This window comes from Giraffa tippelskirchi, chromosome 4, assembly GCF_054371585.1.
Source record: "Giraffa tippelskirchi isolate mGirTip1 chromosome 4, T2T-mGirTip1v1.2.pri, whole genome shotgun sequence".
Classification (NCBI taxonomy): Eukaryota; Metazoa; Chordata; class Mammalia; order Artiodactyla; family Giraffidae; genus Giraffa; species Giraffa tippelskirchi.
This window is the reverse complement of record NC_137278.1, coordinates 188,133,008-188,205,096: the sequence shown is the minus strand read 5'-3', so window position 1 is coordinate 188,205,096 and position 72,089 is coordinate 188,133,008. Positions and strand designations below refer to the sequence as shown.

Here is a 72,089-nt window from a genome sequence, read left to right as displayed (position 1 = left end):
GTGTTTGCACACAGGCTTTGTTGTTCCACTGCATGTGGGATCTTCCTGGACCAGGGATCAAACCTGTGTCCCCTTCATTGGCAGGCAGATTCTTAACCTCTGGACTACCACTCTTTCTTCTTAAAGAATAGCTCCCTGGATGTTTTAGAGCCCTCATGGAGACTGACTAGTTGATCATGGAACAGCACATGAGAATGGGATGTGAGCTGCCTCTCATGAATTGAGTGTTTTTGGATCTCATGCATCATCATATTAAATGCACACGGCAGCGAATCATTGTAGGATGGAGGTGGTACAGTCAGGACCGGACCTGAGCACTGGCCCTGTTGAGTGCACAATTCATCAGCAGCAGTGACTTAACATTTAGCTCTCATCTGCCACTATTTTTTGGATAGAAAAGCCAGCTATCCAAAAAATGGATTGAAGAGCCAGCTACATGGTGACAATGACATTGAAATTCTTCCATCTTAGAGGAAGTACTAATTCATTCTTACCAGGACTAATAATAGAAGCAGATGAATTTGTCAATACGTGACCATTTGGGGACTTCTCTGGTGGCCCAGTGGTTAAGATTCCATGCTTCCAATGCAAGGGGTGTGGGTCCAATCCCTGGATTGGGAACTGGTGTCCACAGGCCATGCAGCATAGCCAAGAAAATGTATATATATATAAAATGACCATTTTTGTCTTACATAAATGACAATTTCATGTGGTTCAATCAAGGACATTTTTCTGAATATGAGTATGGCAGGCAGAATGATGATACCAATTTCCCTAAACATGTTTACAGACTAATCCTTGAAACCCCTGAGTATGTTAGGTTACATGGCAAATGGGAATTAACACTGCAGATGGAATTACAGTTGCTAATCAGATGACCTTAGGATCGAGAGATTTTCCTGGGTTTTCTGGGAAGTTTCAATGTTTAATGCTAAGGATCCTTAGAAGAGAGACTTGAAAAAAAAGAACCAGAAAGATGGCAGTTTAAGGACTCAGTTTGACAGTGCTTGGAAGATGGAGCAAGGCAGCCATGAAGGAAGGACTGTGGGCAGCCTCTAGAAATTGGGGAAGGCAAGGAAATAGCCCCTCTTCTGAAGCCTGGCTAGCATCTCCAGAGAGAAATGCACTCTGCCTGCCAACATCTTGGTCTTAGCCCACTGAGAAACACAGCAGATTTCTGATCTACAAAACTGTAAGACAGTTCATTTATGTTGCGTTAAGTGACTAATCGTTATGATATGTTATAACTGTAATAAAGTACTAATGTAGCTGACCTTTGAGCAACACTGGGGTGAGGAGTACTGACCCCATGCAGTCTAAAATCCATGTATAACTTCACAGTGAGCCACTGGTATCTGTGGCTCCATATAGGTGGATTTACTCAACCTCAGATCATATAGTACTGTAGTATGAATTTATTGAAAAAAAAAATACACATGTAAGTCAATCCTAAAGGAAATCCATCCTGAATATTCATTGGAAGGACTGATGCTGAAGCTGAAGCTCCAATACTTTGGCCACCTGATGTGAAGAGCCGACTCTTTGGAGATGACCCTGATGCTGGGAAAGACTGAAGGCAAAAGGAGAAGGGGGCAGGCTGAGGATGAGATGATTAGACAGCATCACTGACTCAATGGACATGAATTTGAGCAAACTCCAGGAAACACTGAAGGACAGGGAGGTCTGGCATGCTGCAGTCCATGGGGTCACAAAGAATCAGATACAACTTAGAGAGTGAATGACAACTGAGGAAGTAACGGGGCTTCCCATATGGCTCAGATGATAAAGAATCTGCCTGCAATGCAGGAGACATGGCTCGATCCCTGGGTCAGGAAGATCCCTTGGAGAAGGAAATGGCAACCCACTCCAGTATTCTTGCCTGAGAAATCCCATGGACAGAGGAACCTTGCAGGCCACAATCCATGCGGTTGCAAGACTTGAACACGACTTGGAAACTAAACCACCACCACCACCTGGGGAAGAAGTAAGGACACCTTTTATACAACTAAGATTGGTACTTTTTTTTTAATGTTTATTTAATTATCTGCTTGCATTTTCTGCCCCTTTATTTTTTCCATGGTGTTTTTTGTTGTCTGTCATTTTATCTGTTTTTAGGCCATGCCATGTAGCATGTGAGATCTTAGCTCCTAGACCAGGGATTGAACCAATGCCCCCTGCATTGGGAGCATGGAGCCTTAGCCACTGGCCCGCCAGAGAAGTCTTTAACATTGGTATTTTATTGGAGTTTGTGAGCAGAGCTGAGTATCACTGAGTAAAGTTTATTAGATTCAGTGTGTGTCGCCCCACATCAGCTTGCCTCCCCAGCCCAAACTCAGTGGTTTGCTTTCTTTTCTGTCCAGACTGGCCCTGGAAACTGCTCACAGCATTTCATGCTACACTCTGAAATCGCTTTATAGCCGCCAAACCTCCAGTTGTTTACACTTTCCCCAGGAGGTAAGGGCTGAGTTCTGGCACAACCTCTATGCCACTTGGACGTACATGGGCTTCTCTAGCGGCTCAGCAGGTAAAGAACCCGCCTGCCAGTGCAGGAGACATAGCAGATGCAAGTTCAATCCCTGAGTCAGGAAGATCCCCTGCTGAAGGAAATGTCAACCTGCTCCAGTGTTCTTGCCTGGGAAATCCCATGGACAGAAGAGCCTGACAGGTTGCAGTCTATGCAGTCTCACAAAGAGCTGGACACGACTGAGCAATTGAGTGCACACACACTCCATGCCACCCACGGCAACTAGCGAGCCGGAGTAGCGCTAGCACTTCGTTCAAGCCTGGGGGGAGGTATTTGGAGGCTCTAGTTTCTTCCGTGGTTGTCCAGAGGGACCTGGAGACCAAGATGGCATTGTTGAGGAAGTTAAAGCCCAAAGGAGAAAGTTAAAGCTCAAAAGAGATTGATTATCTCTTTGACTAATAAGAGATGGAAGACACGATGTGAAGAAAATCTGCTCACCCATCCTCTCGCATAGATTCTACCTAGCGGGGCTTTCATTCTGTCTTGTGGAATGAAGAAGCACCGGGATTTCCCTGAGAAGCTGTGCCAGTTCAGAAGCAGATCATCTTGTACTTCCTTCTTCCTTGTCTCAATTTTTTTTCCCCCTCACCCCTCCCCTCAATATTAAGGGTTAGCACTTTGGCTTTGCCTTTGATTCTGATGTTTCAGAAAATCTGGCCTGAAATATTGCACTTGAGGCATGTTGAAGACTTGAACTACCTGAGTCACAGTGCAGAAGGTAAGGAGGGGTAGATGGTTGAGTTAATTCAAGAGCAGAACTGTCTGTATTTGCTGTTGCTTTGGACTGGAACTGAAGAGCTGAGGAAGAGAGGCAATTATAAAACCTTTGAAGTTGATGGTATTGGCAACTGCTGAAATGATGTGTTAACTAAGATTTCAAATATTAAATGTTTAGAGAGAAGGTAATGAGCTGAATTTTGAATAACTCCTGCTTGAGGTACTAGGGGGGCAACATCCAGGTGTTGAAGTCTAGGAGAAAGTTGGAAATGCATTCTTGCAGCTAAGGTGGTGGCTTTGGTAAATGCAAGGTTGAGGTCAGCTTGCTACAGTGTAAATTTTTTATACACATAGATTTTTTATGGCCACATTTCTGGCAGACATGGAGGTGTGTTTCAGCAGTGAATATAATACCTTTTGGAAAATAAATCATCCAATAGCATTTATTTGAATGTCCCCTGCCCTAAAACATTTTAACACTCCTGTCATTTATTTCTTCCAAATCATCTATCATTTATCCTTTCCTGGCTAAGGCCACATTTATCCACAGGGCTGGCTATGATGTGCTATCAGAGGTACCAGTAAGGCTGTTCTGTTTCAGGAAGTATCTCTTTACTGCCTTGCTCAAGCTGGATTTTCACAATTAGTGGTTCTACTATTGAGATGAAGAATGTAATCTGTCAAAATTTGGTAGGTCATTAGTGGATTTGGAGAGACTGAAAGTAATAGATTCTCTCGGAGGGAAGATTGTGTGCGTGTGAGAAAGAGAGAAAGGTAGTGTCATCAATGGTGTAAAATAGTGGTTCTATTAAGATTCTTGTGTCAGTCACTTGGGTTTCATCCTAGACCTGTTGTCTTTGGCTCTTGGAAAAATTACTTCACTAAGATTCAGTTACACCATATCTATAAAATTGAGCATAATCATAATAAATACCTAAAGGGCTGTTATGTGATTTAAATGGAAACATGAATGAAGGGTACTTCGTTTATGCTAAGCTCTCAAAAATTATTAATAATATTTTTAAAAGTATGAATTGGAAAGCCAAAGACAAACATTACCTACTTTATAATTCAGTCCGAAAAAGGGCTTTCGGATAATGGATGATCATTGTTAGTAAATTTAGATTTGGGATACATTTTTTTCTCTTAATTCATATTATTCATAATTTAAATAAACTGAATGATTCCAAGTGACCCCTCCCCCCACCCCTGTGGAAGTGTCATTTGCCTGCCTTGCTTTTTAGCTCCCTGAGAAAGTGGCTTTTCAGTGTTAAAGTCTCACTCATTCACCTGGAGGTGGATGGTCTGCTTTACCTCCAAAACACACCTTAAATTGTTCATCTTTCACCATCAATTAATACATGGCTTTGACAATGGCAGCGACCTCCTGATGGAGCTCATTTTCATTTTTTCCCCCTACAATCTGTTCTCCCCTTAACACAGAGATTGCGTTGAGAACAGTTCAGTTGATTCCTGTTTTAGTTTGTTAGTTGTTAGTTAATGTTAGTTGCTCAGTCGTGTCTGACTCTTTGTGACCCCAGGGACTGTAGCCTGCCAGGCTCCCCTGTCCATGGAATTCTCCAGGCAAGAATACTGGAGTGGGTAGCCATTCCCTTCTCCAGGGGATCTTCCTGACTCAAGGATCGAACCCGGGTCTCCTGCATTGCAGGCAGATTCTTTACCATCTGAGCGACCAAGGAAGCCTTTGTTTTGATTAGAGTAAAATCCAAACTCCTAATATGGCTTCCAATGTCTCCCATTAGTAGATTTCTGTTACATCAATATCATTAAAAGCAGCCACAGATCTTATTCTGTTTTTCAAAATATCAAGCCCTTTTTGTTTCTTTCTTGGTTGCTTTCTTATTCGGGGCCTTTTCACTGGTCTCATCTCTCCCAGTTCATGATGAGTCACAAATTTGTGTTCACAAATGATCGCCCCTTTCTTTTTCTTTATATGCCGTATATCACAATTTCATTGTCATTATCTTATTTCTCTATTATTTCATTTGTATAAGCCTCTCTCTTCTATAAGAGCTACATGAAGCCGGAAGCCTTATTTCTATCTTGTTTACCGTTGTATCTGCAATGTTAAATGAGCCTGGCATAGAACAAGTACTCAGTAAATATTTGTTTAGTGAGCAAATGAATGAACAAATGGACACGAGGCAGTATTATTGGCCATCCATGTTTCCACGACTAAGAGAGTTAGAAAATGAAGTGATGATGAAGACCACCCACAATGATGATAATATACAAGATGTCTCTGTGCCACGGGCAGTTGAAAAGAAGTAAATGTGAAGGTTTTAACAGTTGAGAAAGTAGTGCATCATAATTGCAAACACATTGTTTTTGTTTGTTTTTCAGGCATTGTTCTAAGAAAAGGAAGCATGTTAATTCTTTAAGTCTCGCTATAACCCCACCAAATAGAAGCTGTTATTAGCACTCATATTTTATAGATGAGAAAATAGTTGCAAAGGAGTTGAGTAAACTGATGCTCAAGATCACACAGTTAGCAAACGTGAGGGGAGGATGTGAATCCAACAATCTTGTCCACATAGCTGCCCCACTCTGACTCTCTAAGGCAGTCTAACAGGCTCATCAACATGATACGGATACTGAATGATGCAAGCAAGGATCATAGCTCAGAACTGTTCATATCCACTTAGCAGTTAATTCCCTACCTTACATGTGATGGTCACATATCAGGTTGAATCGGAATTCAGCAGGGTAGGTGAGGAAAGAAAAGTCTTAAGCTAGACCTTAAAAATCAACAAGTTAGTTGAAAGAATATTCTAGAGGTCATCAGGAAAAAAAAAAAGATGATTAAATAAAAACAGGGAACATTTTGATAATACAGATGATAAGACTTTTATAGAATCCAGAAAAAAAGAGGATAAATGAATGTGTTTCCAGGGAAAGAACGGCATTGCAAAGAAAGAGGGTAACTTGACTAGAGAACACAAATACATGATAAAATTGGCAAACAGAACGCTTCAGTGCAGAGGAATGATTCATGAGGCTTCATAGCTTGATGAAAATATGATGAAAATACCATCTCTAGGGGCTATGCAATTTTTAATTCACTGATTCCATACAGTGACTCCTTGGTATCCACGGCAGATTGGTTCCAGGACAACCTCACAGCCCCATGTGCTTGTGCTAAGTTGCTTCAGTTGTGTCCAACTCTTTGTGACCCCATGGACTATTGCCTGCCAGGCTCCTCTGTCCATGGAATTCTCCAGGCAAGAATACTGGAGTGGGTTGCCACAGTGCCCTCCTCCAAGGGATCTTCCTGACTTCCCCCACAATACCAACAATTTCCAGATGCTCAAGTCCCTTATATAAAATGGAAAAGTATTAACACATAACCTATGCACATCCTCCTGTATGTATTATATTATCTCTAGATTACTTATGAAACCTAATACAATATAAATGCTACGTAAATAGTAATAAATACAATGTAAATGTCAGACTGTGAATAGTTGCCAGTTTGCAGCAAATTCCAATTTTGCTTTTTGGAACTTTCTGAAATTTTTTTCCAATTATTTTCAATCTGCAATTAGTTGAATCTGTAGATGTGGAGCCTGTGGATACAGAGGGCCAGCTGTATTTACCAAGTAACCTGCAAATTTAAACTCAATTTCTCAATGTTTCCTGACCTGGAAAAGAAAGGTCCAAGATCATAGGCAGACTTGTTGTTGCCAATAGGGATGTGGGTATGGAAGGGATGGATTGGAAGTTCGGGATTTGCAGATACAAACTATTATATATAGAATGGGATAAACAACAGGATCTTACTGGGAACTATATTCAATATGGTTCTGTAATAAACCATAATGGATAAGAATATGAAAAAGAATATATACATGTATAACTGAATCATTTTGCTATAAGCAGAAACAAACGCAACATTATGGTAAAGAATCTGCCTGCAATGCGAAAGACCCTGATTGGATCCCTGGGTTAGGAAGGTGCCCTGGAAAAGGGAATAGCTACATACTCCAATATTCTTGCTTGGAGAATTCCATGGACAGAGGCTAACTGTCCATGGGATCACAAAGAGTCGGACACAGCTGACCAGCTAACACACACTAAACTTCAGCAGGAGTGGAGACTCAGATATAGGGAACAGACTAATGGATACAGAGGGGAAGGATAGGGTGGGACAAACTGAGAGAATAGCATGGAAATATATACATTACCATATGTAAAACAGATAGCTGGTGGGAAATTGCTGTGTAACACAGGGAGCTCAACCTGGTGCTGTGTTATGACCTAGAGGCGTGAGATTTGGGGGCCAGGGGCTGGTAAGGGGGAGGTTCAAGGAGGGGGTCATATGTATGCCTATGACTCATTCACACTGATGTATGGCAGAAACCAACACAACATTATAAAGCAATTATCCTCCAATTAAAAATAAATAAATTTTAAAAAGTTTGTTTTCAATCAAGAATTATGTAGCTTGATCTCTCTAGTACACACACAGACATGCATGTGAGCACACACATACACTGCCTTCTCCCAGCATACAGTTATATAATATTCTAATATTATCATCCCCCTGACACAGACTAGACCCACAGACATCATAAGGGGTGAGAACTGGAAAAAGGAACATGGGGGTAACATTAATTGAAAGACTTGAATGAATTTGTTTACCACTATGACCCTCACTATTTATCCTACTTGTCAACTTCCAACGTGGTCTGATTTTCAGCATTATCCCAAGAGCTTTGGTGTGTGGGTCCCTCCCAAGGCTAATGTTAATCAGTTGACATAAAAACACTCATAATTACATAGACCTTAAATAAAAACTGGGGATACAGATGAAACATGTTCTAAAATATAGGCAGTGGAGTTCATCCCAGAACGGCTCTGTTCAGTGGATAGGAACTACAGGCTGTGTAGCCTTAACATTACTTTGTACTCTTGGAACTATGACCTTGACTCCCTGGACTGTGTGGCAAGGCCTCCAGTCCTTCTCCAGTCTTAATTGAAATCAAACTAAACTAAATATAAGGCTTTTCCTTCCCTCCCCCCTTTTCTCCTTCATTCCATTACTTTTTCATAGTTAATGTCTATGTGGAACTAACTGGCTGCACTGTTTTTCAATTCATTCTCCCCAAAGCCTCCTCTGGAGCCATAAAACCATGAATAAGAGGAATTAGCAAACAGAAAGCCTATGATTTCAGAGTATCTGGGGTAAATGGGACTATAATTAGGCTGATGCTGGTTTACAATTAGGAGAGGGATTATATCTGCCTTTGCTCACTGTCTACCAAGGTAACCTGGAGAAATACGACTAATTTGAAGGAGAATTATCACGTTAGCCCATAGCTGTCGTTCAGCATCTCTCTCCCCCAGCTGCGGTAACTCCACCAGCCCCTTCTTGCAGAGAAAGCCCCTGCTACCACCCCTGCTGCTTTATAAATGCTCTCTTCAACCCGAAGGGATTGTGCTCACAGCACAGTGCAATTTTCATTTAGAAATGGGCTTCCAATCGTGTTGACACACCTCATTAGCTAAGACCGACCTCTTAAGTCAGGGAGTTTCATACAGGTGTTAAGTACTGGAGGAAAAAAAAAACCCTAACAAGTCAACGAAGAAAAGGTTTATTCTTCACCCAAATAAATAAGGGAAGACAGCGTTGCTTACTCCAAGTCCCTTGTACCGTGTAATTCTAAGCTTGATGATCTTCGTTGTTGCTATTGTTTTATTTTATTTCCTTTTTCTCCACTCTAGGGTGAAAAGTCACATTATTTGTAGATGATGCGTGTGCTGTTATACACGAGTTTGGCTTTCTAGAATTATAGAAAAATGGCGCAATATTGTTTTTCTCTCCATGGCTTCCGCCCATGTGCGTTCTCCTCATTGTCAGGTGTGCCATTTGGAAGTATTCAGTTAAATTTATTTAAATGTTTAATTTTATCAGCCTCTGCTGAGCGTGCATTTGGCACTTTATTTTACTTATTGGTTTATCTGATGAGCTGTTTCTCAGTTGTCTAAGGGAGTATGTGTACTGATAACTGTGGCAGGTGTTTAAGCGTTTGGCAGGATTTGTCACTTGGAAGAGAACCAACCCAGCTTGGGCCATGTCCTGTGGCAGTAAATTTCAGCTCCGCTGTAGGTTTCTCCCGCTCATCGATGATTTACTTGTCAGGGAAGAGCCTCTAAGAGGTTCTACTGAGTCAGATGACTCTGCCATCCTCAGAAATATTTAATGAATCAGTTCCCATTGTAAGAGTAGGCTGGAGACAATCGCTTGTCTATTTTGCTCTTTTTCTTCCTGTTTCTTTCTAAGCCTTTTCCTGAGAAAGAGAATTGCATCCTAAACTTGCCCTGTGTAATTAATGTGTGATCCTTGCCTTTTTTTCTGGACATCATTTTATGTTTCATGATGAGTTTTGCTAATAGCAGAAATGGGATAGATGATGTCAGGAGAGAGAAACTACTCGAAAGGCTTTATGTGACAAACTACATTGTCAAGCATTACTGGAAAAAATATGACTGCAGAACAATGACAAAACACAGGGGAGAGACACCAATGACACCCACAGATAACCATGTGCATTTAAGTTCCTCTAACTTCTTTATTCACAGGTAGATGTTCTGCAAAGCAGATTCTGGAATGCTATTGGGGTAAATTGGTAGCTTTTAGAACCAGGATGTTTTTCTTAGTAAACTTGGTGTCCCCTCTCCAGGTTTCATGGACTCATTTTTGTTTTAACTCTCCTAAGTCTTTTTCACTTGACCTATCTGCAAACTGTAATCTTGCTTCATTTAACTATAGGCTATCTCTAATGATGTTTCCAGAGACGCAAAACAATGACACTTGGGGGGAGTTTTTGTTTTTAAAATTTTATTTCTTTTAAATTAATTTTTTGCTTTGTTTTTAAACTTTTTGCTTTGTATTGGGATATTAACAATGTTGTGATAGTTTCAGGCAAACAGCAAAGGGACTCAGGCATACATATACATGTATCCATTCTCTTTCAAACTCCCCTCCTATCCAGGCTGCCACATAACACTGAGCAGAGTTCCACTTGCTATACAGTAGATTGTACCACCTCACTTAAAACAAGCAGCAACTAGTCCGCTTCCTGATACACATACCCTGTTCTGTTCAAAAACATTTTCTGTGATTCAGGATTGGTGGCTTAGTTACTCAGTTGTATTTGAATCTTGTGACCCCATGGACTGTAGCCTGCCAGTCTCCTCTGTTCATGGGATTTCCCCAGGCATGAATACTAGGGTGGGTTGCCATTTCCTTCTGCAGGGATCTAACCCACATCTCCTGCACTGCAGGCAGATTCTTTACCACTGAGTCACCAGGGAAGCAGTGGTGTTAAAGTTTTTATTTGCTCACTTAAGACATTCAGATATCATCATAATTCAAGTCGGTCTCAGATTGTGTTCTGGAAAAAAATGTTCTAGTGCATTGTTACTGATGCTCTAATAACGGGAAGAATAACCTTCTTGAAAAATGTAGATTCTAGCCAGCAACTAGATTGACCTGGATCAGAATCTACAGAGGGAGAAGCCCAGGAATCTATAATTTTGACAAAGGTTTACTTTTACTATCAGACAATTTTGGGAAACACTGCTCTGTGTCTATGAGCTGTTGGTCTAGGGGAAAGAAAATGGTCTATGAAGACAGGCAGACGTGGACTTGAGTTTCTGCTTTCTCATTTCCTAATTATGTGCCTGGCAAGTAAACTTCTCTGATCCTCACTTTTCTAATCAATAGATTAAGGATAATACTAATAGAGACTGATATTAAAAATATTTGACAGCCCAGTGGCATGGCAGCCATCACTTAGAATCAATCTTAGCCAGAGCTCTGTGCCAGGCATTGACTTTTTTTTTAAGTCTTTATTCAATTTGTTACACATTGTTTCTGTTTTCTGTTTTCGTTTTTGGCCATAAGGCATGTTGAATCATAGCTCCCTGAGTAGGGATCAAACCTGCACCCCCTGAACTGGAAGATGAAGTCTTAACCACTGGACCGTCAGAGAAGTCCCCAAGCATCAACTTTTTAGTTCCCATTCATGGGGAGAGCAGTTGATGGGAAGAGAGCCTGGGAGTTAAGGAGTCAGATGGGGAGCACTTGGAAGACTAAGGCGTGGGTATTTACTAACCCATGAGAAAGTATTACAGTATTTCCATAACTGGGAAGGTGGTGTCCTCATGCCTATCAGCAGGCTAGCAGTGATCAATAAATTCAGATGGTTGGGAATATTAAAATAATGCTTAACATTGCGGTGCCTAGAATCCTGTAGGTATTCAAAAAGTAAAAGTTACTATTAGCGTTCATGCTTTTTATTACTTATTACATATATTATTGTGGAACTGAACCAGACCAGAGAAGATCAGGTCCAAGAGTCCACAGACACTCCCAAAGTCTCTAGAATAGGATTATAATCAAGTTATTGATCTAGCCTTGGGAGGGCAAGGATGTGAGTACAGAAAGGGGATCTGAAATTGGGAAATTATTCCAAGTGTGGAAAAACAGTTAAGATATGAATGAGGGTTAGAGGGAACCTCATGTGTCACCTTAAGCAGAGACAGAGCAGATAGTTACAGGGTCCACAGAGATCCCAACCCTGTAGAGAGAGCTACCAAGAATCTAAAGAGACATATAAACAGATACTCAGTAGTGGGTGCCAAGAGCCTAGCTGCAGGGATAGGGTGCAAATTAGGTGAAAGACTAGGTGGTAAAGATGACTCAGCAACTAGAATCCAGTCTTGAGGAGACTTGGTTGCACAAGTTACAGGGTCATAATAGCAAACAAATTGATGTAATGTGGTGATAAAGCTTCTTAAATACGAACACTTAGTTCTCTACTTAAGGACTGGGCTGATTTTGCCCTATGGGTCAAATTGCAGCCTACAGAGGAAGGCTAAGTGGACAATTATCCAAGCAATAACTCTGATCTATGTGATGATGGAGAAGCCCAGTGTTGCAAATTCCAGCGAGAGACTGAGAAAGGAGTGGGTGAGAGAGGATGGCAGTGATTTGCAGAGATGGGGGCAGGGAAAGAGAAAAGAGGAGATCTCAGCAGGCAAGGAGATGTCCTTCAGAGACCTGTCAGTCTTTTTCCTCCCACACTCACTGGCTTTCTCTGCCTTTAGACTGTTTTCCTCTCATCCATTGACATTTGCTCCCCAAATAATGTAATTGTGGAAGCCAATCTCTATTGCCCTAGGAAAGCATTATACACATTTATTAAATGGAAACAGAGCTATTTGTAGAGAGCTTAACTTTAAAAAAAAATGAAACTACTACTCTTCAGGTAGTGACTGCAGTGCAGCCTGCAACCCTGTCACTGAACCACTGCTGGAAGGAAGAACCCAGCTGTTGGCACTTCTGTGGGGCTGGGAGAAGCCCAAATTGAGAAAACTTCATGTTTTGTAACCCACAGCAGTATTGATTATTCTCTGCTGCCTTCTGTGGGAACCAGAAATGATTTTAGCAAGAAGGCTGGCTGGGGGCAAATAGAAAAACAGGTTTCTGAGTAGTTTAAGAAGCACCAGAGAGGGAGCACTACCAAGTGGGACTTCTGGTTCTCCCACTGCCTTTCGCAACCACCTCTTCCTCCATTTACCTCTGGCCAGTGTTGATGTGGAGCCTTGGGAACATTAGCAAACTCCAAAGGGAAGAGTTACCAAACTGCCTCATGGTTGCTTTCATTTCTAAATGTTGACACTGTTGACTTAGAGTGATTTCCAAGATGGGTACCTGGTCCTCCAGGACTTAAATAATGCATATTTATTTATATCTTTAAATAAGTTTCTTTAGGCACCTCCTATTCTCAGAACTGTCACAGTTAAGCTGAAGGGGGTGAGTTCAGGCTGGAAAGACAGTTTCTTTCTCTGGAGTTTAAATTAAATCCTTGACATTATGAAACATTACAGATCCATTACCATTGTCGATTGTGTACTCTTCCTATGTTTTTCCTATTGCATTATTCAGAATTAAGTTAAGAATTCTTTTTATTGTGTCTTAATGTTTCTGGGATGTGGACAGATCAATATTTCCAGCCTGTGCACACTCTAGCTAAGGGCTGTGAGTCATATCTGCTTTGAAAGAAATAGCACTTAAGGACTGTCAGTCAAGTCAGTTGTAAGAAACATAGAACTCTTTAAGAATTACTCTGCCTCCTCCTCACATCTAAATATAGCCAACTGGTTGGAGTGTCTAAGGCAGATACCTAAACTGTGTTTTTAAAATGGTACAATTGCAATTAATCTACACAAACAAAAAGCTCAATGTCTTGCTACCTATGTATAGCAAATATATAATCTTTATTAAACTAAAAACTATATAACAATATGAGTAAGGAATATAGGCAAGAAAATGACCCAGTTTCCTAAAGTCGTTTGGACGTCAATATTACAGTATATTGTTTTACTAGGTCTTTATGCTCAGGTTGGAAGAGCACTGGGGCAGGGTATATGAAGACGAGATTTCCAGTCTCTGTTTGGTCACTGCTTAACTGCATGACCTTTATAAACTACTACCTTCGACTCTTCCTTCCCAAGGTCTGAGTCTCCTTTCAGACTGTAGGTTAAGGACTACATATTAAGAATGAACTGTGTATTTTCAGATTCACTCACTGTGTCTTTGTGAGAACTTGGAGTTCATATCAATCAGCTTGATAGAGAAGAAATCCCCTAACACTCAAACCGGCTTGCCTCATTAGGATTTGTTCATTGTTCCTGGAAGTAAATGAAAGCAAAATTGTTCCTCTGGTATCTAATATACTAATAACATAACAAGTATTTATTCAGTGGTGACTTACCTTAAGCTCATCTCTGTGCTAGGTGTGTAGTTAATTGTCTCTCTGTATGAGCTTCCATTTACCGACCACATAATTTATATTTGCAAAGTGATATTTGGATTCTTCTGGCACAGTATTGCCAAGAGCGCCGATAAAGGAATCATACTATGCCCTAATATCCCTGATTATATTTGTGTCAGTGTCGTAGAGGTTGTATCAGCAGACAGAACAATGGACTGTACCATTAAATTAGCACAATTTTGCAGCACCGTCTGGCAGAAGCTCACACTTAATCCAAGAGGTTATTCAACCCTATCCAATATGATTACTCTATAAATATTTGCCCAAGCTCAGCACCAGCCGTTATATCACTAATCACACACAGGTTGGTTATAGCGAAGACCCCCAGTGTCAGCAATTTGAAAAACAAAGCTAATTAGTTTTGATTTAGGGATGGGAAGACTTATTAAGTTGAAAGTGGAGAGTTCGCACAGTATAGTGCCTATTTAGAGCACATAGAAATATGAAGGAGATTTACTCTTATTTGCATAGGATTTTGAGAAGGAATGGAAGGACTGCCAGGCTAAGAATACAGGCATGTGTGACAATAAGTGGCCTCAATGCAGTGATGGCTGGGGGGGTTGGGGTGAACAATAGAGCAACCCTGTTAAAATAGAACGACCCCCTAAAAATATGATCCCAAATGAATATTCATTAAGTAATCAGTGTGTTTCTATATATACCAACGTTAAGCCAAGTCCTTGGTTTCCCTTTCCAAACAGAGTAGTGATCCTAACTCCTCAGTAGAGAATCCTGGTACCAACCACAGTGTTGACCCATGTGGGTTGATATGGAGGGTAGCAAAGGAACCCCTTCCCCCTGCGTCCCTGAGCCACCAGTCTACTGTGGTACTTGGGTTTATTATTATTATAGTCTTTCCATCTTCTAAAAATATTTTGAATTGGAAAAATTTTACTTAGTGACATTTTTTACTTAGCCCTAAATAATGCAGAGCTATTTATTCCACTTTTTGAAAGGTGCTATTGTTTAATAGAAAGACCTCCTTAGACACTAAATCCTGAAGAAGGGAATGGCAACCACTCCAGTACTCTTGCCTAGAGAATTCCATGGATGGAGGTGCCTGGTGGGCTACATTCCATGAAGTCACAAAGAGTCAGATAGGACTGAGCAGTTAACACTCACACACAGACACTAAAGGAAGAGAATGAACATTAATCAGCCTTTAAATTGGACCCAGCTGGGACTTCCCTGGCAGTCCAGTGGTTGGGACTTCACCTTCCAGTGCAGGGGGTACAGATTTGACCCCTGATCAGGGAGCTAGGGCCCCACATATCTTGGGGCCAAAGCACCAAAAAACATAAAACAGAAGCAATATTGTAACAAATTCCACAAAGACTTGAAAAACGGTCCACACCGTTTTTAGATGTTTAGGTGTTTTTAGGCCAATTTTTGGCCTAAACACTGTACTACCCTCTTTAAGTATTCTCTCATTTAACTTAAAACTCATAACAATTTTCTTTTTAAGGTTCTTAATTTCCCCTTTAAAGATGAGGAAACTGAGACCCAGTGCGGTTAAATAATTTAGCTCTGGACATTTCATACTCTCCCACTGATTACCAGATTTTTTTACTCACAGTTGAGATCTTGGGTAAGTCGTTCCTTTCTTTGGGGTCACTTGCCTACTCAGTAAAGTAACAAGAATAGATAAGATCACTGGTCTCTCAATTTTTTTGATTATACTATCTTATTAATTTAAAAAAATCTTGCAGCATTTATAGATGAATATGTATTTACAGTAAGTCATACATATAGTATTGTGAATCCATTCATTAAATAATGAGCTTATTGCTTTCTTAAATTTTACACTAAAAATATAAATCTTTGTATTTTCCCCTCAGGATTGAATTAAGATATCAAGATCATATGCACCCTACTTTGTAAACTGCCGGACTAGATGATCTCCACCAGCTTTCAAAATCTGCGATTCCAGGCTGTCTTTTCAGCTTTGTAAATTATAGAAAGAATACATTGATGAAAATCTTCTTGGTATGAGTAAATTATGATTGAAGAGGCAGAAGCAACTGAAAAAACTAGGCCAGGAACTCTGAGTTGAAAGCCCTAGGCAATGTAATGTAGAAAAACTGGAAACCCAATAAATGGTGAGGAAGAAGAAGAGATGGGAGGAGATGATGATAATAACAACACAGTAGAATACTTTCTATGTTTTAGCTCTAAGTCATTTTACAAATATTTCTTTATTTTTGTAATCACCACCACAACACTACGAGGTAGGAGCTATTATCTTTAAATGGGGAATGGAGAAGACGGGAATGAGGAACAGAGAAGTCAGGTATCTTTATTGATTATATATCTAACAAAAAGCTTAAATGAGATTCAAAGCCAGTCTCTGAGTCTCAGAAATGAGACCAAAGGTCATAAAAAATTGCAAAGTATTAGTGGACATTTCTTCTTTGTCTTATTATGAACAACTCAGTGATTGTATTAGTCAGAGTTCTCTAAGACACAGTAGGGTAGATAAGTAGACAGATAGATACATAGATGATAGATAGAGTTATTATAAAAAACCTGGTTCATGTGATGATAGAAGCTGGGAATTCCGTAATTTTCAGTGTGGGCTGGCAGCTTGAAGACCCGGGAGACTAATGGTGCAGATGAAGACCAAAGGTAATTGGCTGAAAAAGTCCTTCTTGCTCTGGGAGGCCAATTTTTTTTTGTTCTATTTAGGTCTTCAACTGATTGGATGCAGCCCACCCATATTATGGAGGACAATATGCTTATTCAGTGTTCATCAATTTAAAAATTAATCTCATTCAAAAACATCTTCCAAGTTGACCTAACCACCTCATCGGTGTAAGCCATTCGGCGTATTTCATCTACACTATTTCTGAGATGGAGTCTTGACCTGACTAAAACCAATTAGGGCCAAGAAAGATTATCTCTGTGACTTAATATGTTTCCAGAGACAGGACTCTCTTGCAAATAGGGAAGATGTTGTCTGGAGCGCAGCCAACACCAAGGAAGCAGAGTAGAGTGGTAGAGACACATCCCAATTTTATCGTATGAAACCTGATCCAAGCATTGTAGAAGCTAGATATACCTGTGGACTATCCAATTATGAGACTTGATAAATCTTTTCTAATTGAATTTGAGTTGAGCATTCTGATACTTGCAACATAAAAAGTTCTAACAAATATATAGAGAGAAGTTTGGCAGGGAATGATCCCAAAGGTTTTGAGATCAACTTCAGGTTATAGGCAGCTACCATGATTTATTGGGCTTCCCAGATGGTGTAGTGGTAAAGAATCTGCCAGGAGATGTAAGAGATGCGAGTTCAATCCCTGTGTTGGGAAGACCCCCTGGAAGAGGAAATGGCACTGCACTCTAGTATTTCTGCTTGGAAAATTCCATGGAAAGAGGAGCCTGGAGGCCAATAGTCCATGGAGTCCCAAAGTGTTGGACATGACTGAGTGACTGAACATACTCCACCCCCACATATACACATACACCATCAAAAAGACTGTGGCAGCTGACTATTAGACAGATCCAAGAAAGCATTGCAGGCATTTTTGTGTATTTCTAGGTTCAACGAAAAGCCAAGCTGACCTTTTCTGCAAGATGAACTATTGCCTGCTCCATGGTTTCACCTAAGACTCGCTTAATGACAACAAATAAAGAGAAGGATGTGGCCATACATCAATAAAATAAAACCAGAATTTTTTGAAGGCTTGGTGACTAAAATTACTTTAATGTACTCTAGAAAGTAATTCATCTTAAGCTCCAGTAAAAATAGTCTTTCACAAATTCCTTGTACAAACATTTTCCTTTTATTTTTTTCAATCCTGGTCAATCTCACTGTATTTCAGACTTTTCTTTTGCTCATATTGTCTCCCTGCTAACTGTCTATCTGATGGTACCAAAAAGTGCTATCCTCTTCAAGAGCATTTTCCTGTTTGTTTTCACTCAGATTGATCTTTTTCTAAAACCATCAAGGCTGGTATTGCCTTTTCTACTCATCTGAGCACTTAGTCATGTCTTATATGATTACCTTGTAGACTCGTGTCTATGAAAGAAAAAGAGAGATGAACCACTCCAATTCATTCTTAGAAGACCAAATTAGAATGCACTCAAGGATTTTCCCTACAGGTCGGGCAAGAAAGAAAACAGAACAGGGAAAGATCTAGATGTATTGCTTAACCTTAGCTTAGAGATAGGCACATGGAGACTGGAATGCTTTCAACTGCAAAATCAGACCATATTAGACAAAAAGGATGTCAGTACCTTCAGGTTCAAATGTATCATCAGTCTCTCAAAGGAGGAGCAATGTAGTGAAGAGCACATGGTCTGATAACAAATCAGGCATTGAGAGCAAGCCCTGGAAGTCAGGAAACAGCCAGAGTGACAGAAATTTTTGGCAAGGAAGCCTAACTTGGAGTCTGAAATGAAACCAAGACTTTAGGCATTGAGATTAGGGGTGTAAGCAGAGGGTAAGGACTCTCTGATTTAAATTAGATGTAGGTTTTAATCTGGAGTTAGGTCAGGGAAATAGAATGCTCTAAAATAATCCCTCCCCCAAATAAAATAAAATGATCCCAAACAAGAATCATGACTGCATGGCATAAGAGCTGGAAACTTAGCCTTAGAAAATGTAAGTTCTAGTTTCCAGATGAGTGATCTTGAACAGGCATTATAACCTCTCTGTGACTCAGTTTCCTCTCTGGTAAAATTAGAAGGTTGGGCCAGAGGAACCCAAGGTTTCAAGGGGGTGATTCTGGGTTCATATTTACTCTAATTACTAAAGATTTTAGACCATCTGAGAATCCTGCACCTTGCTGAAAATTATTTTAAATATTAAGGTTTTGTGTAAGAGTTCATTTGAAAATAGAACTCTACTGAAAAAAAATAGCTTGAAAACCACTTGAACAGGTGCTACTAAGAGTCTGATTTTATGATATAAACTAGAATTATTTATCCTTCCACTAAATAACCCTAGTTGATAAGTGATTTGTGTTTTAACACTTGAGAGTTTCTTGTGAAGAAAAGGGCCTAAAGTACCTTTGGCAGAGGGAGAAATCAGATATTTGGATTTCTGATCAAATATCTTTACAATCGTATTTTACATTAAAAAGAAGTACACGTTCTGATGTATTATATATAATACTTTTTTTTTAACAGTAAAGAGAAGTATAAGGAAGAAGATGGAAATCATATGGATGCCTTTAAGCTGGAGAAAATAATCATCACCATTTCATTTATTTTCTTCTTGTCTTTTTTCTGTTTGTGTGTGTGCATGCCCACATCACAATGTATTTCAACAAACTTAAGGGGCTTTATTTATATTCTGTACATTTTAAGGTGAGTAGGAATAGTGTAGTAGGAGTGCTAAAATATTACAAAAGTAGCCAGATTACAAGACCATGTAAACACATCATAAAAGGGATAAATACAATCCGCTACAAAAGTTAAGCAGAAGGCTTCTCTGGTAGTCCAGTGGTTAAGAATCTGCCTTGCAATGCAGGGGACACAGGTTTGATCCCTGGTCTGGGAAGACTAGGGATCAAAAGTCCTGCATGTCGCGGAGCAACTAAGCCCGAGCATCACAACTACTGAGCCCACACTTTAGAGCCCGTAAGCTGTAACTGCTGAGGCCATGAGTTACAACTGAAACCCAGGTGCCCTAGAGCCTGTGCTCTGCAACAAGAGAAGCCATTGCAATGAGAAGCCTGCACACTGCAATGAAGAGTAACCCCCACTCGCTGCAACTGAAAAAGCCCAAGTGCAGCAATGAAGACCCCCTACAGGCAAAAAATAAAAATAAACCTTAAAAAAAAAAAGTTCAGCAGAAATGAGATCACTTTAAAGAAAAGCAATATTTTATTTTTTAGCTGCAACACAAGGCATGCAGAACGTCCTCCTTAACCAGGGATTGAACCCACGCTCCCTGCATTGGAAGCATGGAGTCTTACCCACTGGACCACCAGGGAAGTCCCTGAGATCATGTTTAACTGGGTAGAAGTTTCAGAATTAAGGGAAAAGAAGTCCAATGCGTTTTAGATAGACTGATGTGAGAGAGAAGATATTATTGGATAAGAGGAGAGGTTATTGAAATGCAAATGAAGGGAACATGTGTTGATTGATCAGTCCCAGAGAGAAATCCATCTAGACTATCTCCCTAGTCTCTGCTTTCTGTTCCTGGCTTGGCATTTCACACACAGGCAGGCTTCGTCTTATTGTGCTTCACAGATACTGCACTTTTTACAAATTAAAGGTTTGTGGCAGCCCTGCATTGAGCAAGTCTATCAGCTCAATTTTCCATCAGCATTTACTCATTTCATGTCTTGTGTCACAATTTGATAACTCTTACAATATTTTAAAGCCTCCACCAGCAAAAAGATTATAATTCATTGAAGGCTCATATGATGGTTAGAATTTTTAGCAATAAAGTGCTTTTTACTTGAGGTGTGTACATTATTTTTTTTAGACATAGTGCTATTGCACATTGAAGAGACTACATATAATGCAAATATAACTTTTATATGCACTAAGAAACCAAAATATTCCTGTGACTTGCTTTATTGTGATATTCAGTTTATAGTAGAAGTCTGGAACTGAACCTTCAATATCTCCAAATTATATCTATATAGCTAAAATAGCAACATTATTTATAATTGCCAACATATGGAAGCAACCTAGGTGTCCAAAAAAAGATGAATGGATAAAGATGTACAATATATATATTGTATGTATACAATATATGTATACAATATACACAATGGAATATTACTCAGCCATAAAAAATAATGAAATTTTGCCATTTGCAACTACATGGATGGACTCAGAGGGTATTATGCTAAGTGAAATGCATCAGACAAAGACAAATACCATATGATATGTGGAATTTAACAAACAAGACAAACTAGTGAATATAACAAGAAAGAAACAGACTCAGAGAACTAACTAGTGGTTACCAGTGGTAGGTGGGAAGAAGGAAGGGCATAATAGGGGTAGGGATTTAAGATGTAGAAACTACTACGTGTAAAATAAATAATCTATAAGGATATATAGACAACACAAGGAATATAGTTAATATTTTATAATAACTATAAATGGAATATAACCTTTAAAATTGTGGATCATTATGTTGTACACTTGAAACATATATAATATCGCACATCAACTATATCTCAATTAGAAATAATTTGTATCCTAGTCCCATAAACTATTAATATATTTTGGCTTTCCTAAGCCATTGCTGACATAGGATAGAAGATTCACAGTTGAAACAAAGAGTCCTGTCAATGTCAATGTGGGGTACCTCTTCACAACTGCTCCAGCAAAGCACAGTTGCCGCTCCTGACCTCGGATGTGGGGTGTTTCCTCTTGCTGCTCTGGCACCGAGCAGTGTTCAGTATCATGGATATCCAAGTCTACGCCCCAACCAGTAATGCTGAATAAGCTGAAGTTGAACAGTTCTATGAAGACCTACTAGACCTTCTAGAAGTAACACCCAGAAAAGATGTCCTTTTCATTATAGAGGACTGGAATACAAACGCAGAAAGTCAAGAAACACCTGGAGTAACAGGCAAATTTGGCCTTGGAGTACAGAATGAAGCAGGGCAAAGGCTAATAGAGTTTTGCCAAAAGCATGCACGGGTCATAGCAAACACCCTCTTCCGACAACACAAGAGAAGACTCTACACATGGACATCACCAGATGGTCAACACCAAAATCACATTGATTATATCTGCAGCCAAAGATGGAGAAGTTCTATACTATCAGCAAAAACAAGACTGGGAGCTGACTGCGGCTCAGATCACGTACTCCTTATTGCCAAATTCAGACTTAAATTGAAGAAAGTAGGGAAAACCACTAGATCATTCAGGTATGACCTAAATCAAGAGAGTTCCAGAAAAACATCTATTTCTGCTTTATTGACTATGCCAAAGCCTTTGACTGTGTGAATCACAATAAACTGTGGAAAATTCTGAAAGAGATGGGCATACCAGACCACCTGACCTGTCTCTTGAGAAACCTGTATGCAGGTCAGGAAGCAACAGTTAGAACTGGACATGGAACAACAGACTGGTTCCAAATAGGAAAAGGAGTATGTCAAGGCTGTATATTGTCACCCTGCTTATTTAACTTATATGCAGAGTACATCATGAGAAACACCGGGCTGGAAGAAACACAAGCTGGAATCAAGATTGCCAGGAGAAATATCAATATCCTCAGATATGCAGATGACACTGCTCTTATGGCAGAAAGTGAAGAAGAACTAAAGAGCCTCTTGATGAAAGTGAAAGAGGAGAGTGAAAAAGTTGACTTAAAACTCAACGTTCAGTAAACGAAGATCATGGCATCTGGTCCCATCACTTCATGGGAAATAGATGGGGAAACAGTGGAAACAGTGTCAGGCTTTATTTTTTTGGGCTCCAAAATCACTGCTGATAGTGATTGCAGCCATGAAATTAAAAGACGCTTACTCCTTGGAAGGAAGGTTATGGCCAACCTAGCTAGCATATTTAAAAGCAGAGACATTACTTTGCCAACAAAAGTCCGTCTAGTCAGGGCTATGGTTTTTCCATTGGTCATGTATGGATGTGAGAGTTGGACGGTGAAGGAAGCTGAGCGCCGCAGAATTGATGTTTTTGAATTGTGGTGTTGGAGAAGACTCTTGAGAGTCCCTTGGACTGCAAAGAGATCCAATCAATCCATCCTAAAGGAGATCAGTCCTGCGTGTTCATTGGAACGACTGATGTTGAAGCTGAAACTCCAATACTTTGGCCACCTCATGCGAACAGTTGACTCATTGGAAAAGACCCTAATGCTGGGTAGGATTGAGGGCAGGAGGAGAAGGGGACGACAGAGGCTGAGATGGTTGGATGGCATCACCGACTCGATGGACATGGGTTTGGGTAGACTCCGGGAGTTGGTGATGGACAGAGAGGCCTGGCGTGCTGCAATTCATGGGGTCGCAAAGAGTCAGAACGACTGAGCGACTGAACTGAACTGAATACAGTGGAAGTGAGGAATAGACTTAAGGGACTAGATCTAACAGAGTGCCTGATGAACTATGGTTGGAGTTTCATGACACTGTACAGAAGACAGGGATCAAGACCATCCCCAAGAAAAAGAAATGCAAAAAAGCAAAATGGCTGTCTAAGGAGGACTTACAAATAGCTGTGAAAAGAAGAGAAGTGAAAAGCAAAGGAGAAAAGGAAAGATATACCCATTTGAATGCAGAGTTTCAGAGAATAGCAAGGAGAGATAAGAAAGCCTTCCTCAGTGATCAATGCAAAGAAATAGAGGAAAACAACAGAATGGGAAAGACTAAAGATCTCTTCAAGAAAATTAGAGATACCAAGGGAACATTTTGTGCAAAGGTGGGCACAATAAAGGACAGAAATGGTATGGACCTAACAAAAGCAGAAGATTTTAAGAAGAGGTGGCAAGAATACACAGAAGAACTATACAAAAAAGATCTTCATAACCCAGATAATCACGATGGTGTGATTACTCATCTAGAGTCAGACATCCTGGAATGTGAAATCAAGTGGGCCTTAGGAAGCATCACTACAAACAAAGCTAGTGGAGGTGATGGAATTCCAGTTGAGCTATTTCAAATCCTGAAAGATGATGCTGTGAAAGTGCTGCAGTCAATATGCCAGCAAATTTGGAAAACTCAGCAGTGGCCACAGGACTAGGAAAAGTCAGTTTTCATTCCAATCCCAAAGAAAGGCAATGCCAAAGAATGTTCACACTACCACACAATTTCACTCATCTTACATGCTAGTAAAGTAATGCTCACAATGCTCCAAGCCAGGCTTCAACAATACGTGAACTGTGAACGTCCAGATGTTCAAGCTGGTTTTAGAAAAGGCAGAGGAACCAGAGATCCAATTGCCAACATCCTCTGGATCATCAAAAAAGGAATAGAGTTCCAGAGAAACATCTATTTCTGCTTTATTGACTATGCCAAAGCCTTTGACTGTGTGGATCACAATAAACTGGAAAATTCTGAAAGAGACGGGAATATCATATCACCTTACCTGTCTCCTGAGAAATCTGTATGCAGGTCAGGAAGTAACAGTTAGAGATGGACTTGGAACAACAGGCTGGTTCCAAATTGGGAAAGGAGTATGTCAAGGCTGTATATTGTCATCCTGCTTATTTAACTTATAAACAGATTACATCATGAGCAATGCTGGATTGGATGAATCATAAGCTGGAATCAAGATTGCTGGGAGAAATATCAATAACCTCAGAGGTGCATATGACACCACCCTTATGGCAGAAAACGATGAAGAACTAAAGAGCCTCTTGAAGAAAGTGAAAGAGGAGAGTGAAAAAGTTGGCTTAAAGCTCAACATTTTGAAAACTAAGATCATGGCATCTGGTCCCATCACTTCATGACAAATAGATGGGGAAACAATGGAAACAGGGGCAGACTTTATTTTTTGGGCTCCAACATCACTGTTGATGGTGATTGCAGCCATGAAATTAAAAGATGCTTACTCCTTGGAAGAAAAGTTATGACCAAACTTGACAGCATATTAAAAAGCAGAGACATTACTTTGCCAACAAAAGTCCATCTAGTCAAGGCTATGGTTTTCCCAGTAGTCACGTACGGATGTGAGAGCTGAACTATAAGGAAAGCTGAGCACCGAAGAATTGATGTTTTTGAAGTGTGGTGTTGGAGAAGACTCTTGAGAGTCCCTTGGACTGCAAGGAGATTCAACCAGTGCATCCTAAAGGAAATCAGTCCTGAATATTCATTGGAAGGACTGGTGTTGAAGCTGAAACTCCAATATTTTGGCCACCTAATGCGAAGAGCTGACTCATTTTAAAAGACCCTGATGCTGGGAAAGATTAAAGGTGGGAGGAGAAGGGGATGACAGAGGATGAGATGGTTGGATGGCATCATCGACTCAATGGACATGAGTTTGAGTAAACTGCTAGAGTTGGTGATGGACAGGGAAGCCTGGGGTGCTGCAGTCCATGGGGTTGGGGACACAACTGAGCAACTGAACTGAACTGAACTGAATGTCAGTGTAGAGCAATCTATTTTCAGACACCATGTGAAGTAAGAAGCAATTATTTTTATCATAATAGGGCATATAAACCCCACCCCTATCTTTCTTAAGCCATTTGAGTACCAGAATAGAACATCATTGATCTTACAAAGAGATGGCAACATGAAGATCATCCTTGTCTGTAGCCAGTCAGCAATTTCCCCAGATGTCACATACAGACTTCCATATATATAGACTGTGCTATGAGCAAGTAAGCAAGTAAAGACTGAGACTTCACCCTAAGGTTTCCAAAACAAGATGCAGCATAGGTTTTGCTGGACGAAAACAGAGTAGAACATGTAGGCGGAAAATCCAATCTGAATCAAGTCATTGCTGGTTACTGAGCCATTGAATCCGGTGACGGCCAGTTTCTTTCCAAGGAAGAACTGTCACTGGGATCAGAGCCTGCTGCGCGTTCATTGTGTATTAGTTGTTTGATGAAGACATGGCTATGCTTCAAGGGGATTTACATTCTGAACCTGTTTGCTGGAGCCCAGCTCAGCACCTCTCATGAGCCCTTAAAGAAAAACCAACTCCCTAAGTCTTTAGAGAGTTGGATTCTTTATTGAAGACTAATGGGAAAAGAAGAGGAGGGTTATATTACATACTATGCTTGAAATCTTCATGAAAATCCTCTTTAGCTATATCTCTCCTCCCTCTGAAGTTCCTCTTTTTCACCAGCCACTTCATCTTTCTCAATACTTCCCTTAGCTGCTCCTGCTGACCTACTGGCCCTGGTTTGTCAGGTATCTGCTCTAGTAACCCTCTCTTCTTATCTCTCTTCTACCTTGTACAGAGCTATTTAAAACTTCTCTCTTTTTTTTTTCAACTGTTTTTCCCTCAGTTTTTTAAAAATAATTTTTAAAATAGTTCATATTACTTTATTTTTTGCCAACTTCTTTTGAGGGTGTCACAAAATTGTAAAATTGCAAACTTTCCCTACTTTGAATTTCACAATTTTGTATGTGTACTAAGACGTATTGTCTGTTTTCAGAATGTCTGTTTAGTAATTTTCAACAAATCTTCATACTCTTTCAACAGAAAGAAATTTGAGGTACACATAAGCACTCTTTTGGGTACTATTATAACTGGTTGCATGTCCAGTTGACCTCACTGTCAGTGTCAAGGTTTTGATGTGCCAGAAGTTGACTGAACCAGATAATAAGACCATCCCATTTCCCGAGTACTTTACATTTTCTGCCCTCCTATTCATCCCACTGATGAGAATGGCAAGACAGATCAGTTGAAATCATCGTTGCTTAAATTCTACTGCAAGTTTCTAGAAGAGTGGCTTAATTGGCGCTGTGGCAATGCTGGGTAGGCTATACCGGTGGGGAAAGAGGCTAAAATTGGAGAATCAGTTTACAAATTCTGTTATTTCTGTGGCCACTGGAAAGACGTCCCTTGAAGGGAACCTAAGATAATTCTCCCAGTTCTACTATAGGCTGGGTGAGGTATTTTTTTGTTCTGGACAATTTGTTATTTCCCATTTGCTTTTCCACCTAGGAAAGGAGCACTTTGTAAAGAAGATTTGACTAATCTGGTCAGTGGAAAGTCATGGCTATTCTTTTTTTAACCTAATAAATTAAAATTCGTGTTTTATAAATCAGCAATACTAAATATACAAATATGAATTCATTTTGGAGAGACTGATACTCATCTGGGCCAATAAAAGGGAAATATTTCAAATATCTTAATATTAAATTAAATACTTATGTATAAAATAGTAAGACATAGGAATCTGTGTGGCATCTTAGTCAGTTTTGTCCCCACCTTCCCCTTTACTTTTTAATTGCTGTATGTCATTTCAAGGTCATTTATCTCTGTTCTTCAGCTTCCTAATATATGTAAGGAAGATAATACTTATTCTAAAGTGTTCTTTTAAGAATCAAATTGCCATACAATGGAATATTACTCAGCCATAAAAAGGAACACATTTGAGTGAGTTCTAATGAAGTGGATGAACCTAGAACCTACTACACAGAGTGAAGTAAGTCAGAAAGAGAAACACAATATCATATATTAATGCATATATATGGAATCAAGAAAGATGGTACTGATGAACCTGTTTGCAGGACAGCAATGGAGACACAGACATAGAGTACAGACTTGTGGACAGAGTGGGGGAAGGAGAGGGAGGGGCAAATTGAAAGAGTAACACTGAGACATCTACATTACCATATGTAAAATAGATAGCCAGTGGGAATTTGCTGTATGATGCTGGGAGCTCAAACCCAGAGATCTGTGACAACCCAGAGGGGTAGGGTGGGGTGGGAGGTGGGAGGGAAGTTCAACAGGGAGGGGACAAATGGATATCTATGGTGGATTCATGTTGATGTATGGCAAAAACTAACACAATATTGTAAAGCAACTAATCTCCAATTAAATTTTTTTAAATAAAAAAAAAGGAAAAAGAATCGAATTGTCAGTAGAAGAAAAGACACTAGGAAAAAAAATGAGGTGTTACAAAATTTTAAAGGGATTAAAATTAAATTTATGACAGGAAATTATTTGGCCTTATGCTCCTATCAGTCATACCTGGTTGTACTGAAAGGGTTGTTGTTGTTTAGTCACTCAGTTGTTTCCAACTCTTTGCGACCCCATAGACTGCAGCATGCCAGGTTTCCCTATGCTTCACCATCTCCTGGAGCTTACTCAAACTCAAGACCATTGAGTCAGTGATGCCATCCAACCATCTCACTCTCTGTTGTCCCCTTCTCCTCCTGCCCTCAATCTTACCTAGCGTCAGGATATTTTCTAATGAGTCAGCTGTTTTCATCAGGTGGCCAAAGTACTGGAGCTTCAGCCTCAGCATCAGTCCTTCCAATGAATATTCAGGACTGCTTTCCTTTAGGATTGACTGGCTTGATCTCCTTGCAGTCCAAGAGACTCGCAAGAGCCTTCTCCAACACCACAGTTCAAAAGCATTAATTCTTCAGCACTCAACCTTCTTTATGGCCCAACTCAAAATATGTTAATTTATATAAAATGTATGCCCTTGTCTATGAATATTTACTGTCACAAGCTTAATTCTTGAAAATGACAAGTCACTCAGTCGTGTCTGACTCTTTGCAACCCCATGGACTGTGGCCCTCAGGCTCCTCTGTCCGTGGGATTCTCCAGGTAAGAATACTGGAATGGGTTGCTATTCCCTTCTCCAGGGGATCTTCTCAACCCAGGGATTGAACCCAGGTCTCCTGCATTGCAGGCAGATTCTTTACTGCATTCCTGGGGTTTGTAAAATGTCAAGAAACATTTGAATTAGGCATATTATTTCCTAGGGTAAGAAATTTTAGTGGGTTTACATTGATAAGTCTATAAAAGTGTTCTGGAATGATTAGAAAGATGTCCACTGAAGCGAACCAAATCAGATATTCTCAGTTCAGGGTAAATTGTTCTCTGCTCACCATAAAACTAATACTTCTTAATAACATTGAATAATCTCAGTGCCAAAGTCTCCCTTTTCTTGCACTCATGCCATTCCTCAGCTCTGCTTGAAAATTTGTACTCTTGCTACCACTGATATATCTATTCTAGAAAGGAACAGGCTGTCGTTTCCAGGACTGTCAAATCAGGAGCTTTCACAAGAATGCAAAGATTCACTCTATTATTGCACATCATAGAACTCATGCCTGTAGCTTGAAAATAGAAGTCTTTGGTGTAGGCATTTGCTTGTTTGACAGTTCTGTCCCAAATTTTGAAACCAGTGGTACTGTAAAGTGCCTGTCTGACAATGGTGTACCAGCGCTCATTCATGCAAAATAATTATTGTTCATGGTTCCTTAGCTGAAGTCAATAGCTCTGTGCAAAACACAACATAATGCAGAGATCTAAAGTTACTAAATCAAAACTGAGAAAAAGAAGAATTTTAAATGTGCTTGGCAGAAAAAAAAATAGCTTCTACAAGATTTGCCAAATGATTTCTCTCAACACAATGGAAGCTTCTAATATTTTTAAAAGAGCCTCCATGATAAGAAATAACAGTAACTTTTATTAGTGTGTCCTGGTAATTGTTATCACAGAACTTCTATGATGTCAAAGAGACAAAAGCAATTATGGACATAGCAAGTGGTACCCATTGCTTGTTCTCTAAACTTGAGACTGTATTTTCAGGTTTGTTTCTGTGAATTCAGGTTTTTGTTTTATTTTAATATCTATATCCAACATATCATCTACCCAGAAGGGCTTGATTTAATTAACCTAAGTAAGTATGTGATTACCAGCACAAACATGGAATGTTGAACTAGCAAAGTTTGGATTGGCCCTGGTGGCTCAGACAGTTAAGAATCTGCCTGCAATGTGGGAGGCCTGGGATTGATCCCTGGGTCAGGAAGATCCCCTGGAGAAGGAAATGGCAGCCCACTCCAGTATTCTTGCCTGGAGAATCCCATGGACAGAGGAGCCTGGCAGGCTGCAGTCCATGGGGTTGCAAAGAGTCGGACATAATTGAAGTGACTTAGCACAGTGTTTTTCTCCACATATGACACAATTTGTTCTCCCATTCTTCTGCTGATGGGCATTTAGGTTTTTCCAGTTTGGGACAATTACAAATAAAGCAGTGGAGACATTCTTAAGCAATCCCTTTTGTGCCTAAATGTCCTCATTTCTCTTGAGTGATACCTCAGAGTGGAAATGTTGCATTAGGTCCTACTATAGGTCCAGAGGAAGAATTCCAACAATTCCAGTCACAAAAATTCAATCATATACATGTGTGTGCATTTTAGTTGCTCAGTAATGTCCAACTCTTTGCAACCCCATGGACTGTAGCCTGCCAGGCTCCTCTGTCCATGGGATTCTCCAGGCAAGAATACTGGAGTGGGCTGCCATTTCCTTCTCCAGGGGATCTTCCTGATCCAGGGATCAATCCCAGGTCTCCCACCTGGATTAGGACCATAGCCTAGGCCTGTTTTTGTTTATAGGAACCTACAAGATGGTTTTCCTAGTGTGGGTACCCCATTTTTACACTCACAGGTAACATGTGAGAATCCCAATTGCTTCACACCCTCATCAGTATTTTATTTTATCTGTCTTTTTAATTCTTGCCATTTTAATGTTTGGGAGGAAATATCTCACTGTGGTTTGACTGCATATCTCTTAAGACTAATGCCATTGGACACTTTTGCATATGCTTCTTAACCATTCATATATCTTCTTTTGTGAAGTGTCTGTTCAAAACTTTTGCAATTTTTTCTGTTTTTAATTATATATTTTATCTCCTAATTACTGCTAGAGATAGTCTTTATATATTTTGCATACATGTTCTTTGTTAGATAAATGTATTGAAAATATTTTCTCCCAGACTGTGGCTTGCTTACTCATTTTTTTTTAAGTCTTTATTGAATTTGTTACAGTATCGCTTCTGTTTTATGTCTTGCTTTTTTGGCTGCAAGTCATGTGGGATCTTAGCTCCGTGACTAGGGATCAAACTCAAACCCGCTACATTGGAAGGTGAAGTCTTAACCACTGGACCACCAGGGAAGTCCCTTATTCATTTCCTTAATAATATCTTTTGATGAGCAGAATTCTTAATTTTGATGAACTCCAGTGTATCAATTTTTTCTCTTACAAATAATGTTTTTTGTGTCTAGCCTAAGAAATCTTTGTCAACTCCAAGGTCATGAAAATATTTTTCTATGTCTTATTCTAGAAGTTTTATAGTATAGTATTAGCTTTTAAGTCTATGATTCATCTTGAATTATTTTTATATGTACGGTGTGAGCTGGGGGTTGAAGTTCCTTTTTTTCCATATGGCTATCCAGTTGTTCCAGCTCCATTTATTGAAAACTTTCCTTTCTCTATTGCATTGCTTTGGAATCTTTGCTGAAAATCTAGCGCTAGTGGTAAAGAACCCACCTGCCAATGCAGGAGACTCAAGAGACGTGGGTTCCATTCTCGGGTTGGAGAGATACCCTGGAGGAGGACATGGCAACCCACTCTAGTATTCTTGTCTGGAGAATCCCATGGCCAGAGGAGCCTGGTGGGCTACATTCCATAAGGTCACAAAGAGTCAGACTCAACTGAAGAACTTGGCACAGTGTACAATGTCCTGAAAATCAACTGAACAACTAAGTGTGATTCTATTTCTAGATTCCTTTCTATCCTTTTGACCCACTTGTTTATCCTAAACCTTTACCATATTCTCTTGATTATCTTCATGAGTTTCATCATTTTTTAGTTCTGTTTTTGCGGCTACTTTTAACTTCAGCAGGTATTAGGTTCAGATTTTATTTTAAAAGTTAACACAATTTCCAAACTCCTCTGGACCTCAGTGACTGTAAAATAGGAAAAATAAAAACTCTTTTATAGGGTTGTTGGGAGAGATGAACAATACAGCATACCTTTAAAAGGGGCTTTCCTGGTGGCTCAGTGGTAGAGAACATGCCTGCCAATGCAGGAGATGTGGGTTCCATCCCTGGGTTGGGAAGATCCCCTGTAGAAGGAAATGGCAACTCACTCCAGTATTCCTTCCTGGGAAATGCCAGGGACAGAGGAGTCTGGTGGGCTACAGTCCATGGTGTCTCAAAAGAGTTGGACATGACTTAGCGATTAAAGAACAACAACACAATACCTTTAAAAAGTGTATTATAATTCTAAAATCATCTTTGTAAGTTTAGAATGCCGCTTAGTTTTCTTTCACTTTTTGCTCCCCTTCATCTTAAGACATGTTCTCATATATATTTACTGAAATCTCCAAGAAGGGTCTATATCCTTAGTTTCCGATTTGCAGAGGCAGCTACTGTATGGATTAGAGAATAAGCAAAGGTCCAAGACAATCAAAAGGAGTGATGGGCACCTGATTTCTTCCCACTTATGGGAAACCCAGTCTAGCGGGAATAGCAATACTTTCTGACATTTTTCATTTGTCTGTTTTTTTATTTTTTTTTAAGGCAAGAACTATTAGATTTCTAATGCTTTATTCTTCCAGATCTTTCTGATTTGATCTCCCTTTTCTTTGTTGTAGCAGCTATTCTTTGCTGAATGACCTTTGCTCTCCCCACCCCACATCAGTGACCTTTTAAAGTGTTTTAACATTTACTGTGGAATTACTTGTCCTGAACCTTGGATTGAGTTTCCCTAAAAGATCTCAATATAGGCTTAAAATGGTGGTGAGCAGAAGGGTTCAGAGTTTGAACCCTTCCCTTTACCTAAACTAAAACAAGCTGAAAAATATCTCTTTCTCTTCCTCACTCGTCTAAGAGCATGCAACAGAGATGAGTAGAAGTGTAAATTCTTTCATAACCTTTTTCCTATTACTACCCTAGAGAGTGAGTGAGTGAAAGTCGTTCAGTCGTGTCCGACTCTTTGCGACACCACGGACTATACAGTCCACAGAATTCTCCAAGCCAGAATAATGGAGTGGGTAGCCTTTTCCTTCTCCAGGGGATCTTCTCAACCCAGAGATTGAACCCAGGTGTCCTGCATTACAGGCAGATTCTTTATCAGCTGAGCCACAAGGGAAGCTATTACTACTCTAGATCATACCTCAATTATCATTCTCATTTTTAAATTGAAATTCTTCTTCCTTTTGTTTAGTAGCAGCTTCTTACTTTTGGCTACTGTTTTCACTCAATTGCAAACTCCTGGAGCACAATTATTTGATGTCATTTATCTTAGTTTCAGGGGCCTTCCCTGGTAACTCAGATGGTAAAGAATCTTCCTGCAGTGCAGGAGACCCAAGGCTGATGCTTGGGTCGGGAAGATGCCCTGGAGAAGAGAATGGCTACCCACTCCAATATTCTTGCCTGGAGAATTCCATGGACAAAGGAGTCTGGCAGGCTATAGTCCATGGGCTCGCAAAGAGTCGGACATGACTGAGCAACTAATACACACATCTTAGTTTCAAATTTTGGGATCAAACCAAGTGCCCTGTATTCACTTCATAACTATCTATTAAATTAATTCTTTACAGTCAATAGCTGATTCTTGTACCAAAGACAATGTCATATATATAACAGACTGGCAATAATTGTACATGGTTTATTGATAGCAGGAACTCAGTACTTATTCACTGATTGATTAATAGTTTGAATTCATTTTATAATTAGAGCACCAGATGAGTCTGGTAATCATTTCAAAAACTTGTTAGAACCACTCAACTGGAATTCTGCATATCAAATTATTTAAATAATAGCTCTCTATACCTTTTTCTGTAATGTTATCCATAAGATTAGAGCCATTTTACCTCATAATAAATGAAAAGAGTCTTCTAAATACTTGTAGTATTAAAATCCCTTGACAAGAATTCAGAATTATCTCAAATTCTGTCTTATTCCAGTGAGTGTCACAGCCATGTTCCAGTGTACTTGACTGAGATAGAATAAATATATGTAGTTTTCAAAAGACTCAGACAATGAAAGTGAAGCACTAATGTCTGCTGATGCTAGACTTTCTAATTCTTCTCCTGTAGAAAGTGTTCTCAGGCCTGTGATTAATTTCTGCTTCCTAGAGCAAACTGGCAAATCTTACTTCCTTTTTTGATAAAAAAAAGTCCATATTTGTCCGTCAAATCTTAGATAGCTAGTCCTGGAGGCACCTTTTAAAGCCAAAAGGAGGTAAAATGAGGTCAGAAAAAGGAAGTACACACAGCAGGTGGTAAATGTGTAAGAGGTATGAGCACGTGAGAAATAACATAGATGGAAAACATAAATCCTTAAACATGTTTCGATAAAGCCATGGAAGCATTGACTTTAAAAAAAATGCAGAATGTAAGAGTTGTGAGTTATGTTTCATTTGGGGCAAAATGAAGACTGCAGCCTGGGAAAACAGCACCTCAGATAGCTCTAAGAAACTGTTCCAAAGAGGCAGGGGGGGAGGTCAATATACACGTGATTTTGGTGAAGCGAGAGTACATGCAATCAATCACGTATTATTATTATTTTTTTTTTTGCAGAAGTTTTCTTAGTCACAAGGAGCAGATGTCACCATGAAGGATTTTTGTGTTTTTCTAGATATGATAAGATACAAGAATTGGGCTCATAAAATCACCTCCTGAAAATACACATCTGAAGACCTGTTCTGCCAGTATTTCCTGCCCTGTCTTGTTCTGTTCCCACAACCAGCCAGAGTGCCTCATTTCTGCTCCACTCTGAACTCTTCTTGGTGGGTGTTGAAAATCAGCAGCTGCAGTAGCACATATTTAATTCTTGTAGAGGTAGAGGATAAGTGCCAATGGTAAGTGCCAATTTGTAGTTGACAGAAGTTACATCCATAAATACTATTGTGGGACTAGGAGGCTTGAGATGTTGTTGTCATTCAGTCACTAAGTTGTGTCAGACTCTGCGACCCCATGGACTGCAGCACGACAGGCTCCTCTGTCCTCCACTCTCTCCTGGAGTTAGCTCAAACTCATGTCCTTTGAGTTGGTAATGCCATCCAGCCATCTCACCCTATGTTGTCCCCTTCTACTCTTGCCCTCAATCTTTTTCAGCATCAGGGTCTTTTCCAATGAGTGGGCTCTTCACATCAGGTGGCCAAAGTATTAGAGCTTCAGCTTTAGCATCAGTCCTTCCAATGACTATTCAGGGCTGTGATCTGCTTTAGGATTGACTGATTTGATCTCCTTGCAGCCTGGATACTGGTATTGGAATAACTACACTTTTCTTAAACACTCCCCTTAAGTCCTTACAAAAGCTATACTAAGCTGATTGTGTGAGAACTGACCCAGTTTAATTTCTTCCAGTGCCATTTTGGAGTCTGAACAGAAAGGGTTCAGCGTGGAGAAGCAAATTGTCCAAGAACACGGATTTGGAAGATTTTTAGGTAATCTGCACCAAAGGTAACATTGTTATCAGTGCCAGCCTTTCGAAGCAGGGAAAGCAAATCAACAGAAGTATATGCGACTTCTAATCAGGTCCCTTCTTTGCCCCGCCCCCTAGGTTTAAACCTTCTCTAAAGCTTTCAGTGGTTTTAACACTGAGACCTTTAAAAACTGTTTGCAGCTACATAAACTTGAAAGGTCCCCAGGCGCTGCAGCGGGCAAGTGGCCTTTGGGGTTGAGAGCTTCAGCCCGCGCGGAAAAGAAAGAGTTCAGAAAGCACAACCGGTGGGCGGAGGTTACTTCGGGAGAGAAAAATCAGACGATTTAGGGGAGGGGTTTGGCGAGGTCGGCCTTTGTGCTTTCCGCGACCCAGAGCCAGAAGGGGAGGAAATTAACCAGAGGGGGCGTGGCCTCTGTGTCCCGCCAGCCCAGCGCAGTGAAAGTTTCACCGCTTCCGCGCGACCCGCTTCTGGGACCAGTTCGCGGTCTTTCTCCTGCTCGGATTCACAGCACCTGCTCGGGAGGGGTGTGTAAGCAGAGGGTAAGATGAGAGAGGGTGGCGGGCGGGAAGGGGGCCGGGGTGGCAGGTACAGGCTTGGGGGATCTCTGCCGACCTGAAACTTGTTTGCATAGAGTAACTGCTAAAAGTTTGCTTTTCAATCCATTACTTTTAAAAGGGAGTTTCATACCTTTACTCCCCAACCCCGTAGATAAACTGTCAAACTCCAGGAATAAAACTTGAGAGAATAAGTCTTTTTGTGTTTAAGTGATGATTTGCCCACTTTGAATTCTCAAGCCAAGGGAGCATCCACTTGGGAAGGGCGCCTGTTGAGCTTTGGGGGAGTAAAACGTGAGCTCATATAACAGCAATCGAGGAATGCTGCAGTTTAAGCAACTTCTGTTCATCCTAAGGGGGTAAAATCCTGCAGAACTTCTGAGATCCAGGACAAACTGGCCTTTGCATCTCCTGAAAGATAGAACTTGCTTTTCTTGGTTCACTTTGACAGGCCAGAGAAACATCAGCAAGGTAAAAATAATAGTAATAATGAACAAAGTACCGGAGGACCTGAATCAGATCCTATTAGCTGAATTAGATATCGTTAGAGTCAGTTGACTGGAAAGCTAAGGATCAACCCCCCTGGGAGGGTTCTTGGGGGTGAGGGGTGGGCCCAGTCTGGAGGTGGAAGCCCTGTGGAAGGAGTAGAGGAGAGAGAAGCCCTTCCCTGGGAGTTAAGGCCTCATCTGTGACTGCCATTGCTGGACTTGGGCGTGGGGGCCAGGATGCCTGCAGATTTTATCTCCCTACATTCTTTGAAATAGTCACAAGCCCTTTTGGTAGTCCGGACACCACTTTTTATTTTCTCCTCTTCCCTCTGCTGTTTACTCTCTAAAAAAGTGCCAAAGTGGGCTGTCTTCAAACATTATTGAATAGCCTTTGGAAACTTGTCCAGGCCCCCAGCTAACAGGCTTTAAACCAGGCCAGCCCAGTGTTCTCAGAGCCCTAGCCTGCTGTGAATACCAAAGTAGACACACCTTTTGCATTCTCTGGGAATTAGGCTGGTATTGAGTTTTGCTGTCTTCTGAGGTTTCCAAAATAAGAGGCCTGTGTGTGTGTGTGTTGACCATCTTTGGCCATCTTGAAAAACAGCAAGTTGGTCCAAATTTGCATATTACTTTCTGTGGCAAGGGCGGTTTTTTTGAGGGTTTGTTTGAGAGTGGAGTTTCTTAAATGCTGATACTGGAAAAGGAAGTCAGCATAGTTTCCTGAGCATAGTCCCCCTCCCCCCACAGCCCAGCAGCATTTCCACCCCCCACCCCGAACACCTGGGCCCTGAAGCATAGGGGGCCATGTCTGCAGTCACTCAGTCTAGTCAGTAAATTCTAGAACTCACAAACAGCATGGAGACCACTGAATTGTCTTTTCTCTTTATCTCACGGGCAGTGTTCTGTTGCTTTAAGAGCATCTGAAATTGCAGAGTCATGACCATGGGAATGTGTGCTCACATTTTCTGTATGTTGCACAATATTGGTGGAAAAAGGATGCCATAAATAAGAGAACTTTGCTCTTTTTGGCCAAGAGCCTATAAAGAGAAGAGGACTATTTCTCAGTTAATAATATCTATCACTAAACTGTGATAGACAATAAGGCGGTGGGGGTGGGGTTCTGGGGGGAGGGTGAGGGGGATAAGACAGGAAGGGGATTTGACAGAAAGAATTTCCCAAAAGACCAGGATAGTCCAGAATTCTTCTCCTTGATGGTGGATGGCCTACAGGTTCAATATTAGAGAAAACTGGGTTCCAGTCTTGGGCCCTCCACTGTGAATTTGGGTCAGATTACTAATTCTACTTCTCTGGGTCTCAGTTTCATTATATGTTCAAGGTAGAGACAAATATTTTCTCTGACTACTTGAATTTCTCCAAGTTCTCAAGAGAGATAATGCTATGGCCTTTGAAAACTCTGAAATTGTATCCTCAATGCCTAGAACAGTGCCAAGGTAAGAGCTTATTTATTCACCAAATACTTACCTAGCACTTACCAGGTCCCACTGCCTTTCTTTTTTATTTTTATTTTTTTTATTTTAAACCTTTTATTTAGTACTGGGGCATAACCAATTAACAATGCCTCGACAGTTCCAGGCAAACAGTGAAGGGACCCAGCCACTCATAGGCATGCATCCACTCTTTCCCAGACTCCCCACTTTATGCTTTATTCACTTAATGCTCCAAGAGTTTTGTGAGGTTGGTGGTTTTATTAACCTCATGTTGCAGGGAAGATTAGTTAATCACAGCTGGTAAATGACAGAATTGGATCCACTACATCCAGTTCTGGAGTCTGTCTTTGTCCTTTGTAAAGGCACCCCCTCCACCTTAGGTGACTGAGTCCCCCTCCCTGGTGAGATAGGTAGATATATTCTCTATTATGTCAACCAGTGTTGGACAATGAAAGGGACAACACACTGTCCAAATAGAATTCATCACTGGAATAATTTCTATAACTCATCACCAAGTTTCATGTTTTGCTCTGCTTACTTTTCTTAGATAATTTCTACTGCATTCCTTGACTACTCAAATCACTGAACACTTTACCCTCTGAAGTATTATTACTGCTCTACCGCTCTCCTCTCTCATGATGATATTTCATGAACAAAGCTTCTAGTAACTTCTTTTTGGAGTGCAGTGCAATGGCATGATTCAAATTCAAGGCAGCTTATCGACAAATAAACCTTGAAAAAAAAAAAGTTTAGACTAGTGCCGCCTAATTTCATGCTATAAATGACTCCTATTTCTTAATGTCTTACCTTTAGCTCTGCTTAACCCACCCTCAGATATGCTGGGAGTGGACCACGTACATCCTGAGAGGCTATTTGTGGGCCCACAGAGTGCGGGATCAGGAGCTCAGTATTGGCCATCTCCCAAAACCACAGACTGGAGGAGCTAAGCCACATTCTTGGTGATTCTCTTGGAAATTCTCTCTGTGAAGTGCACTTTGTACTTTGTTCACATTTAGCGAAAAAAAAAAATCCTGCTGTTGACCCTTGTCCCCAACTGCTCAAGATTTTGTGTTCTTTTCCCAGCAACAGGCTGAAAGTTTTCCACTTTTTCTCTACTCTTTCAATGCCCATGTTCACTGAGAGAAAACCATCCTCTCAACTTTTCTTTCACTGCTAAATGCATTTCATTCTGAGAACATTGGTGAAGACCTACAGCAACCTGTTGACTTTTAAAACTAGGGTTGGATAGTAGCACCTCCTACTTGATAAACTTTTCTTAAGTTGGTTGTTTTTTTTTTTTTTTGATTAACCTCCCTGCTGTGTCTGTCCAGAGTCATAAGATTTAGGGATTACTTATTAAACTAATTACTCCAAATGCACTGTAAAGAAGAATGCAGTTTATTCGTGACTCCTCCCCACCCCCATGCTAGAACAATAGTAGATACATTAAATGTTGCAAAAAGTAAGGGGTGGAGGCTTCCTGGCAGTCTAGAGGTTGAGACCTTCCCATGTGGGCAGGTGTGGGTTTGATCCCTGTTGGAGGTGGGCCACTAAGATCTCACATGCCTTGGTGACCAAAAAAAAAAAGCCCCATACAACAGAACCAGTGTTTTAACAATTGGTTCTTTGTCCAGCAACAGTTGGGGAAAAAAAAAAATCCACATCAAAAAAAAAATCTTTAAAAATGTTACTAAAAGTATAATATTATCTTGCACTGAGAAATGTGGACTGAAAAAAACATAATGTGAGAGCTATGAGTTCAGTTTTTGTTGAGGCTTACTGAGGACTGTAGCCCAGGAGACAGCCCCTCAACTAGCTTCTCTAAAGCTGAGGAACTAACTTCTCTAAAGAGGTAGATGGGGAAGTCAGTATATAAATGGTTTTGGTAAAGGGGGTATGTGCAGTCAAACCCAGATCTTGGTAGAAGGTTGCTGCTGGTTATGAGGAAAAGGTGTCTCCATTAATGATTTTAGTGCTTTTCTAGGTATGAGAAGATGCAAGAAATTTGGCTCATAAAAATTTCTCCCGGAAAATATCTAACTATCAAAAGCCAGTTTTGCCAGTTTTCCTAGAACACAGAGTGACTTCTTTCTGATAAACTCTGAACTCCTTTCAGGGCATGATAAAGATTCTCATAGAACCAGATGACAAGTGACAGTCTTTAGCTGGCAGAATTTGTCATACTTGCTTTCAAGACTAGTGACTTGTGGAGGTGGATTAATTTGCTACTGTGTGTGTGTGTGTGAGTGTTTAAACTAAATGCAGCTGATCCTTGAACATCATGGGGGTTGGGGTCCTATCCTATGGGTAGGTGAGAATCCACGTATAACTTATAGTCACCCCCTCCTTATACACAGTTCCTCAGTATCCATGGCTCTGCATCTGCAGATTCAACCGACTACTGATTGTGTACCACCCTGGTATTTAGTATTGAAAAAAATCCAAATATAAGTAGATCCACATGGTTCAGATCTGTGTTGTTCAAGGGTTAACTGTACATTTCTATTTGCCTGAACCCAAGGAGGCTATTTTTAGCCTACCTTTCAAAATAGAGATTGCTTAGGAAGCTTTGGGTTTTTATTTCCAAAATGGGGCTAATACTTTGTAGCATAATTGGAAGAATAAGGAAGATAACTGGTGGAATGGGTACTGGCCCTGGTGCAGGTGTAGGGTAGGTGCAGGGTAGGCAGTCACTCAATGTTAGTTGAATCAGAATTAAGCAGTTTGCAGTCTCTTGAAGGAGATAGTGCAGTGTGGTTGGTAAATGAGATGTGAAATCAGAGACTTGGGTTCCTGTGCCAGTGTGGCTGCTCAATATCTGTAATTTCCATTTTTTTTCATCTGTAGAATAGATATACTCATGAGGATTTTAGTCTTATAGAAATTATGTAAGGTAATGCATGTAAAGTACATGGTATAATATAGCCAAGTCTTATAAAATTAAATATATATGTATTATATATATATATATATATAGACATATATGTAGACTTATGTCACATTCAACAGTAACATACAGACAACAGGATGACCAGTAGTAGAGTCTAGAAAGATATATAGGTTTATAGATTATTGATAGATGGATAGAATGATTAGAATAATTGCTCTAAATAGGTTGCATGCAGGGATTGCGTTTTAAAGACAGGAACAGATATGTCTACAAGAGACAACACTCCATGCTAAGCCGGTAAAATGGTGTTTAAGCTTGGGTATGAGAAAAGATGGGCTTCTCAGGTGGCACTAGTAGTAAAGAACCCACCTGCCAATGCAGGAGACATAAGAAAGGCGGGTTTGATCCCTGGGTTGGGAAGATCCCCTGCTGAAGGGCACAACAATCCACTCCAGTATTCTTGCCTGGAGAATCCCATGAACAGTGGAGCCTGGCGGGCTATAGTCTGTAGGGTTGCAGAGAGTTGGACATGACTGAAGCGACTTAGCATGCATGCACACATAGAGTCATGATAAAAGATGTGTGTTTATGTGGAAGAAAGAGAAGGTGTAGGTAGTGGGGCTGATACTAGAACAGAGGAGTTTAAAAAGAATGTCAGATAGTGCAGAATTTCAGCTTTTCCCTAAATTCTTACCCACTTGGATTTGAGAATCATCTGTGTACCTCTTCTTCCTCCTCCTGAGCACTTCTCCAGTTACTCTTCCAACTCTAGATTCATGGAGTTACATTCCATTTACTCTTGACAGCTTTTCGATGGGAGTAAATATAGAATGTGAAGTGACCTGAAGAGTTTTGTAAAGCTAATCCTCCTCCCCTTGTCCCTTCTAGGAAAGTATCATAAATGCCTATTTCTCTCCCCACGTTTGCAAGCCTTTTATTTTATGTTTCCATTATCCTGTCTCACCCTCTTCACTTGTGTTGGTGTGAATGATGATCCTGGTCGTGGTGATAGTGATGATCATGATAAGGAGATAATAAGCTTTATCGAGGGTTTTCGTGGACCCGGCACTGTGCTAGGTATGTTCCACATGTTATCTCACTTAAATCCTGACAATAACCCACTAAGTTGGGAGATGCCGACTCAATGGAAAAGACCCTGATGCTGGGAAAGACTGAGGGCAGGAGGTAAATGGGGGCGACAGGATGAGATGGTTGGATAGCATCACCGATGCAATGTACCTGAGTTTGAGCTAACTCTGGGAGATGGTGAAGGACAGGGAAGCCTGGTGTGCTGCAGTCCATGGGGTTGCAGAGTTGGACACGACTTAGTAACTCAACAACAACTATTCCTATCTTACCAACAAAGAAATCCAGTTTCACAGAGGCTAAATCTCTCAAAGACAATAACCAAGTGATGTGATTGGAATTCAAATCCTGGAGTCTGAGATCTTGATTACCATTGAAATGACAACAGATTATGAACTGGATTTATAAAGAAGGGCATGTATTAGAATTTAGGCATTTCTACTCAAACATTAATGGCACTACTATGTACATAGTTTGATGTTTTGAAAGAGATCCATGGATTCTGGTTTGTGTCCAATTTGTGGCTCATCTTGATGCAAAATATGGTTTTATTCTAGCTTTAGCGAAGTTTACCTATGTATATTTGCTTGTGATAACCCCTGTATTTTCACACAGTACTTATTTGATATGTTCAAGCTTAATGATATAGAACCAGAAGAAACCAGGGATGGGGGTGAGATGAATTGGGAGATTAGGATTGACATATATACACTATTGATACTATGTATAAAATAGATAACTAATGAATGAGAGCCTACTCTATAGCACAGGGAACTCTACTCAGTGCTTAGTTGTGACCTAAATGGGAAGGGAATCCAAAAAAGAGTGGCTCTATGAATAGGTATAGCTGATTCACTTTGCTGTACACTAGAAATTAATACGACATTGTAAAGCAGCTATACTCAATAAAAACAAAACAAAAGAAATCCATGGCTAAGAGCAAAGACTATTACATGTATTTCTTGACTTATATAAAAAGAGTAGCTTAAATAAATGATTAAAATGGAAAAAAAGAACTAGAAAAAACATGATACTATTCACTTAAAAAAAAAATCTAAATGCTTATTTCTTCTTCAAATGACCCAAAATATCTTTGAGAACAATATGGTTAATACTGTAGTATAAGGACATCAAGTGACCATCAAGTTATTTGCGGTTATTTATGTCTTGTTTTTTCCTATCTTGTCTAAAATCTTTTTAAGATTCCAGACCAAAATCAAAAAAATGGTCAACCTTTCGCAGCTAATGGAGAATGAAGTATTCATGGCCTTTGCCTCCTACGCAACGATTGTGCTTTCAAAAATGATGTTAATGAGCATTGCAACTGCATTCTATAGGTTGACAAGAAAGGTAAGACATGGGAGGCAGTATTTTGTTTTAACAGTTGGGATTCTGGAAAGCAATTTTCTAATTTTTTTTTGTAAAGCCCAACGGCATATTGTTTAACACTGTAAATGAATATGCAGTCAGTTAGTCCAAGTGGTTCTGATATATTTACGGAATAGGTAGTTTCTCCCAGAAATCAGTAAATGGTGTTTTGTTTGCTTGTTTTTGTTGTTCAGTTAGCATATGAGATTTCTGAAGTATCAGATTTTTCAAGGAAACTTTGTGATTTTGAAGTTAATTTTGCTAACTAGAGCTTAGAAAATAGTCACTTTCTAGACAGTGAATTGGTGTTTTCAGCTCTATTACAGATCAGGTATATGCCTTAGGGCACAAAATTAAGTTCTTATTGTTATCAACAGAGTCTCTATGATTGGGACAAGGCATTTGAATTTTGTGTGGTTATGATTTCTTAAGTGGATAGTATTTCTACCCAGCATTATAAGAATTTTTTTTTTTTTAATGTGGAGGCTTGGGGAAGGTGGTAGAAAGTTTTGAAACACATAACCCATATACAGGGGAAGAGCTTCCCCGATGGCTCAGTAGTAAAGAATCCGCCTGCAGTGCAGGAGATGGAAGAGACATGGATTCAATCCCTGGTCTGGGAAGATCCCTGGAGAAGAAAATAGCAACCCATTCCAGTAGCCTAGCTGACTAGACATGGACAGAGGAACCTGGCAGGCTACAGTCCATGGGGTCGCACACGACTTAGTGACTGAGCATGCAACCTGTATGCAAGCAGGTTTTGTGACAACAGTGATGGGGTAAAGCAAAGCTACAAAGTTAGATGATTTTCACTGGTGTGACTCCTGTGCCTGTTCACCAACTTCTTTCTTTCTTTCTGGAAAACATCATTTCTCTCTCTTGGTCCCTGTCCTGAGTTTCTGTCCTCCAGAGCCTTGCTTTTATTTAGAAGTCACAGTCCTTCCTAAGGTATTTCCTCATTACTGTCTTGAGGTATCATTCCTTCCCAGTGATGTTTGCATTTTAATGGGGCACATATCCACACGGGTAAACCTCTAACAGGGTAAAGTGTTTGAGCCTCTGGCTATGAAGTGGCTGCTACTACCAGGTCTTGTAAAGAAACCACCTGCCAGTGCAGGAGACACAAGAAATGCGAATTTGATCCCTGAGTCAGGAAGATCCCCTGGAGCAGGAAATGGCAACCCACTCCAGTATTCTTGCCTGGGAAATCCCATGGACAGAGGAGCCTGGTGGACTATGGTCTATGGGGTCTCAAAAGAGTCAGACACAGCTGAGAGGCTAAATAACGAGCAACCACCAGATCCACACTATCCTCTAGAAATACTGTGGCATCAAGGACAGCAGAAATGTTGCTTATCTTAGAAGAAAAGGGGAAAGGAATTCAAATTTGTGAAGTGCCAGTGATCTATGCTAGGCACCGTGACACTCTGTATGTCAGGTCATGGAAGCATTTCACATAATTGTTAGCATTATCCTGTGAGATGAGCATTACTCTTCCCATTTTATGGATGAGGAAATCAAAATCAGAGCAGTTAAGTAGCTTTCCCAAGGTTACACACCAGCCGAGGCTGAGGGGCTGAGATTCAAATTCAGATTGGTTTAAACTCCTATTTCAAGCACTTTCCATTGTAATACATTATTTACTTATTCAAAATCTCTTTATTGAACATCCAGTATGTGCCACGCATTTATTTCAGAACCAGACAGACAGATCTGCCCTCAAGAGCTGATCAGTTCTCCTCAACATCTTTATCTGAAATAAACGGTCATGTCATATTAAGAAAAATACTATAATATTTACGAAGTTTTTCAGCTTAAATTAAGGCTAATTTTATAGCTCATGTTTTTCTTTATTATAAATCATTAAATAGTGGGACATAAATATTTTCAAATGCATGTTTCAAGTTTCAGGGAATGGGGAAATCATTTCAAAGAGCATAATAATGACAGGAAGGACTATGTGAAAATATGCCCTGGAACATGTGCTAGGTGTTTGTAGGAATGCAGTTCAACTTCTTACATTTCACTGGATTGTTCAACCTAAAGTTTTAGTTAATTCAGAAGGAAAAGAGGCACACATATCCTAACAAAGTACAAAACACTTTTCCTGTCCCCACTCTTTTATGCTACGTGCTTGTTCTCTGTATCTATGGCAAATAAGCTTATGACTTTCATATGAGCCAATCAGTTGAAAATTAGGTTCTCAAGGAAAAGTGCATCAACATTACTATTAAAAAATGCCAGTTCACCATAATAATAGCTTTTTATTATTTTAATGAGGACTCAGAATTATGCTTTTTTCTGGTTTTGCTGTCTTTTCACTGTTTTTATATATTGGTTTTTATTTAAGTTCTTATTTATGCTTCTCTTTAAAAACTTTTTTACACTGTTATTAAAAATTCAGGTTTTAAGAAGAGATGCTTTCTCCTGTGTGTATGTGCTCAGTTGTGTCCAGCTCTTTGCTACCTTATGGACTGTAGCCTATCAGACTCCTCTGTCCATGGGATTTCCCAGGCAAGAATACTAGAGTGGGTTGCCATTTCCTACTCTAGGGGATCTTCTGGACCCAGGGATCAAACCTGCATTTTCTGTGTCTCCTATGTTGGTAGGCAGATTCTTTACCACAAAGCTACCTGAGAATCTGCATGCTTTCTCCTACCCCTGGGTTTGATCTATAGCTCCCAATTTTTTTTTTCATGACGACCAACTTGGATGCCTGTATTTCTTCTGATAAAATGTGAATATCAGGTAGAGTACCCCTCATGTTATTTGGTATTTGAAATAGGTTTTTTTTTTTTTCTCGGTATTTGAAATAGGTTTTTGCCAACCCAGAAGACTGTGCAGGCTTTGGCAAAGGAGAAAATGCCAAGAAGTATCTTCGGACAGATGACAGGGTGGAACGTGTTCGAAGGTAAACCAGTGTCTCCTGAAATGACTCATTTGATCACAGGATGTTGGTCTCAGAGTCAAGTGAGGATGTTGGGGTCTTGAAGAAAAAGAAAGAAAAGTCAATCATTTTACCTACTCTGTATAATTACAGAAAATTAGCGATAAAGAAGTCTCCAACTATCACTGTGATTGCATGTATTTCCAATTTAGCTTTTCTGTGCACTTTGTTAGGGTTAATGACTTTGTTCTATGTAGGGATTTATCAAAAGTAATGACAGGTAGGAGGTGAAACGAGGACGGAGGTTGAAGAACTAGGTATTTTTTGCATAAAATGAAAAGTATGAACTTGGGAAATCTCTACCTATCTTCTCTCTCTCTCCCTCCTTTGTAGATATTATATTTAATATACAGAGAATTCAGTGAGCAATGTAAAGCAATAAGCCAAGATACCATCTACCCAGCTTCCTAATGATACCATTAATAAACTTATTTTAAAAGCACATTCAATCCTAGTTCTGAAGGTATATTTCTTAATCCTTGTCATAAAGTGATCTAAATTACAAACTTTTTCTTTCATCTTTACTGAGGCTTAATTGACAAAATTGTAAGTGTACAATTTGCAGTGTACAATGTCATTTGATACACATATATGTTTTGAAGGAGTCCTTCCATTGAATTAGTTGACATTAATTAATGAATTTCATTAATTAACACATCCATCACCTCTCAGATTTCATCTCTCCTCCCCTCTTTTTTGGTGAGAACATTTAAATTCTACTCTTATAGCAACTGTCAGTTATATTTGCTATGTGCTCAGTTGCTCAGTAATGTCTGACTCTTTTGCGGCCCCCTGGACTCTAACCCGCCAGCCTCCTCTGTCCATGGAATTTTCCAGTCAAGAATACCGGAGTGGGTTGCCATTTCCTACTCCATGGGATCTTCCCGACCCAGGTGTTGCACTCCCATCTCTCACATCTCCTGCATTGGCAGGCTGTTTCTTTACCACCGTGCCACCTGGGAAGCCCAGCTTTCAGTTATACAGTTACACAATGCAGTGTTATCTGCTGTAGTCGGTGTGTTATCTTTTAGATCCTCAGACCTCGTTCATCTTATAACTGACAGTTAGTACTATTTTATCAACCTCTCCATATTTCCCCCAGCCCCTCGCCCCTGGCAACGACTACCTTCTGTTCTTATGAGTTCAGCCTTTTTTCCTTTCGGTAGATTCCGTTCATAAATGATACCATACAATGTTTGTCTTTCTCTGTCTTAGTTATTTCATTCACCATAAAGTCCTCCAGGTTCATTCAAATAACAAGATTTCCTTTTTTCTTTTTTTTAAGACTGAATAATATTCTAATCTTTTGGGGATGATGGTAGGTAAGTTCTGGGCTGTTCTGTGCTTTGTTGCTCAGTTGTGTCCAACTCTTTGTGACCCCATGGACTGTAGCCCACGAGGCACCTCTGTCCATGGGGCTTCGCCAGTCAAGAATACAGAAGTGGGCTGCCATGCCCTCCTCCAGGCATCTTCCCAACCCAGGGATTGAACACAAGTCTCCCGCATTGCAGGTGGATTCTTTAACATCTGAGCCACCAGGGAGGACCTTCCAAACTGTTCTCCATAGTGGCTGTACTGGTTTATATTCCTGGCAGCAATGTAGAAGAGTTCTCTTTTCTGCATATTCTGGCAAGTATTTGCTACCTCTTGTCTTTTTCACAGTAGCCATCCTAATAGGTGTAATGTGATAACTCATTTTAGTTTTGATTTGCATTTCCCCAGCTGATTAGTGATGGTGAGTACCTTTTCATGTACCTCTTGGCCATTTAGATGTCTTCTTTGGAAAAATGACACTTTGGGTCTCCCTTTTTTAATTGGATTATTTTATTTGTTTATCTATTAATTTGGGGCTCTAAAATTGTGACTTCCTTATATATTTTTAATATTAACTGCTTATCAGATATGGGGTTGCAAATATTTTTTTCCCATTCCATAACTTGCCTTTCAGTTTTGTTGATGGCTTCTTTTGCTGAGCAGGAGCCTTTTGATTTGATGCAGTCCCACTTGTTTATTTTTGCTTTTGGTGTCAAATCCACAGATATCATTGCCAAGACCAGTGTCAAAGAGCTTACAATGTTTATATTCCCTCTAGAAATTTTATGGTTTCAGGTCTTATGTTCAAGTCTTTAATTCATTTTGAGTTGATTTTTGTGTACGGTATAAGATAGGGTTCAGTTTCTTTTGCATGTGGAAATCTAGTTTTCTTGACACAATTTACTGCAGAAGCTGCCCTTTCCTACTGTGTATTCTTGGCTTCTGTGTAAAAAATTGAGTATACATGCATGAGTTTATTTCTGGGTTCTCTATTCTGTTCCATTGATCTGTGAGTCTGCTTTTATACCAAAAAAATACTGACTTGATTTCTATAGCTTTGTAATGTAGTTTGATATCAGGAAGTATGAAGTCTGCAGCTTTGTTTTTATTGCTCAAGATTGCTTGGATATTCAGGGTCATTTGTGGTTTCACACAAATTTGGGGACTTTTTGAAAAAAAATCCTTAAAAATGCCATTGGGATTTTGAAAGGGAATACATTAAATCTGTAGATTACTTTGGGTTGTGTGGACATTTTAAGAGTGTTAATATTAATTTTTCCAGTCCATGAGCAGAGAATATCCTTCTATTTATTTATATTTCTTCTATTTCTTTCATCAGTATCTTATGGTTTTCAGTATATAGATCTTTCCCCTCTTTGGTTAAATTTATTCCTAAGCATTTTATTCTTTTTGATGCTATTTTAAAGTTCGTCTTCCCCAGGTGACTCAGTGGAAAAGAATCCATTTGCCAAGCAGGAGACTTGGGTTTAATCCCTGGGTCGGGAAGATACCCTGGAGAAGGAAATGGCAACCCACTCCAGTATTCTTCCCTTGGAGATCACATGGACAGAGGAGCCTGGTGGGCTACAGTCCATGGGGACTCAGAGAGTCGGGTACAACTTAGTGACTAAACAGCAACAGCAGTAAAGTTATTCTATTTTATCCTTCCAAAAAATCAGCTCTTAGTCTCATTGATTTTTTTCTATTGCATTTTTAGTTTCTCTTTCATTTATGTCTGTTCTGATCTTTGTTATTTCTTTCTGTTACTAATTTTGGGCTTAGTTTGCTATTCTTTTTTTAGTTTCTTGATATGTCAAGTTAAGTTGTTCATTTGAGATTTTTTTCTTAAATGTGGGCATTTATCACTATAAACTTCCTTCTTAGATTGCCTTGTTGAGTCCCCATGAGTTTGGTATGTTCTGTTTCTATCTTTATCTGTCTCAAGATATTATTGATTTCTCTTGACTTTTTTCTTTGACCTGTTTGTGAATTTTCCAGTTTTCTTTTTGTAATTGAGTTCTAGTTTCATATTGTTTCGGTTGGAATAAATGCTTGATTTTGCACTTCTTAAATTTATTAAGACTTGCTTTTTTGGCCTAAGATATGATCTATCTTGGACAATGTTCCATGTGTGCCTGGGAAGAATGTACATTCTGTTGCTGTTGGATGTAAAGTTCTATAAATGTCTTTTAGGTCCATCTGAGCTAAATGATCTTTCTAGACGATCTATCCATTATTGAAAATAAGATATTGAAGTCCTCTCTAATTATGGTATTGTTATTTCTCCTTCAGATCTGTTACTGTTTGCTTTATATATTAAAGCTTCCTTGTTGGGCGCATATATATTTACCAATGTTATGTCCTCTTAATGCCTTGATCCCCTTTATCATTATATAATGAACTTTTTTGTCTCTTGTTACAGTTTGTTTTGATATAAGTATAGGTTTTTCAGCTTTCTTTTGGCTTCCATTTGCATGGAATTTCTTTTTCCACACTTTCACCTTGTGTCTATGTATGTCCTTAACTCTTCATAGGCAGCATATTGTTAGGTCTTGTCTTATTTTTATCTGTTCACTCATTCTTGTTTGATTGGAGAAGTTAGCCCATTTTGATTTAAAGTAATTTCTGATGCTTCCCTGGTGGCCCAGACGGTAAAGAATCTGCATGCATTGCAGGGGTCCTGAGTTTGATCCCTAGGCTGGGAAGATCCCCTGGAGAAGAGAATGGCTACCCACTCCAGTATTCTTGCCTGCAGAATGCCATGGACAGAGGGGCCTGACGAGCTACAGTCCATGGGGTCACAAGGAGTCAGACATGACTGAGTGACTAATACTTTCACTTCATTTCATGTACTTATTGCCATTTTGTTAATTTTTTTCCTAGTTGTTTTGGAATTCCTTTGTTCTTTTCTCTTTCATTGTGATTTGATGATTTTTCTCTAAGGGTAAGCTTTGATCGTTTTCCTTTTATCTTTTGTGTATCTACTATGAGTTTTTACTTGGTGGTTACCCTGAGTCTTATGTAAAACATCTTGTTTTATATTAATAATAGTCTATTTTAAGTTGATGAAACTTAGCTTTTAATGCATGCAAATGACTTAGTGACTAAACAACAACAACAACAAATCTTAATCCACATTTTCTAACTGATTTATTGAGAAAGTTGAGGAAAGAGCCAAGTTTATATCAAAATGAAGAATATGAAGGTGTGCACAAATGCAGGATTGAAGACTAAGTTAATCTTGAGACTGTACACCATAAGGGAATCTGCAGAAAACTTTGGAGGGGCTTCAGATTTTCCAGGAAATCAAAAGTGATAAGGCAAATATGATCTTGATTCTAAAGGAATTAGATGCTGCAGCTGATACCTGAATTAGAGAAGTAAATTTCTTTTCAGTCTCCATTTCATTATCTATTTATACTCACCAAATTGTAGAAGTGTAGTCAAATACATTCATGGTGTTTCCTATCTTACCTATTCATCATAAAACTAAATATCTAAATGTTTAAGTATGGCTGTGAAAACTCCTCACTGCTTCTTTAATATTATATAATTTTGCTTATCCTGTGAAATGTGTCTAGAATCATACCACAGTGTAGATGTGCATTAGAAAATACTAAATGAAGATGGTACATGATTTCAGTGTTTCACATGTTAGAAAAATGGATTGGCAATAAAATCTCAATAGAAAAAATTTTTCAGTGGGGAGGTCAGTCAAGATGGTGACACAGGGGACTCCTGAACTCCTCTCTTTACACTCATGTTGTTGTTCAGGTTGTTCAGTGGCTAAGTCGTGTCTGACTCTGTGATTCCATGGACCACAGTATGCCCACGAGAGCTTAGCAAAAGAAATTTTATTTGGGGATTTTAGATGCCTTCCACTCTCCCTTCTCAGCCCCTACTTCTGTTTCTCCTTGCCCATGGGATGGTATTTCTAGAGGAGAAAGCCATTATCTAAGCTGATCGTCTCATCAGATTGTGAGCAACAAATAAAATTTAGTGACAACAATTGCCCTTAGTTGTGAAAGGACTGAGTGTCCTTGAGGAGGTGCAGGGACTGTGTGTGCAGCGCCCCCTGGTGATCAGACACTGGCTTTTCAATGTGGCAAGAAAGAATTTCAAAGAGAAGCTTCTAGTTTCCAGGTGTATTTTTTGAGATCAGATCAGTTCCGTTAACAAAGTGATTTACTAAATCACTTTTGGAGATACTTTTCAGAATAAGAGTTTCCACAATCTCTCCTCTCCATTTTTAACCTAGAATTTTTCTGTTTCATTACTTCTATTTGTAATTATCAAGTTGTTTCTAATAGCATATTTTGGTGACAGCGACTGAATTTGGCTACAAAGGACATGAAAGTTATGCTCTTTGGGCGTGCAATATTGAGAAAATATACACTACACATATGGGACCCTTAATTAAAAATATAAAGTAATATGTGTTGAAATGTCAAGATAAGTAGCCTAAAGTAAGTTATTTATATTTTGGGCATATGGAAATCAGTGATGATTAGAAATCCTTTTACCTTATGCATTTATTTAATCCTATCCCATATTGTTCTAGAAAGAATTCAAGACTATACATTCCGTGTGTGTGTGTGTGTGTGTGTGTGTGTGTGCGCGCGCGCGCGCGCTTGCGGGTTGAGCAACTCAGTTGCTCAGTCATGTCCAACTCTTTGCAATCCCATGGACTGCAGCCCATCAGGGTCCTCTGTCCATGGGTTTTTCCAGGCAAGAATACTGGAGTGGGTTGCCGTTTTCTCCTCCTGAGGATCTTCCTGACCGAGGGATCAAACCCACGTCTTTTGCGCCTCCTGTACTGGCAGGCGAGTTCTTTACCACTGAGCTACCTGGGAAGTCCCATGTACATTCCTTACAAGAAGATAAAGTTGTAAGCTAACCAGGGCAGCTGAAGAAATAAGGTGAAACATTTAACATAGAAAAAAAGGGTTTTAGTACTTCGGAAGAGATGTTTAGAATAAGCTACCTTCAACGGTAGAGAATACTTCTTCATTGAGACTCTTCAGTGGGGTCCAGTTGATACTGGGAATTCTTCAAGGAAGTGGAGGATGGGATAAAACTTAAAGCTAGATGATTCCTTTCTGGCCCCGATGCATGAATGAAGCATTTACTGAGAGATTACTGTGTGTCTCACTGTCACCCCTTTTACTGGAATGCTGTAAAATGGCTTTAAGACTGACTTCCTGCCCTTGAGGGGTGTATAACTTTTCCACTGAAAAGCAGACTAACATGTATGTAGTACTTAAAGAATGATATAAAGCTATCTCCCATTAGATGTTAAGTAGTAGGATACAAGTATAACTTCCTAGGGTCTTTGGGAATATTTCATAAGGGAAGAAGTTGAAGAATGTTAGGATTTGGAAGGAAAAAAGGAGATGAGAGATCATGGCAGTTTGGAAAAATTTCTTTGCGGGAACTTGAACACACTGCTACATGCTGAGCATGAAGAGCTTTGGGTAAGAGAAAGGAGTCAGCTAGTTTGGTGTGAAGCTCCTTTTGTGGTTGGCCACCGTCTGACAGTTCTCGATGATGTATAGCAACTCTGGTTTAGGTAGGTCGATGCTGAGATCCGAGTGGCTCTGATCTGACTAGGGTGATATGACTGAAGCATCTTGAGCACAGAGCAGGGCTGGAGTTAAGGTTAGTCCAGAACAAGCTTGCACCAGGGGGCATCTGCCCAAAAGAGAAAGGACATGGGAACATGGGGTGATGGAGAGGAAGTAATAGACCCTGGTAAAAAGTGGTCATACATAAAGATGGGTGATCGTCTGCTGCTAGGTTTTGGTAGCCATCTAGGAATGACACAGAAATGAAGGAAGCTGCCCTTTTAGGATGCCTTCTGTTGTTTGAGTAGAGAAGGGGTTACAGTGGAAAGGTGATACTGAACTACAGCAGATGCTCACTGGGAGAGGATGTGCAGACAGTGGGGTCTAAAAGGAAGTGATCAACATGTACACACTGTTATATTTAGAAAGGATAACCAACAAGGACCTGCTGTAGAGCACAGGGAACTCTGCTGAATATTATGTGGCAGCCTGGATGGGAGGGGAGTTTGGGGGAGAATGAATACATGTATATGTATGGCTGAGTCCCTTTGCTGTCCACCTTAAACTATCACAACATTGTTAATCGGCTATACTCCGATATAAAATAAAAAGTTAAAAAATAAAACCAAAAAATAAGAGTGTGTAAGATGGCATAAATTAACACAGTGTGAGGCTCCATTGAAAACAGGCCTTACTAGAACAGGGAGGAATACTGTGAGACCATTTTGAGGGTTGAGGACAAGGGAAAAGAACTGAATGAAAGAAATAAATGGAGGCCAGAAAAAATGGAGAGGCCAGTAAGTTCCAAGGAACTCCTGTCCTGGAATTTCCTCCCCCCCAGCCCCCACCACTGGAGCTCTTTACCCCTCATTTTCCTTGACTTTCTTCTCTGTTTTCACACTGTATTCTATTTGTCAATTGCTTAATATAGACTTGGGGCTTCCCAGGTGGCGCAATGGTAAAGAATCTGCCTGCCAGTGCAGGAGACGTAAGAGACAGGGGTTTGATCCCTGGGTCAGGAAGATCCCTTGGAGGAGGAAATGGCAACCCACTCCAGTATTCTTGCCTGGAGAATCCCATGGACAGAGGATCCATGGGCAGGCTGCAGTTCATGGGGTCACAAAGAGTTGGACACAACTGAGCGACTGAGCGCAAACATATTTCTACATGGTCTCATCATTATAGGTTCTTTCTCAACTTTAAAAATGTCTGTCCTTTTAGAATGTGGTAAAGGAGAAAAGTAACATGGACTAGCTGGGAGGTGAAGAAATATCTGTGGTCCAGCAGGAGAATTCAAAGGATCCAAACAAATCCCCTTGATGTAATTGGTGATGTGAGCTCATCTTTAGTAGAAAATAGTGTTTCTGTCCTTTCTTGGCCACCGTGCTTTCAGTAACCCTTGGGTTGTTCCATGAAACAGAGGGAACAAGAACACTCATACCCTTTCTGTCTTGGCTTTATTTAGGAACAGGTGGTTGTTTATTTAAATCTTTCAAAATTGTTACTTATCTAAGTTACTGTTACCTTCTGCATGCCTTTATGTTATTTTTCTGTTTGTCAGACCTTAGAGATAATCTACAGAAAACAGGAGAAAGGAAAGGAGGTAATAATGGTGATCTTTGAGCAAAGATTATTTAGCAATTACCCTTTTTTTTGACTAAAAGAAAAAAGTGAAAGTGAAAGTCACTCAGTCGGGTCTGACTCTTTGTGACCCTATGGGCTGCATGGTCTATGGAATTCTCCAGGCCAGAATACTGGAGTGGGTAGCCTTTCCCTTCTCCAGGGGATCCTCTCAACCCAAGGATCAAACCCAGGTGTCTATCTTTCATTTTGAAATATGTATCAATAGCTTATAAATTCTATCAAAATCTCAATTTATAGTCTAGATTCTTAAGTAGTTTTTAACTGTGGAAACTGGAACAGGGTTACCAGATTTGAGAATTAAACACTTTATAAATATATTTATAAAAATGTATATATTTTTTATAAATATACACTTTATATTTAAAGAAAAATCTCATCAGTAATTGATGTGCCTTGTGTTCATGATCCTAGCTGGTGGTGCCATGAATTGGAGAAAAAGTTGTGTCTAAACCATGCTTTTTGTTTTCTTCTAGCTGTGGTATGAAATTCAGATCTAGGATGCGTGACTTTCCCTTTATTATTGTCTATCATGTTTGTGTATATTTTGCCCCATCACTACTAACTAATTCCTTTTGTAATTTTAGGATAGGTTGGCTGACATTTTTCCCATGTTTGAAAGGCTAGTTATATATTCTGTTATCTGTATGTGGAGAAAATGAAATTCTTGATATTAAGATTGGTAAATTGATTTCTGGTAACCTAGTGGCTTGGGTGAATGGGCAAGGATGGTATCAGTGACCATTTTCCATCCTAGCACAAGTGAGGGGAGTCTTAAGAAAGATACTAACTTAAAAGATTTTCTTCTTTTGGGAAGAAGAATTTTTGTAAGAGGAATCTTGAATTGCTGTTGTACAGACCTCAGAAGAAAAAATATTTTATATGTATAAAAATGATGGGAGTTTTATTATGTAGATGCACTTTTGATATTCTTGAAAGTGCAAAAAGCCTTCTTTCTTATATGTTGAGATACACTGAAAATAAAAGAAACAAAATAATGAGTCATTCTAAATAACAACCAGTGGATAGGGAAGCAAGGGAATTTGAGAGAAATAAAATGAATCTTACTTTGCATGTTTAAGATCCATTAACACTTCTATTTAGTTTCAGAAGAGGGGGAAAAGTGAATGTATTTCTGCTGATTTTGAAATTAGGGTTTTACAAGTCATCTTTTTTTCCACAGAGCCCACTTGAATGACCTTGAAAACATTGTGCCATTTCTTGGTATTGGCCTTCTGTATTCCTTGAGTGGTCCAGACCTCTCTACAGCCATCCTGCACTTCAGACTCTTTGTCGGAACACGAATCTACCACACGATTGCGTATTTGACACCCCTTCCCCAGCCAAATCGCGCTTTGGCTTTTTTCATTGGCTATGGAGTTACACTTTCAATGGCTTACAGATTGCTGAAGAGTAAGCTGTACCTGTAAAGAGAATCATACAACTCATCATCCAATGATTTTCTAAAAATTCTGTACTTCCAATTTATAATGAATCCTTTTATGATTTTAAGCAGGAGGGGAGCAGAGAAATTAACATAGAAAAAACCTAGTCTGCATATTAATTCCACCAATATCCTTTATTCTTGTTTTGTATTTACACAGGGCATTTGACATAATTTTTAATTCCTTTGTCTTATTCATAAAGTACTTTGTTGTAAATTTTGATTATAATTTATAACATTTGTTCAACATTTCATATTTTAAATCTTTAAAAAGAGGAAGTACATGTATGTTAAACCTATATTTCAATATTGATGAAATGGGCATATGAAATAAAGAATTCAAAGGATAATTTCATTTAGTTTTATCTTTCCCAAAATATTTTCAAAAGTTTCAAGCTACAGAAAAGTAGTACCATGAACTTTTATATATATTTCACCTAGATTTACCAGTTGTTAACATTTCCCCATATTTGCTTTAGCTTCATCACTCAATGTTTTTTTCTGAACAGTTTGAAAGTTGTTCAATTGCTAAGTTGTGTCTGACTCTTTTTGGCCGCATGGACTGCAGCACACCAGGCTTCCCTGTCCTTCACTATCTCTCAGAGTTTGCTCAAACTCATATCCATTGAGTCAGTGATGCCATCCAACCATTTTGCAAGTGAGCCATAGATACCATGCTCATAAGACACTTCACTCTAAATACTTCAACATGTATCTCCTGTGTACAAAACAGTCTCCAAATAACCATATCATTATCACACCAAAGAAATTTAACTAAGATATAGATGAACCTATTTGCAGGGAAGGAATAGAGATCTCACTTGGTGCTCTGTGATGACCTAGATGGATGGGATGGGGGGTGGGAGGGAGGTCCAAGAGGGAGGGGATATTTATGTATACATATAGCTGATTCACTTCTTTGAATAGCAGAAACTAATGAGACACTTTAAAGCAATTATACTCCAATTTAAAAGAGAAATATAACTCTAACACAATAGTATTATTTAACATACATGGTGAGTAGTGAAAGTTGCTCAGCCATGCCCGACTCTGCAACCCCATGGACTATATAGTCCATGAAATTCTCTAGGCGAGAGTACTGGAGTGGGTAGCCATTCCCTTCTCCAGGGGATCTTCCCAACCCAGGGATCAAACCCAGGTCTCCCACATTGCAGGTGGATTTTTTATCGGCTGAGCCACCAGAGAAGCCCATTTTAACATATATATTTAACATACATAGTTCATATTTAAAGTTTCCCTAATTTTCCCAATCATGTCCTTTATAACTACTTTATTTTTGATCTAGCAATCAGACAAGGACCTCACACTGCCTTTTGTTATCATTTCTATTTACTTTTCAATAAAATGGATGAGTTCTTTTTTTTTGTCTTTTATGACACTAGCATTTTTTGATGAGTTTGAGGCTGATTGTTTTACAAAATGATCCTTAATTTGATTTGATTTTGTCTATTGTTTTCTCATTCTTGGATTCAGATTAAACATTTTTGGTAATGTTGTGTTCTTCAGATTACAGTACATTAACAGACATATGTCAGTTTGTTCCATTGAAAGTGAAGTCGTTCAGTCATGTCCGACCCTTAGCAACCCCATGGACTGCAGCCTACCCAGCTCCTCTGTCCATTGGATTTTCCAGGCAAGAGTACTGGAGTGGGTTGCCATTGCCTATTAGTGGTGATCAATTTAGTAAGGTAGTATTGACCAGATTTATTAATTGTAAAGCTATCTTTTTAACTTTGTAATCATATTTGGGTGGTAAATTGAGACTGTGCAAATCCTGTCTTCCTATAAACTTTTACCCAATGGATTTAGCATAAAAAATGCTTTGTTTTGTTTCTATATAAAAATATATAATCATGAAACATAACTGTTTACAAGCCTATAAACACTGTATACACCTATACACATTTAGATTTTTTTGTCTTAAATGGAATTATGTGTGCTTAAACCTTTTTAATAAATGATGAGTGTTTAAAATAATGATATTTTTCTTATACTTGACATTTATATTATTAGTTTTTCTATCTCTTGATTAATCTTAATTCTAAATACATATTTCTTAAATAGTACTTTTAGTGGCTCTCTTGATTGTTCATTTAGGTTTACCACACAAAAGAAAAGTTACTATGTTGTATCATGTTTCATAATTTGAGAAGCTCTTAAGTTCATAAAATGTTTTGGACAATTGACCATGAGAGTTCGGTACAGGTTTCTTTTTACTTCTTTTCCTAATGTTAAAAGCAGCTTTGCATATCAGGAAAGCTTTGTGCTTTAAATAATGGGAAAGACCAAGAATTCAGAAGTGAAAAGTTCAAAATTTAAGGATTATCTCTACCTGCATAAACACACACAGACACGCACACACCCAACCTTCTGGATTTGGGTAACCTATTACCCTGTCCAATATGTACCTTATACTTCTGAGAGTTTTTAAGGTCAAATGATCTATGTACATGAAACGTACGAAGAAAGGATATTCTAAACAACAAAGTGTCCTCCATATGTAAGTTATTTAATCTATCAAGCACAAAGATTCAGTTAGCTGAGTTCTATATGAGATACTTGTTTAACCATCATCACTTCTATAATTGTTTTAATAAATTTTCTACTTCCTTGGTATTGCTTCTCAGAGTAGCATCAGAATGCACTGTGGCTATTATAACGGTTACCCACTCAGCTGCTAATATTTGATAGCCATTACTTAGTGACTATCAGGAAAAAGAAAGGACATTTAAGTTACGTATTCTGAGAGGTATAAGAATTGTGTATATGTCCAGAACATGCCTAAGAAGAAATGAAAACATCTAGAAATTACTAACTTCCATTTCTAAGTCTGAATAATAGTTTTAAAGATAATTTAAAATGGTTTCTAACTGTATATTCACTCAGAAGAGAAGCTGTAGGTGTTGGAGAATTTATTAGTGAAACTTTTAATGGGAGAGAGTGGATGAAGGGTAAGAATGTTTACTGGTTCAGTGTCCCCTGCACCAAAGAATTCCCACCTGGTCACATGACCCACTGGGGGTGGGGTAGTCTGTGCCATAAATGGCTTTGCCTTGTGATGGGACAGAGGTAGAGAAGAGATTGCACAATTTGTATTAACACTGTATACCTGTGAGGGATGTGATGAACATGCCCATGTTTCTACCATTTAATTAGAACTCTTTGAAAGCAACAATTGTGTTTCTTTATCTTTGTATATATATTTTGATTCATATACATGGACATACATATCTGTATTCACATACCCCCTTCTCGGACTCCACACAGACACACACACACAGTTAATATTATACCACCACCATCACCAGTATTAAATTAACCATTATGGATATACTTAGTAATTAGGTAACAAGTTACTTTTTCAAATTTCACCAATCCCTTCACTCACACCTTGGTGTCTCATCACTGAACCTAAACCAACTCTGTAATACATAAGTCAAGATCTTTCTGCAGAAGTCAAAAGGTATTTATCTGTAATTCTTATAGTGATGGGAGTTTTAAGGGAGAGGGTGAGTGACTCTCAAATGGGGCTGGAGGATGGGGCGGGTTTTATCAGAATCTCTACAGCTAGCATCTACACACACACACACACACACACACACACACACATACACACACACATATGTATATATATATATGAAATCTATGTTATTTAGGACATATTCCCTATGGTTATTTCATGTAGTATTATATAGAGTGGAATCTTCTTAGCAGGTAGGGACATCTACCTCTAAGACGTACTTATTTGGCTTGGACATGTTGAAAGCTGGTTGTTGGGCATCAGAATTTTATTATATTATAGGGCTCTCTGGTTTTAAAAGACTGAGCAAACCTTATCTAATCAATGCCAAGTGAGTGAGTCCCTCTGTTTTGAAAACTCATTACTTTATCAGGGTATCAATGTGACTAGGCCCTGAGAGTTAGGCTCATAAATGAAACTTGAGTGTAAGCCATAATAGCAAAGAATTCACAGAAACTCAGTCTTGTAACTTCCTCATGATCAAGTGGTCTGAAACCCAGGGATCAGTCCATTCTGGCATTGTGGTTAAGCTGATTTGGAAACTAAATTATGATCAGAAATAAGCTGTTGATTTTCTCTGGGGGAGCATTGCCAAAGGTACCAAAGTTACTCCATGACCCAGTGCTCTGCATATTGTTAGTAGGCTTATGTGGCAAAAAAAAAACGTTTGTGTGGCCTGGTGAGCATGGATTTAGACCAGAGTTGGATGAGTCAAATATTCAATGGCATAAGATTAAGGCAATCTGATACATCCATTTCAAATGGATCTTCACATACATAGATCCATTTCATAAAGACGATGTCATGAGTGTTACTAAAAATATTCATAGTCCATTGGCTACTGTACCGAACATTAATCTCCACACCTGGACCAGTCTTGTGAGTGGGATTAAAGACACAAATTCCTCACCATTCTGGGCATTTAGGTACAGTCAACACTTATCTTTGCATTCTTTTTGTCTGTTTCCTTGGCTATCTAATCCTTCTTCTGAGTGAAACAGTTCTCTTTGCACCACCACACTAAAAGACAGAGTCTATCTACCTCTTGGGTCTTCTTGACCTGAAAGTGAGCAACTTCCCGTGTCTATGCTGTGTTGGCCTAAGTGGTTAATTATCAAAGGTCAAAAGTACAACTTCCGATTTCTATTTTTTAGGGGAACCTCAAGAAACACATAGGTGGCTCAGTGGCAAAGAATCCGCCTGCCAATGAAGGAAATGTGGGTTCAGTTCCTGGGTTGGGAAGATTCCTTGGAGTAGGAAATGGCAGTTCACTCTAGTATTCTTGCCTGAGAAATCCCACGGACAGAGGAGTCTGGCGGGACTCCTAGTTCATGGGTCACAAAGAGTTGGACACAACTGAGAGATGGCACATTCCTGCAAGCAACACCTAAGCACTACTAACAGCTAGGTGTAACATTCAGTGATTCCAAGGCCAGATATTTCTCTAGGTATTGAGAAGAAGGGAATAGCAATTCTGGTGCCCAAAGCATTCAACTTTCATGTAGAGAGACTCAAGCCTAGGCAATCCAGGATAACCTAAGTTCTAGAAACCATTCACCTGAGGGTTCTCCTTTATAACTAACCCCCCTCCAAATTTTTTTTGAGTTGCAAAGTTGCTTCACACTGAGTCTTCTTGGAGGCAGGTGGTGAGAAGTGAGGCAATTTGCCTTGAAAGTCTCTACAATCCATTTAGAAACAGCAGCACAAAAATCCTATGATCATCTCCCCCCTGCTAGCCTGAAATGTCAGCCCTGTGGGAAGCTGATAGGTGTTCCTGCTATCAGTGGAAGCACCACCTCTACATTCGTATCTTTCAGAGCACTTTATTCACCATACATCCTATGTAAACTGTTGGATTTGACAAGGAGGGGTTGTCAAAGGCAGACTACTGGGAAGGGGCTATGTTGGCTTGAATTTGGCACCAATCTCTCACTCTTGACAGCTCAAGTACAAGATTGTGGATGAGCTATAGGACCTATGAGCCTCCTCAGTCAGCAAGCGCAGGCCCTAAGTCACATTTAACTCAGAAAGCCCTGACAGCCCTGCATAAAACAGAAGCAGTAAAATGGAGAGGTAGGAGCTGCGTGCAAGAGAAGCCATTTAAGTTATTTCCTCCTTACTAGAGTTCCGGGAAATAAGAACCAGGATGATATAGACTAGGGTACATCATGAAGAGATCTGCGTTAGCAATTTAAAGAAAATTGTCTAAATATTAAGCCTAGGTGACATGCTTTTTTTATAGCTAAGAGGGGAGTTGGTGCAGTCAGAGCTGTCTAAAATTCTTCATCTTTTACCCTAAATTATACATATCAGTGGAGAAAGAAATGGCAAGCCACTCCAGTATTCTTGCCTGGAGAATTCCATGGACAGAGGAGCCTGGCGGGCTGCAGTTCATGGGTCGCAAAGTGTCGGACATGGCTGAGTGACTTTCATTCACTATATGTGTCTATATCTATTTGTTGCTTTTGTTTAGTCACTCAGTTGCGTCTGACTCTTTTGTGACCCCATTTATTGTAGCCCGCCAGGCTCCTTTGTCCATGGAATTTTCCAGGCAAGAATACTGGAGTGGGTTGCCATTTCCTCCTCCAGGGGATCTTCCCAACCCAGGGATCAAACTGGCGTCTCCTATGCCTCCTGTATTGGCAGGCGGAGTCTTTGCCATTGAGACACCAGGGAAGCCCATCTATATCTGCATTGTTATATAAACAAAACCATCTAAAATAAAGAGAAAAGTAAAGAATTGAAGCAGTTTTATATAGTGAATAGAACATTAGATTTGGAAACACTTATATTTGAATCTCGGCTCTGACACTTTCTGGCTGCCTGAGATAATGACCAAGGTATTTTAACTTCCTTAAATCCCATCTTTAATTCTAAAATGACAAAATTAAGCCTTTACCTATGGTATTAATAATCTTTGGCCATAATAACTCTGCATAACAAATCATCCATGACTCAGGGGCTTTGGAAATGATCCTGTAGGATTGGACTGATGTTGGCCGAGTTTGACTATGTGTCTTCTGTGAGCCAAAAGATGGCTAAGTGGTTTTCCTGGCCACGTGTCTGACTCTCTCATGTACCTGACAATTGGCTGGAGCTTGGCTGATTCTAAATGATCTCAACTAGAGTTACTCAACTCTACTCCGTGTGTCTCATCTTCTAGTGTGGGGGTCAGCAAACTGTGGCTCATTGGCCGAACCCGGTCCATGGATTTTTTTCCATAAATAACAAACATTATTATAAATATTTCCATAAATATGTTCATTGGAATGCAATTGTGCTCATTCATTTCCACATTTTTTTGTGGCCACTTTCAGGCCACAATGGCAGCTTTGAGTAGTTGAATAGTCACAATAGAGGCCATGTGGCCAACAAAACCAAAAAGATTTACTATCTGGTCTTTTACAGAAAAAGCGTGCTGACTCTTGCTCCCGTAGGCTAGCCTAGCCTAGATGTGTTATGATGGCCACGGCAAAGAGTAAGAAATAAAATGGAAATGCGTAAATATCTTTTTAAGATTCTGCAAATATCAGATCTGCTAATATGCTATTGGCCAAAGAAAGTCATATGTGTGTCTGCAGAGTTAAAGTGCTAGGACACAGACTCAGTCTATTAGAAGAACTGCAACATCATGTGGCCCAGGGACCTGGATGCCTGAAGAGGTGAGGAATTTAGTCTATTTATGCAGTCAATCTACCACTCCTGCCCACTTTAGGGTACTATTATGAGGCGTTCAAGTCAGACACATGTAAACTCTACGAAACTATGTGATTAAAACAGCATTCATTCTAATGCATCCTAATTTTATCATATTAGTGGTTAAACCTGTTATATACTTGGTGTGATAGGAATAGTTATAACTAACTATGTGGTATGTGAACTTGGCCTTCTTACTCTCATTTGCAATGTGCTCCTTGAGGGGACAGATGGGACAAGGAACAAATATTTGGATAGCCTTATCACCTCTATAATCAAGTTGGTTCCCAAACGGTGCCCAGTCTGTTCTCTTGAAATTATCATCTGCACCCTGCTCTCAACCAAGTGTTTCATCAAAATCAATCAAGCTCTGATTATTTGTGCACTGAGTGTAGCACAGACAACATTACTGGCACAAATTTTAGTGTTAGTATTTGCTGGAATCATTATATTTTATCTTTCTATGGATTGAATTAATCATTAAAATAAGGGCTGTACTAAATTTTTGTCTGAATTATGTCTATAACTTGATAGCTGATGGAATGTAATTGATTTTTCTTTATAACTCATCTTTCATGACAATACAGTGTTGAGAACCAAGAACTGGTTCTAATCATAGCTTCCCATTGGTTTGCATGAGACACAGGCAAATCACCTACTCTTTCTCTCTCCATGTCTTCACATTTAAAATCAAGGGATTAAGTTAGAAAAAAATTTAAAACAGTCTCTGACTCTAGAAATTCTGTTTGTTCTCGAGGCAGGTGTTGGTCTCCTCCTTTTCCAGGGATAAAATATGAATAGAAAGTTGTGGGGATAATTATGGTAGGAAGCTTGTAGCCTCTATTAATGGGGTCAAAGCTAGATTTATGTGTTAAATAGCATTTTGTGGTTAGTGTCTTAGGATAACAATCTTTAAATTAATTTTCTTTGAATCACGATTATGATGCTACCAAATTCAAAGGGTTGTGTGTTAATTTCAGAAATGAAGAAATGCACTGAGTTACCCCCACTTTAGGGCTTCCCTACTGGCTCAGATGATAAAGAATCTGCAATGTTAGAGACCCGGATTCGATCTCTGGGTCGGGAAGATCCCCTGGAGAAGGAAATGGCATCCCACTCCAGTATTTTTGCCTGGAGAATCCCACGGACAGAGGAGCCTGGTGGGCTACAGTCTTTGGGCTTGCAAAGAGTTGGACATGCTGAGCGACTAACACACATACATACACATCCTTACTTTAAGATTTCCTTCTATTAAATTTTCTTCAGACATTGAATGTGCTATCACTTAAGTAGATCAGTCACTAGTAGTAGGGACTATGGAACAAACAAACAGAATGCAAGAAGAAAGTGAAATAGAATTTCTTGGTCTTTTTCACCCTGGGCTCCCGGAATCTTGACTCTAAGAGTTAGTTTCTACTTAGTCCAAATATTTATATGCAAAATAGATATTTTATGTATATTACTTAATTTTTCATGAAAGAAATATATACTGAGGGCCTCTTATGTGCCAGGTTCTGTTCTAGGCATTTGCTATACATCAGTGAATAGACACACCGTTTGCCTTCTAGTGGGAATTCTTTAATTTAGGGATTGTAAAGAAAGCAAAAGGATTTGTTGAACTGATTGAACCCATACTATCATAAGAATTTTCTATGCCAGTGGTAGTCCACTAGGCTCTGTGGGCCCAATCTGCTCTTCTACTTGTTTTTTTGGCTTACAAGCTAAAAAAATGTTTTTTCTAATGAACATTTGTAATAAATCTGATGATAGAGAACATTAACCTTGAATTCCACTTTGGCAAAATGTTATCCCCTGAATAAAATTTCCTTTTCACTAGTAAATTTGAATTACAAGAACGAAGTTGTTCTCTATCATTATTTTTTAATTTCATTTTTATTTTTTGAATAAAAGATGTGGAAATTTATTTTCTTATTTGTTATATAAGTTCCTAAGTTCCTACATAGCATGATTGATTTTGCCTTTTGGCTCAGAAAGTCTAGTATTTACTCTCTGGAATTTTACAGAAAAAGTTTGTCAATGCCTGATGTATACAATTGAATACAAAGAATATGAATGGATACAGGAATTTTTCTGGTTCTTTTTCACTAAGTAACTGAATTTAAACAAAACAACTTAAAAAACTTTATTTCAGCATCATTTTATATTTAGATTATTATCTATCTTTGTTCTAAATTATTATGTTGTATATGGTATGGTATATGCTGGAATATTTGGTAATCTTATAAGCAATTGTTTTCTCATTTGTTAAAGGATTGAGATATTGTTAATTGACCTCTGTGAAAACAAAGCTTTTCATTTTGTATATGGTTTCCTTTGCTGTCTAAAGCTTTTAAGTTTCAGTCTCTCTTGTTTATTTTTCCTTTAATCTTCATTACTCTAGGAGGTGGATCCAAAAAGATACTGCTGCGATTTATGTCAAAGAGTGTCCTGCCTATGTTTCCTTCTAAGAGTTTTATAGTATCTGGTCTTACATTTAGGTCTTTAATCTATTTTTCAAAAAAAAACAAAAAGACAACCCACAGAACAGAAGAAAATATGTATAAATGAAGCTACTGACAAAGGATTAATCTCCAAAATATAAGAACATCTCATATAGCTCAATGCTAAAAACAATCCAATCAAAAAATGGGCAGATCTAAATAGACGTTTCTTCAAAGAAGACATTTGTTGTTGTTGTTCAGTAGCTAAGTTGTGTCTGACTCTTTGCAACCCGATGCACACCAGTCTTCCCTATCCTTCAGTATCTCCTGGAGTTTGCTCAAACTCATGTCCATTGAATCAGTGATGCTATCCAAACATCTCATTCTCTATCATCCCTTTCTCCTCCAGCCCTCAATCTTTCTCATCATCAAGATCTTTTCCAGTGAGTCAGCTCTTTGCATCAAGTGACCAAAGTACTGGAGCTTCAGCTTCAGCATCAGTCCTTCCAACGAATAAGGAATGGCGAACCACTCCTGTATTCTTGCCTCGAGAACCCCATGAACAGTATGAATAGGAGACATACAAATGACCAAAAAGCACATGAAAAGATGCCCAACATTGCTAATTATTAGAGATGTGCAAATCAAAACTACAATGAGGTATCATCTCACACCAGTCGGAATGGCCATCACCAAAAAGTCTACAAACGATAAATGCTGGAGAAGGTATGGGGAAACAGAAACCTCCCACATCATTGGTGGAAATTAAAAGTGGTACAGTCACTGTGGAGGATAGTTCTTTAAAAAATTGAAAATATATCATCCAGCAATCTCACTCCTGGGCATATATCTGAAGAAAACCACAATTTGAAAAGACACATGTATTCCAGTGTTCCTTGCAGCACTATTTACAATAGCCAAGATATAGAAGCAACCTAAATGTCCATCAACAGAGAAATGAATAAGGAAGATGTGATACATACATATAATGGAATATTACTCAGTAACAAAAAAGAATGAAATAATGCCATTTGTAGCAACATGGATGGACCTAGCGATTATCATACTAAGTGAAGTAAATCAGAGAAAAAACAGATATCATATGATATCACTTACATGTGGTATCTAAAAAAATGATACAAATGAACTTATTTATAAAACAGAAACAGATTCATTGACTTTGAAAACAACCTTGTGGTTGCCAAAGGGGAAAAGTAGGGGAAGGGATAAATTAGGAGTTTTGAATTAACATATATTCACTGTTATACATAAAATAGATAATCAACAACAACCTACTGTAGAGCATTGGGGACCTCTACTCAGTACTCTGTAATAACCTATATGTCAAAAGAATCTAAAAAAGAATGGATATATGTATATGTAGAACTGAATCACTTTGCTGTACACCTGAAACTAACACAACATTGTAAATAACTATTCTCTAATATAAAATAAAAATTAAATACAAAAAACAAAACAACCAAAAAACAGCTTATTACCAGCATATTTTGAGTCTGTACATGCTCTCCGTGGTAGTGGAATTTTCTCTCTAAGAGCTCTTTTTTAAAAATTCTATTGAAGTATAGTTGATTTACAAGGTTGTGTTTAATTTCTTCTGTGCAGCGAAGTGACTCAGTTGTGCTCAGTCTCTCAGTCCTGTCCAAATATTTGCAACCTCATGCGACTTAGCAGCAGCAGCAGCATGGACTGTAGCCTGCCAGGATCCTCTGTCCATAGAATTTTCCAGGCAAGCATACTGGAATGGGTTGACATTCAATTATGTGTGTGTATATATATATATATATATATATATATATATATATATATATATATGTTCTTTTTCATAATCTTTTCCATTATGGTTTATCACAAGATATTGAATATAGTTCCCTGTGCTTTACAGTAGGACCTTGTTGTTTATCCATCCTATTCATAATAGTTTGTATCTGTTAATCCCACATTCTCAGTCTTTCTCTCCCTTCCCCCCTCTCCCTTGGCAACCACAAATCTGTTCTCTATGTCTGTAAGTCTGTTTTTGTTTAGTAGATATGTTCCTTTGTGTTGTATTTTAGATGTCGCATAAGTGGAATGAGTGATAACATGTAAAGGATATCATCATACGGTATTTGTCTTCTGAGATCAGTGTTCTTGATGTTACTCTGACGGATATTGTAGTTTTAAAGCTCCTTTGGCTGGAAGAGTCTCCTTTTGCTTGGAGTAGATAAATAGAAGAGGAGGGCCTGGCAACCCGTTCCAGTATTCTCACCTAGAGAATCCCTGTGGACAGAGGAGCCTGGTGGGCTACAGTCTATAGGATTGCAAAAAGTCAGACCCGACTGAAGTGACTTAGCACAGCGCACACAGATATATAGAAATTATGACACTTCCAATGTAAGTCCATTACATCACTCACTCTTAAAAATGGTAGTTAAAGTCATTAATGTTTCATCATTTCATACCCAATGCCAAGGAATTTACACTAACAGAGAGCAGAATAAGCTATGGCCAAATGAAACTGAACAGAAAACTCAGAAACAGTTGATGAGATCTAATTTAACATCTTTGTTTTTTCCTGGGACATTTATGCTCATGGTAGTGATTTTATATTGCATACATATAACATAGTCACAGTTATTGCTTTTAGAATTGCTCCTAGTTTCTTTGATGGATTTAAGTTTATCACTATTTTATGGAGAAATAGTATACTGCTCCTCTAGGAAAAGCATGACTGCTCTGCCACACAAATGCAAAATTTTCTAATTAAAAAATTACCCCAAACTCTTTATCAAAACCAATGACCATTATGTTTAGAATTATGAGTTAACATTTTAAAGTATGTTTCAAAATATGAATGAGAAAAATTATACAGATTTCCATTTTTAAGAATCTATTCCAGAGATACATGGATCAAAATTGTAAAAGTACTTGTGGGACTTCTCTGGTGGTCCAGAGGTTAAGAATCTGCCTGTCAGTGCAGGGCATATGGGTTCAATCCCTGACCTAGGAAGATTCCACATGTCAAGGGACAACTAAGCCTGTGTACTGCAACTACTGAGCCCATGAGCTGTAACTGTGGAAGCCTGTGTGCTCCAGAGCCTGTGCTCTGCAGCAAGAGAAGCCCCCACAATGAGAAACCCGCTCACCACAGCTAGAGAGTCGACCCCAAGCCCCACAACTATAGAAAGCCCATGCACAGAAACAAAGGCCCAGTGCAGCCAAAAATCATCCATCAGTAAATAAATATTTTAAAAAGTACTTGTGAACAAGTCTGTTCATTGAAGTACCATTTGTAATAGCAAAGTACTGCAAATAATTCAAATTGATTGGGTTTAGAATCAACAGTTTCATCTCTAAAAAAGTGAGATATTAACTGATTTCACATACCCACATCACAGCACTGTAACTAACGTTAAAACTATTCAATTAAATATCATCTGCAAATAAAATATAAGGTTTAAATATTTAAGAGATCTAGTATTCTCATTAAAGATAAACAAAATAACAAAAACATAATAAAGGTTTTTTTTCAACTAAAAAAAATACTTAAATGCGTACTCGTGAACAAGCCTAGTCACTGAAGCACCATTTGTAATGGCAAAGTACTGCAAATAATTCAAATACCAATAAGGAATTGTTGAATAAACTATAATGTATGCACACAATGGATTATTATGCAGGCTTAAAGTGAATGAGAAAGACTCAGTGTTACTATGGAATAATCTTCAGGACATAAGAAAGTGTGTGTGATTATAAATCAATGAAAAGACAAACCATAAAGTTTAAAAAGTATATTAATAGCTAAATATAAGGAGAGAAGGGAATAGAAATTTCTTTTAATTTCCTTTAGTTAAATTTTAACTTTCTTTGTTTTGAAGATGCAACTTGGAAATGTAAATGTTTTACATAGTAAAAAAATTAGACACAAAATGGAATTCCTAAATATTGAAAGCAAAAAGAAACGAAATTTCAAAGTGTATCCTATGAATGGTACAACCTTTCAGAGAAATTATTCCAGGTGACTTTAAGACATCACAGTTGAATTGTACATCCCCAGTGGGACAAAATAAGTTTAAAAAAAGGAAAAACTCTCTTCAGTAAAGATATAATTGGTGGTAGTGTTTATTTTATTCTGAGACCATCGTATATATAGTATGGATAAAGGAAATAAATAATTATATTTATGTCATTGAAATCAGGGTTTGGGGCACAGCAGAGAGTGAAATAGATATGAAATCAGCTGGGTTAGGTAAAAACCCTGTAGTCCTATATTTGAATTGGAAGTATTACTTTGAAGTTATGATGTGTTTTATCTAAAACAAAACAAAGAGGATATTTTCTATCTCTCGCCACTAAAAAGGGCTAGCAGCCATGTGTAGGAAATGAAAAATGAATCTTGTCACATCAGAAAATAAGAATACTATTCAAAACTATTATCATCTCCAAAGGACTTGGGGGCCTAAGTGCATTGACTCCCTTAACAAAAGGAGGATGACGTAAGTATTAGTAAGTGTAATAATTGCAATAAATTGTAAGACTTCAAAGATTTCTCAATGTGTTAATAAAATACATATATACACATGTATACACAGGCGTGTTCCTATATATGGTCTTCCCAGGTGGTGCTAGTGGTAAAGAATCTGCTTGCCAATGCAGGAGATGTATGAGACATAGGTTCAATCCTTGGGTTGGGAAGATCCCCTGGCGGAGGGCGTGGCAACCCACCCCAGTATTCTTGCCTGGAGAATCCCCATGGAGGCCTGGCAGACTACAGTCCGTAGAGTCACAAAGAGTTGGACACGACTGAAGTGATTTAGCACACGTGCACACACGTTTATGTACATGCACATGTATATACAAAATATATAGGAGGTCACATATACATATAAAATAACCAAGCACTTATCTTGCCTCTCCTATGCAAACTGTACCTCAGCATAAACAATTGCTTATGAGGGAAAAATAGCTCTTAAAAGCCTACCAGCTAAGAATTAAAGAAATAATTTATCTTTTTAACACCTTAAGAATTACTGGATCTAAGCAACTATTATCAACGACTGCTAACATTACACACACATACACACACACACACACACACACACACAGACAACTAGGGATTGTCTTTTTGAATACAAATTTACAGAAAATATAAAGGACAAAAATCACCATGAGGATAAATCCAGAAAAATTTAGACTGAGGAAAACTTCATAAGATGAACCATGCATTTCTTCAACAAAAGCTTGAAGGGAGAGAAAAGAAAAAGAGAGACAGACAGACATATGGAGACAACCTAAAGATTTAAAGAAATTTGAGAGATTTATCATCTATGTATGGATGTCATTTGGATTCTAATTCAAAAAACAAGCTAAAAACAAAGTGGAAATCATAAAACAAAAAATGGGGAAATGCAAGCATGATTGAATATTTGATAAACTCTGCTGAATGTTGTGTGCCAACCTGGATGGAAGAGGGGCTTGGGGAAGAATGGATACATGTATGTGTATGGCTGAGTCCCTTCACTGTTCACCTGAAACTATCACAACATTGTTCATCAGCTATACTCCAATACAAAAAGTTTCCAGTGTTAAAAAATATAAAAATTAAATTAAAAAAGAAATGTTTTAGAAATTTCAAGGATTATCACGTTATTGAATGTACAAAAAAAGAGTCTCTATCTTTTAGAAAAATATTTAAAGAAGATGTGATAGCTTCAAAACTCAGGGATGGGTTAGAGAGAGATATGAAGGTATCAAGTATCAAGCAAGCAAGTCTGGTCATGAGTTGTGAACAGTCGAAGCTGAGTGATAGGTACATAGAGAATTATTATACTGCTTTCTCTACTTTTATGTATATTTAAAATGTACTAAAATAAAATAGTAAAACACAGGGAGTAGCAGCAAGCAAATTCTTCTAAGACCTAGAACTATAGCTTATCAAAACCTAAATGAGTTGCAGTTGCCTGTTGAACTAATACTTTAACAAAGTTTGTCCTCTAGAGAGGAAAATATATATAAGCTGAATTGTATTAGTGGGTACTTGTGATTATCATTTTTATAAACAAAACTTTTCATTTTGTATTTATTTTTAATGTGTGTTTTATATATTTATTTATTTTTTGGTCATGCCGCACAGCTTGCAGGATTTTAGTTCCCCAATCAAAGATGGAACCCATGCCCCCAGCATTGGAAACACAGAGTCTTAATCACTGGATCACCAGGGAAGTCCCAAAACTTTAGATAATTTTCCAAGTGTGGAGTAGTGAAAGTGTTAGTCGCTCAGTCATGTTTGACTCTTTGGGACCCCATGGGGTGTAGCCTCTGTCCATGGAATTCTCTAGGCAAGAATATTGAGTTGGTAGACATTCCCTTCTCCAGGGGATCTTCCCAGGGATCGAACCCTGCTTTCCCACACTGCAGGCAGAATCTTTACCATCTGAGCCACCACTAATTTCTCCTTTAAAGTTTTTGTTAAGATGTTGCCATGTGGGGCTGACGTTTTGATTTAACAGACTCTGTGTATGTCTGTAAATATATAACACAGATAATGTTTTTGAAATATGCTCACAAATAATACAATCTCTCTTTTAAAACATGCTTTTTTTTTTTTTTGCCATTAGTGCATGTCTGAGTTTTTATCACTCCAAGAAAGAGGAGAGTAGGCACCTACTAGAAAAAAGAGGCTCATAAGTAGGAAGAGGGGCAGGAAGCAGAAATGCTTCTGGTGCGAAAACAAAGGGGTTCAGAGAGAATGGATGTAGGATTGGGGTGCTACTG

At 39.0% G+C, this 72,089-nt stretch overlaps 1 protein-coding gene and 1 long non-coding RNA gene across 7 annotated transcripts in view; both read left to right on the top strand.

Moving 5' to 3' along the window:
* Window positions 1-17,789, top strand: part of LOC145503586 (uncharacterized) — a 21,255-nt gene extending 3,466 nt beyond the window's left edge. Inside the window, exons 4-6 of the long non-coding RNA XR_014051576.1 lie at window positions 15,945-16,205; window positions 16,677-16,731; window positions 17,648-17,789. This is a non-coding gene — a long non-coding RNA (uncharacterized LOC145503586). The remainder of the gene's footprint in view (window positions 1-15,944; window positions 16,206-16,676; window positions 16,732-17,647) is intronic.
* A 17,538-nt stretch (window positions 17,790-35,327) lies between these two features.
* On the top strand, window positions 35,328-57,635 carry MGST1 (microsomal glutathione S-transferase 1). Of its 6 annotated transcripts, none has more exons than XM_081483365.1 (4): window positions 35,328-35,420; window positions 42,565-42,712; window positions 45,547-45,641; window positions 55,380-57,635. In XM_081483365.1, the coding sequence occupies exons 2-4, from the start codon at window positions 42,587-42,589 to the stop codon at window positions 55,624-55,626; spliced, it is 468 nt and encodes a 155-aa protein (XP_081339491.1). In that variant the 5' UTR covers window positions 35,328-35,420; window positions 42,565-42,586; the 3' UTR covers window positions 55,627-57,635. The 6 variants fall into 6 exon arrangements, with proteins under 6 accessions (XP_081339491.1, XP_081339492.1, XP_081339490.1 ...); XM_081483366.1 differs by having other exon boundaries at window positions 35,328-35,424; XM_081483364.1 differs by having other exon boundaries at window positions 35,328-35,435.
* Window positions 57,636-72,089: the final 14,454 nt, after the last annotated feature.

Bases quoted from the DNA above. Each gene is read 5' to 3' on its own strand.
- MGST1 (XM_081483362.1), top strand. From the start codon at position 42,587: ATGGTCAACCTTTCGCAGCTAATGGAGAATGAAGTATTCATGGCCTTT. The intron at 42,746-45,546 runs GTTGGGATTCTG...TATTTGAAATAG, and splicing joins GGCAGTATTTTGTTTTAACA to GTTTTTGCCAACCCAGAAGA. The intron at 45,642-55,379 runs GTAAACCAGTGT...TTTTTTCCACAG, and splicing joins AGGGTGGAACGTGTTCGAAG to AGCCCACTTGAATGACCTTG.